This window comes from Corvus hawaiiensis, chromosome 3, assembly GCF_020740725.1.
Source record: "Corvus hawaiiensis isolate bCorHaw1 chromosome 3, bCorHaw1.pri.cur, whole genome shotgun sequence".
Lineage (NCBI taxonomy): Eukaryota > Metazoa > Chordata > Aves > Passeriformes > Corvidae > Corvus > Corvus hawaiiensis.
The window spans coordinates 107,363,646-107,433,546 of NC_063215.1; the positions used below are offsets into that span (position 1 = coordinate 107,363,646).

Genomic DNA, 69,901 nt, shown 5'->3' on the forward strand with positions numbered 1-69,901 from the left:
CCCTGGAGCAACTTGGGCAGGCAGAGGCCTTCCAGAGAGCAGCAGGGCAGGGAGCTCAGCAGAACTTCCTAAATGCCAGTGAGCCTGAGATGATGGATGTGTGGGAGCTGGAGAGCACCGAGCATGCCCAGAGCTCAGCAGCATTGGGGCTCAAAGGCTGCTGGGGAACTGTACGAGGGAAGGGAAGCAGCAGCAGAAATGAGGGGCTTGAGAAAAGCAGGTTTGGACATCCTGCAGGATGGCTTTGTGGGGACTTGGCTGGAGATCAGCACTGGCTGTTAGGTGCTATAGGGACAGGGAGAGACTAGGGATCCAAGGCCATTCCCATACAATCCAAAAGGCCAGTGGAGGCAGTGGCACCGCAGAACATCTTGGTGCCAAACATGTGGATGCCATCTGGGAATGTAGCCACATTTCCAGAGAAGTGAGCACAGGGATAGCGGTGGCAAATGTGGGACATGGCCTCTCCCTCACCACTTCCCTTTCCATTCCCTGTCCTAGACCAAGCTGCTCCATTGACATCTCTGCCAGGTCTCAGCTAAGAGCATGGCTAAAGGTCTTCAGGCATGAAGGGGGGCAAGGCTGGATGCTTGATCTGAGGAGTACTGTGTTCTACTCTTTGCAGGCTTCCTTGCTGTGTTCCAGTGGTGGGGATATGAAGAAGGGATCATTGGGACCACCTTTGATCCCCCCAATACGCAAGGCAGTGAGTCCCCCTGTGAGCAGTGCGGCAGCGTCTGTCCCAAGCTCTCCGCAGCTGGATTTCCAGGAGTCCCAGGAGATGAGGTAAGCCAAGGTGTCTGCTGCTCCAGTGTGCTGTTCCCCTCGCTCTTCCCGTCTCATGAGGTTATTTTCCACAGTCATCTCTCCCTTGTATTTAGGCAAACCTCAGTGTATTCCCCATCTTGCCCATCTGTGGTGATCCAGCACAATGGCAAAGCCAACACCATATGCCCTAAGAGCAGAGGTGGTTGTGGGGAAGAGGAGGCAGGGCTTAAGAGCACCTCAGAACAGGTCCTCTGCTGGACTTGGCTACTGATTCCCTCTGTGGTGTTTGTGCTGTCATTTGGGAACTGTATTGCATGGATGTGGATACTGCGGTTCTTTGAATACTGTGATCCTTGCCTGTCAACTTCTGCAGCCATGAGGATATGTCAGGGCAAATATTGGCTACTGAGGAGGTGTCTGCAAATTCAGGTGCTGCTCCTGTAAATGTCAGGTGTGACTTCTCTGTGCCTGGGCCTCCACCGTGAAACCAGAGCCCAGATAAAACTTGGGGTACAGATGTATCATCTGATCGAAGTTTAGTATTTCGATCTGGGCTTAAGATCAAAGAGGGCAAGGTGCTAGAGAAGAGTTATAGGACTGTACCTGATGCAAAGATATTGGCTTGGATACATGTGTGAGAAAATGTAGCTGTCAAGCTTATCCTAGTGACAAGGATAAATCAGGAGTCCCAGAAGTATCATTCCAATTGAAAAGTGTCCGTAGGGCTTTTAAAGTGCAATCGGAATATCCTTACCTAGCAGCTGAGTTGGAAAAGGCCTTTTTGTCCTTGAAAGAGCAAGGAGGTGTACTGTCATTCTCAGGAGAGAGCAGTGCTATGGCCCCATGTAGCCCGAGACTGTCACCAGTGTAAGGCATGAGCAGGCAAAGTCAAGCTTGGGCAGGAGAACAAAAGTAGCTGCCCTCCATACAGACTTGTGTCTCAGCTCAGCAGCTCTTGCTGCTTCACAGAGGCTGTAGGAGCCACTTGGCTGCAAAAGGAGAGAACTGGGCAGGTCTGATGCAAGTTGAAGAATGACTGCTGTGTTTCAGCCGGAGCTTGGCAAGCTCTGTGGGACTCCAGCACCTGAAAGCTTAAGGACAATTCCTCAGCTTTGCATCGTGTTGGGTTTATGTGTTGCATTTCCTCCTTCATCAGGGGGACCATGCTAAGAAGGTTTGCCTCCTTTGATGCTATACACATTCCATGCCCTTCTCTTTCTACCTCCTCATATATTCTTTTGTCCTCCCTTTTCTCAAGGCCAAGATCCAGCGGAAGAAGCAAAGAGAAGAACTCTGAACATGCAGGTAGGTACAGGGCATGTCTGTCCTAAAATGACCATTGGAATGCTGACCCAGGGGTGGCATTGTGACAGTTTGGTTGAAAACCATCCTGGTTTAAATGTCTTCAAATTCCTTTCAATTCCTTGATGGGCTCTCCCAGAGCCTGGTCACTGGGAGTGTGCTCCGGTGGTGCAGTGAAAATTACTCCAGGAGCTGCACTGGTACCTTGGGGCTCGGGAAATGCGCCACAGGAAAAGAAAACATTCCTCTCCATCCTGCACATGCCTTTCATCTCCCTGCACCCTTTCTAAGGTCATAATTAGTAGAGAAAAAAAGACATTTAGCATGAAAGGAGAAATGTTCCCACTCCTTCCTCCTGCCTTTGAAGGAAGAAGGAGAACACCTTCCCTTGGGGCAGTTCCTGTGCTGAACCCTTTGAGATCTGAAGGAGATTCATGGACATTGCCTGGTTTTGCATGGGAAGAAATAGGGAAACCTCCTTAGACAGAAAGGCCTTGTGAATGTTCCAGTTAAGGGGAAGGAGACTTCCAAATGGATGCAGCCTATGCAGGATCAGAGTTTGTCATCCTCTGACAGCACAAGCCTAAAGCCACCTATGGCAGGTTCACGATGGCAAATCTCTTCCCCGACTCTCTCTGCCCGTGTCAGTATTGCAGGCTGAGGCTGGGGGAGGAGATGCCTTCTGCCTTGTCCCCCGTCCCTGCCTTGCCTGATCCCTGACAAGAAGAGTTGTGCCAGACCAAATGAGGTGTCTGGTGCATGTGTGTCAGCGCCTGCTTTCAAGTTCAAAGCCTCAATGCCAGGGTTGTTGTTCCCTTGCCATCTCTGGGCGTGGAATGATAGGAGAGATGAGATTTGAAGAAACAATTTTGCTGATGCAGAAAAAGGGATCAGATCCACTGGTCCCTTGCCTCAGGGTTAGTTCTGCCAAATCCTGGGCACGGCCCCTTTGGAATGATTCCTTAATTGCTGATATGCAGCTGGAATGCTGAATGCATCTGTGGAGAAATATTGCTGACTAAGTAAGGTGGCATTTCTGGATTAATTTTGGAGTAGAAATGAGCTATCTCTTTTAATATTGACCTGGCCTTTCTACAGGGGGAAAAATTCCAGATTTTAGACAGGTCTTCGTTTTATGATCTGCCCCATGCCACTTCCATTGGGAAAATTTTGAATTGTCAGGATTAGCGAAGATCAGAAATGTTTTGAGGCAGGTCATGTATGTGTTGGGTTTCAGTTTCTTTGCAGAGAAGAAAGCAGGCAATAAATCCCTGGAACCATGAATTAGAGCAAAAGTGGGATATTTGGATGACCCATTTGTTCCCTACAGATACAGGCTACTTGAGTATTGGGGACATCTCATGGGGAGTGCAAAGCTTCTGCAGCTTCTAACATGGGGTGCCATTGTTTGTGTCCCAGCACTGCCTTTGTTGTAAAGAGAAATAAAAACCACCAACAAAACCCAACCCAGAACTGAGGGGGAGTTACAGAAACACAGGCCTTGAAAACTGGCTTTGGAAAGCAATTACTTCCTAGGTGGAATTGTCAAATTCTAGAGACCCCTGTGGGTTGCCAACTGTTTGGAAGGAAAGGGATCCCCAAGTAGTGGATGAGCCATGAGCAGCACAGAAGCAAAGTAGTGGAATCTCTCTCTCCTGTCCTGCCAGCTCCATACAGTTCAGAGCGATTATAGTGATGCTAGTTTCATGAAAAATAAAAACAAAGTGATCTTCTCAATAATAAATAACCCCTCGAGTGCCTCACCCATTAGTTGTGGTGATTGTAAAGGTGGGAGTTCAACTAACTCACTTCTTCCCTTGTACCTGATCTACAGCTTCTTCAGTAGACAAAACCTCAAGGAAGAAGTGGATGGAGACCATGCCTAAGGAGGGCCCTGTGCGGCCTCCCCACCCTGGTGCCCTCCCGCCCCTGGCTGGCTGCAAGGATGCTGTGCAGACCCCCAGGCTTGGCAGTGCAGGTCTCCGCTCGCAGCCTGCTCAGGGGGCCTTGGCCCAGGAGCCCCGGCAGGGGCAGCTGAGCAGCGCTGCCCCCGGGGTCACTGCCAGGGAGCACAAGGTGAAGGCTGAGCATGGCTCAGCCTCACAAAGAGGTAAGGCGGGAGCTGGGCCGCTCTCTGGCGGGAGGAAGGCTCTTGTGCCAGCCTAGAGAGCCTGGGCACATTGCCAGGGAACAGTTCTGCCCTGCATGTGCCCCCTGCACTGAGCTGTGCTGCTCCCAGTGCCCCGTGGAGCTGTAGGGCTGCTCAGCTGTGGGGCCGGGAGAGGAGCAGGAGGGTGCGTGTGCAGCTGAGCCATTCCTGGAAAGCACAGGCCTCTGGGCTCCCTGCTGTCCCAGGGCAGCCCAGAGGCCAGGCTGTTCCTGTGCTGGCTCTGTGCAAGTGGGTCAGGGTGTCTCCCTGGTCTGCCTCAAGTGGCTGCTGGCAGGAGCATGTTTCCCTGTGCAGCTCTTTAGAAGTTTCCAGGGAATCTCTCACATGAAATATTGTAGCTTCAGAGGCTTTATGTTGTCATTGTGGCCTCTGTTATATTTTGTGTCTCCACTTTGCAGGTGTGACTAGGTTCATTTTTGCCAAGTCTTTCCGGCCATCTCCCTTTATGCCCCTTCCCTCCAAGCCATTGCCTCCCATCCAGAAGAGCTCTCCTTCTTCAAACGCAAAGAAAATATGTAGCAGAGAGCAGGAGAATGGGAAAAATGGCACTAGCTACGACGAAGACAGTAGAGCAAACCAGGAGCTGAGTACAGAGGGAAAAGGATGGAAGGTAAGGAAATGAAGCTAGAGTCCTGTGTGGAAGGTTTTCAGTTTATGTGCTGTAGGCAGAGCTCGGAGACCTTTTGCTGTGGTGTGAGGCCAGGGAAGCAGCTGAGCAAAGGGAGAGCTCAGCAGGACACTGCACTTCAGGCTGTCTTTGCAGTGGGTGTGTAGTGCAGGCTTCATGTCCTCAGCGGGTATCAATAGCAGGGGAGGTCTTTGAATGGTTTCTGGCTCTCTTGTGGCTCCTGCTCTGTCTTATGGCTGAGAAAACACCAACAGGCAGTCAGAGCAGCTGAAGTTGGCCAATCTTGTGAACCAATCCTTCTACATTTAGTAAACTACGGGTATGTGTGAACCATCTCTGTGTCTTGGTGGTGTTTTCTGTCAGCTGTGTCCGGTTTGGACGGAGAAAGGTGTTTGCTGGAACCGGCAGTCCTGCAAAGTCAGTTCCAGGTTGTGTCAGCTTTTGAGTTGTACAGCCATGCCCTTGTGCCCAGTTGTCTCTGATGCTATTTCTAGACTTCCTCAGCTTCTGGGCAGCTTTGTGCATTCTGTCATGGCTTTGTCCAGAGGGAAGGGATGGCAGGTGGCCATGGGGAGAGCAGCCCAGAGCCCACCCCCACGATTGCCTTTGCAGCAGGGCCAGGACCTGCAGTTGTTTTGGGTTTGCCGTGGGGTGCAGGAGGAGGCAGATGAACAACAGCTTTGGTAAACAGAATGTCCAACCCAAGGCTTGTGTACTTGATTCCAGCCTTGCTGAGAAAGGGCCCAGCGTATCCCTGAGAGGAACTGATCCTTCCACTGAAGTTTGAACAGGGCCTGATTTGGCTCTTTAGCTGTGCCAGGGACAATGGGATCCTAAGGAAGGGTGTGCATCTGCCCCCGCTGCCTCCACCCTGCTTGCTGGACATGGCATGGGGGCCCTGGAGCAACTTGGGCAGGCAGAGGCCTTCCAGAGAGCAGCAGGGCAGGGAGCTCAGCAGAACTTCCTAAATGCCAGTGAGCCTGAGATGATGGATGTGTGGGAGCTGGAGAGCACCGAGCATGCCCAGAGCTCAGCAGCATCGGGGCTCAAAGGCTGCTGGGGAACTGTACGAGGGAAGGGAAGCAGCAGCAGAAATGAGGGGCTTGAGAAAAGCAGGTTTGGACATCCTGCAGAATGGCTTTGTGGGGACTTGGCTGGAGATCAGCACTGGCTGTTAGGTGCTTTAGAGACAGGGAGAGAATAGGGATCCAAGGCCATTCCCATACAATCCAAAAGGCCAGTGGAGGCAGTGGCACCGCAGAACATCTTGGTGCCAAACATGTGGATGCCATCTGGGAATGTAGCCACATTTCCAGAGAAGTGAGCACAGGGATAGCGATGGCAAATGTGGGACATGGCCTCTCCCTCACCACTTCCCTTTCCATTCCCGGTCCTAGACCAAGTTGCTCCATCAGTTTGACATCTCTGCCAGGTCTCAGCTAAGAGCATGGCTAAATGTCTTCAGGCATGAATGGGGGCAAGGCTGGATGCTTGATCTGAGGAGTACTGTGTTCTACTCTTTGCAGGCTTCCTTGCTGTGTTCCAGTGGTGGGGATATGAAGAAGGGATCATTGGGACCACCTTTGATCCCCCCAATACGCAAGGCAGTGAGTCCCCCTGTGAGCAGTGCGGCAGCGTCTGTCCCAAGCTCTCCGCAGCTGGATTTCCAGGAGTCCCAGGAGATGAGGTAAGCCAAGGTTTCTGCTGCTCCAGTGTGCTGTTCCCCTCACGCTTCCCATCTCGTGAGGTTATTTTCCACAGTCATCTCTCCCATGTATTTAGGCAAACCTCAGTGTATTCCCCATTTTGCCCATCTGTGGTGATCCAGCACAATGGCAAAGCCAACACCATATGCCCTAAGAGCAGAGGTGGTTGTGGGGAAGAGGAGGCAGGGCTTAAGAGCACCTCAGAACAGGTCCTCTGCTGGACTTGGCTACTGATTCCCTCTGTGGTGTTTGTGCTGTCATTTGGGAACTGTATTGCATGGATGTGGATACTGCGGTTCTTTGAATACTGTGATCCTTGCCTGTCAACTTCTGCAGCCATGAGGATATGTCAGGGCAAATATTGGCTACTGAGGAGGTGTCTGCAAATTCAGGTGCTGCTCCTGTAAATGTCAGGTGTGACTTCTCTGTGCCTGGGCCTCCACCGTGAAACCAGAGCCCAGATAAAACTTGGGGTACAGATGTATCATCTGATCGAAGTTTAGTATTTCGATCTGGGCTTAAGATCAAAGAGGGCAAGGTGCTAGAGAAGAGTTATAGGACTGTACCTGATGCAAAGACATTGGCTTGGATAAATGTGTGAGAAAATGTAGCTGTCAAGCTTATCCTAGTGACAAGGATAAAGCAGGAGTCCCAGAAGTATCATTCCAATTGAAAAGCGTCCGTAGGGCTTTTAAAGTGCAATCGGAATATCCTTACCTAGCAGCTGAGTTGGAAAAGGCCTTTTTGTCCTTGAAAGAGCAAGGAGGTGTACTGTCATTCTCAGGAGAGAGCAGTGCTATGACGCCATGTAGCCCGAGACTGTCACCAGTGTAAGGCATGAGCAGGCAAAGTCAAGCTTGGGCAGGAGAACAAAAGTAGCTGCCCTCCATACAGACTTGTGTCTCAGCTCAGCAGCTCTTGCTGCTTCACAGAGGCTGTAGGAGCCACTTGGCTGCAAAAGGAGAGAACTGGGCAGGTCTGACGCAAGTTGAAGAATGACTGCTGTGTTTCAGCCGGAGCTTGGCAAGCTCTGTGGGACTCCAGCACCTGAAAGCTTAAGGACAATTCCTCAGCTTTGCATCGTGCTGGGTTTATGTGTTGCATTTCCTCCTTCATCAGGGGGACCATGCTAAGAAGGTTTGCCTCCTTTGATGCTACACACATTCCATGCCCTTCTCTTTCTACGTGCTCATATGTTCTTTTGTCCTCCCTTTTCTCAAGGCCAAGATCCAGCAGCCGAAGCAAAGAGAAGAACTCTGAACATGCAAGTAGGTACAGGGCATGTCTGTCCTAAAATGACCATTGGAATGCTGACCCAGGGGTGGCATTGTGGCAGTTTGGTTGAAAACCATCCTGGTTTAAATGTCTTCAAATTCCTTTCAATTCCTTGATGGGCTCTCCCAGAGCCTGGTCACTGGGAGTGTGCTCCGGTGGTGCAGTGAAAATTACTCCAGGAGCTGCACTGGTACCTTGGGGCTCGGGAAATGCACCGCAGGAACAGAAAACATTCCTCTCCATCCTGCACATGCCTTTCATCTCCCTGCACCCTTTCTAAGGTCATAATTAGTAGAGAAAAAAAGACATTTAGCATGAAAGGAGAAATGCTCCCACTCCTTCCTCCTGCCTTTGAAGGAAGAAGGAGAACACCTTCCCTTGGGGCAGTTCCTGTGCTGAACCCTTTGAGATCTGAAGGAGATTCATGGACATTGCCTGGTTTTGCATGGGAAGAAATAGGGAAACCTCCTTAGACAGAAAGTCCTTGTGAATGTTCCAGTTAAGGGGAAGGAGACTTCCAAATGGATGCAGCCTATGCAGGATCAGAGTTTGTCATCCTCTGACAGCACAAGCCTAAAGCCACCTATGGCAGGTTCACGATGGCAAATCTCTTCCCCGACTCTCTCTGCCCGTGTCAGTATTGCAGGCTGAGGCTGGGGGAGGAGATGCCTTCTGCCTTGTCCCCCGTCCCTGCCTTGCCTGATCCCTGACAAGAAGAGTTGTGCCAGACCAAATGAGGTGTCTGGTGCATGTGTGTCAGTCCCTGCTTTCAAGTTCAAAGCCTCAATGACGGGGTTGTTGTTCCTTTGCCATCTCTGGGCATGGAATGATAGGAGAGATGAGATTTGAAGAAACAATTTTGCTGATGCAGAAAAACGATTTATCATTGGTGGAGGCCTGTACAGAATGATTAGTTCTCTGAGTTTCAAAAGCTCCGTTGGAGAGCATTTCAGATTAACCTGCACCATGCCGTTTCCATTAAGAAAATTTTGAATTGTCAGGATTAGCGAAGATCAGAAATGTTTTGAGGCAGGTCATGTTTATGTTGGGTTTGGGTGTCTCTGCAGGAAGGAAAGCAGGGAATAAACTCCTGGAGCAACAAAGCAGAGAAAGCTGGGGCGTTTGCATGAACAATGTGTTCCCTACAGATATGGGCTGCTTGAATAGTGGGGACATGTAATGGGGATTGCAAATCTTCTTTTGCTTCTAACACATGGTGCCATTGTTTGTGTCCCAGCACTGCCTTTGTTGTAAAGAGAAATAAAAACCACCAAGAAAACCCAACCAAGAACTGAGGGGGAGTTACAGAAACAAAGGCCTTGAAAACTGGCTTGGGAAAGCAATTACTTCCTAGGTGGAATTGTCAAATTCTAGAGACCCCTGTGGGTTGCCAACTGTTTGGAAGGAAAGGGATCCCCAAGTAGTGGATGAGCCATGAGCAGCACAGAAGCAAAGTAGTGGAATCTCTCTCTCCCTTCCTGCCAGCTCCATACAGTTCAGAGCAATTATAGTGATGCTAGTTTCATGAAAAATAAAAACAAAGTGATCTTCTCAATAATAAATAACCCCTCGAGTGCCTCACCCATTAGTTGTGGTGATTGTAAAGGTGGGAGTTCAACTAACTCACTTCTTCCCTTGTACCTGATCTACAGCTTCTTCTGAGTCTACAACAAAAACCCAGAGGAAGAAGGGAAAGAGTTCATGGTGTATGATAGGACCTGGGATGCCTCTATTCCCAAGGGAACTGGCTGAACTTTTCGGCTTGAAGACTGACGTGCGGAAGCCCGGCCTTGGCAGTGCAGGTCTCCGCTCGCAGCCTGCTCAGGGGGCCTTGGCCCAGGAGCCCCGGCAGGGGCAGCTGAGCAGCGCTGCCCCCGGGGTCACTGCCAGGGAGCACAAGGTGAAGGCTGAGCATGGCTCAGCCTCACAAAGAGGTAAGGCGGGAGCTGGGCCGCTCTCTGGCGGGAGGAAGGCTCTTGTGCCAGCCTAGAGAGCCTGGGCACATTGCCAGGGAACAGTTCTGCCCTGCATGTGCCCCCTGCACTGAGCTGTGCTGCTCCCAGTGCCCCGTGGAGCTGTAGGGCTGCTCAGCTGTGGGGCCGGGAGAGGAGCAGGAGGGTGCGTGTGCAGCTGAGCCATTCCTGGAAAGCACAGGCCTCTGGGCTCCCTGCTGTCCCAGGGCAGCCCAGAGGCCAGGCTGTTCCTGTGCTGGCTCTGTGCAAGTGGGTCAGGGTGTCTCCCTGGCCTGCCTCAAGTGGCTGCTGGCAGGAGCATGTTTCCCTGTGCAGCTCTTTAGAAGTTTCCAGGTGGTCTGTCCCATTAAATACGTAGCTTCAGATGCTTTAGGTTTGCATTGCGGCCTCTGTTATATTTTGTGTCTCCACTTTGCAGGCGTGACTGGCTACAGTCTTATCAAGAAGTTTTCCTTGGTCATTTCCTATGTTCCCTAACCGACAAAGCCCTTGCCTCCTGTCCAGAAGAGCTCTCTTTCCTCGAGCTCAGGAAGAAGGTGCTGCCTGTCCGAAGAATGTTTGAAGATTTGGATTTATACGTTAGGCTTTGTAGTTACAGATGTACATATGTTCTGACATGTAGATGTAGTTTGAATAAATGTGTTGTCATTTTATCTTTTAAATTCTGAAACTAGATTTTCAACAGTATATATTTTATTTTGATTGGTTTTGTTTGTTTTAAATAAAATAATTTTTAAAAAAAACAAGCCGAGAATGTGAGACCTGCTAGCCTAGAGGTTGTCAGAGTGCAGCTGACTCAACGTGCCACTGTCTCACGGTATTCTTTCCTCACAGCGCCTCTCCTCTTCCTCTTTTGCCATGTTTTCTTCATGTCATTTGTGCTGCTGTTTGTTATTTAGCATTACAATGGGGCCACCTATTACCATGTTTGGGGGACAATGGACCCAGAAGATCCTGTGTAGTCTCCAGTTTTCTGCCTCGATCTATTCTGTGCTCACAAAAGGCCTGAGCAAAGCAACAAAGAGAATGTGCCCAAATCCCAAAGCTTTGCTCCTTTGCAATGTCAGACGGATCTGGCTCAGAGGTGTCTTCAATCACAATTCCATAGGTAAGAAGAGGACGTGTATTTCACTGGGAAAAGAGGCACTGCTTTGGAAAAGGCATCTGTATGTATATTTACCCAGGACAGCAGTCCAACGGCGTTGTTTGCAACTTGTTTGCAGAAGGATGAGCGGACTGTGAGGTTATTGAACAGGTGACAAGGGTTCCTCAAATCTGTACCCTAGCCTGGGTGCCATTCAGCCCACGGGTATGGGATCATTTGGTACCATGGACCAGTGCTTGCCAGCATATTGAATTCCTGCCTAGCTGGAAGAAGCAATTCTGGGTTCAGCTCCAGCTCTTGGTGGGCTGCATGATCACTGACAATGCTGCCTTTCCAGAATTTATTTCTCAGTTGCCTTTCATAGTCATTTGAAGCTTTTAAACCTCACATGTCAATTTGCTCTGCCTTAGGGAAAAACACTTCTGAGCCCTGTGCAAACTGTAACCTTTTGACACCAAAGTCTTCATGGTTTCCAGGCTCGGATGTTAGAGAAGAAAATGCATGTGAATGTGTTACTTAGGTTTTCTGGAGGAAAAACTCTGTGTCACGTGGCTGCGTGTGTTTGCTTAGCTATGGGTCAAATCCCGGACTAGTAAAGCCTGGGAAGGCTGGCATGCGTCAGGGAAAACTAGTCCGTGAGCTTATGGGGTTGCCATCACCAGCAGAGTGGATGTGTCCTTTGGGGATTCCTCTGGAGACAAAATTAGGCACCTGCTCCCTCCTGCAATATTCTCTTAGATCTTTCTAAAATATCCTAGAAAAGGCAGTGAAACTTCATGTCTACTTGCACACCCACTGTTTGAATAGGGGCATTTCTGTCTCTCCGCTAAGTCATTGCTCTTGCACACCAGAAACAGGAACACCAACAAACGGGAATGATGCATGATCCTCCTGCTGGTGCCTCAGAATACTGGTAAGTGCAGATCTGGGTAGCTACCCAGATTAACATTTAATTAGCATTTCATGCTCCTTCAAGATCCCCAGATCTCAGGGCATTTTGTTTCCAAGCTGCAGCTATACCATCACTCTCTGGGGAAGAACAGTAAATAGGAAACAGCGACTGCCAGTATTGCAAGAGTGTGGGGAAAACCTGAAGTGTCTGTGTAAAAAGATGAGTGGGAAGAGTGTCATTGCCACAGCCAAAGCTTAATTAGGGGAGCAGGATCAGTTCTTTACTGCATGGCTGCAAGATGATCGTCAGGGACCTCCTTTTTGTATCTCATGCAGGAAAGGAGCTCTTAATAATACCCTGCTACTGAAACCCACACTGGGGTGTAGCTCTGTAGTGGTTCCCAATGAAGCAGATTGCCTGCTTTGTCACTGCCAGCCCTGTGACCCTGTGAGGGACCACAGTTCATCCCACACATGTTCTGTCTCCAGGAAAAGCTTGCCTTGGCTTATATGAGGGGAAAAACCAGAAGAATAATAAAATGGACAATTAATCTGGTCACTTTGGAGGACATGCTCATGCTTTCACATGTCAGCCTTGTACCGGCTTGTTCGTCATCATGAAACATATCAATAGAAAAAACTCAGATCCTATGCTACATCTGAATGAAATTCCTTCAGATTATTAAGATTTCTGTTGTCAGGACCCGGATAAAATCCTTCCGACACTCACTTGCAGCTGTCCTGGATTTCTGCAGCCCTTTGTGGAAACCTGCTGTAGGTACAGTGTCTGGAGTTGGTTTGGGCCTTTAGGAAAGATGTGTGGAACAGTATGCAGGGCTCTCCTAGGAGAAAACTGTTTGTCCAAGACCGGGGACATCGTGCCTGCAGAAGTGGAGTGGCCCCGCTCCCAGCCCAAGAGTCTGTGAGCTGAGCCACGCCGGGGAGAAAAGACCCCGAGGGGCACCAGCCCAGCCGCCTCACCTGCCATGACCGTTCTGCGGAGCTCTGCCGTGGGGTGGAAGTCGACGCTGGGCGAGCCACCGAGCTTTCATCTGCTGCTAGAACTACTCCGTGATAGCTCCTGTTTTTCCCGAGAGAGAAGCCAGCGCCATCTTGTAACGCGTGTCCTGGGCGGGTTTTCCTCTGGCATTTTGGGTCTTTGTTCCAGTGGGAGGACGGTGAGGTCTGACACTTTGATATCTACAAGTTACTTACTTATTTTTCCTTGCCTTGTGGGCATTCTGTTTGTTAATAAAATGTTGGGTTTTTTCCACTTTCATCTATTAGTATTCATTTCCTATTGCTGGAAAGGGATTGTTGGAACAGTTTAGAGGAGACAACTAATTCCAGACTGCCCTAAGTTTTCTCAAACTGAGACAGATGGCTTCACATAGGAACATCCCCAAGGCTGCTGAGAGGAAGGCATGGAGGAAGACAAACCTAGTTGTACCAGTTTGGCCAAATTTAGAAATATATCCCCTGAGAGAAGGCACATCACCACCCCTCCCCCACCAGGTTTGGGAAAAAATAAATTTTCCTCAAAGGAAAGTGAAAGAGATAAAAACGATTTCTTTAACAAACACACGGGAAAAGGAAAATAATGCTAACTAATAAAAATCTCTCGCTGTGGAGAAAAAACCTGGCAAAGTGTTAAGAGTCCTCCCTTTGGTCTCCTTGGAGCTGGGACTTGGCCCAGGGCCAGGCCCTCTGTGCTTGATGGAAAGTCCTCCCACTATGCTCTGATAATTGAAGCAGTGCAGTAGAAAAGGGAGAAAATCTGAAATTCCAGGGAAGGAAAAAAAGTTCAACTCTCAGTCTCTCTCTGGAGAAAAAGAAACTGAACAACTGGCCAAAAGCTGACCGGGCAGCCGCAAGCCAGGTGCCTCCTCCCTCCCCTGCCGCAGCTGGAGAAAATGTCACTATCTGTGTGTGACCTTGAACAAGCTGCAAACTGCTTTGAAAAAGTTTTGCTCAGTTTTCCCTTCCCCCTCTCAGGCTCAGTTTAAAGGCATAAAAAGGCACAAAAATTAATTTCTGGGCATAGGGCAGCAATATGGGATACACATCATAAAGTTACCCCAAGACACTAGTATTTCTGAGGGAAGTTCTTTTACACCAAACCAACTGGAGTCGTCAAACAGCTGACCGGACGTTTCGAGACATGGGCCAAAGGGGAAACCTTTCAGTGTGTTTGGTCAAGGCCAGGCTATGCTCGAGGCAAAGGTGTGTCAGAGTACTCGGCTCCTTCTCTCCTCATGGTGTCCGGCAGGCACAGGAGCCCAGAGCTCCTGCAGAAACCATCACAGCACTCGGTGGGAGCAAACTTGTGTCCAGTCCTCACACAGAGCTCTGGTGTCCAGCACTGCACCTCCTTGGAATGAGGAATTGTTGCAGTGCTCTTGGAAGGAGCTAAGGAGGTTTGGCCTTCAGATCAGCTCCTTCCTAGCTCCTGATTTGCTGCCCTGGGTAAGCTGCTGCCTGTGGCAACACTTGGTTCACAGCTGACAGCCCTGCTCTGCTGGCGGGCAGCCATTGCAGGAGCTTTTGCTGGGGTCATTGTGATGCCTTTTCTTGGTCTTAAAATCAAGAGTCATGCACGGTTAGAAGGGGAAAAGGGATTTTACCTTGGTATTTATTTTAAGGATCCTTAGGTGTACACGTCCAGGTCATAGGCATCAAGATGCACCCTGCCGAGTCTATCTCTCTGTGTCTCCCCTCTCAACATTGGGTATAACATTATAGGTTTTACTAATTAGCATATCTATCAAAGATTCCCCAATGAGAGGCTCAAGTGAGCCCCCCTCCCCAAGGAACCTTCCCCTGGATGGTTCTATCTTGGTTTACAGAATGTGTTCTGGAGAGGACCTTGGGGTCTGGGGCACACTGATCCCTAGCTACGAAGCTTCTAAAATGTTTAGTCTCTTAGCTTGACAAACAAGTCCAAGAATGTAGGCAAAAAGCACTAGGAATACAGAAGCTGTAAAAAAGTATAACGGGGTATAGAAGAAAAGGCAAAAATCTTCATGGCATCAATTGAACCTTTCAGATCTTCCCAAGGAGAGCTAAGGAGGGAACTTGTCAAAAGAGCATTGCCTGGGCAAAGCTTTTAACATTAAATCTTTCCTCTGTGCTCATTACCATGCACAGGAAATATTTGAGGAAGCAAGTTTGTTGTTCCAGAAATTCCTGCAATCAGTCAGATTGCCAGAAAGAAAACACAGATTTGGGATGTGTAATCTCACTTTAATTCATTGTATAGAGTAATACAGGAGCACTTCTTGGGAGCTGTGTGTCTAACCTAAGTGACCTTGCCACCAAGAACTGAGAAAGGTGGGGAGAGATGGAATCAGTGGCACAAGGATCTGCAGTGGGATTCTCCCGCAGGCCTGAGGAAACTGCCCCGGGCTTCCACTGGGCCATGGCTTTTTACTCCACATCAAAACTTCATGCAGCGGCTTTTCACTCCACATCAAAACTTCATGCTTCACACTGTGGTGGTGAATCTTCCCTGGCCTTGTCAGGCCACACTGTGATCTCAGAAATGCTTGTTAGGCCCCAGCCTTGATGAACAGCCCCTGGACTCAGCTCCTCTTGAGCTTGCCCAAAACACTGAGTGCTCCCAGGAACTTGTGCTGTCTAACCAGCTCCTGGGGTTTTCTATGAACAGTCTTGGAAACTACTTTTCTTGCCTGAAGGCCATAACATCCTTCTTCTTGCACTTCCAAAGACAGGGTGCTGACCCAAAGTGCGGCCATGATGAAGCATTTTATGACTGAAGCCCACTGTCTTGTGGCCCATAAACAGCGGTCCAAAAGGAAGCCCTGGAAGCTCTCCTGGACCACAGCGGCTGCCACTGGCAACCTCCAGTGGGGCCTCTCAGAGCCAGCGAGCTCAAGGATCGTCGATCAACAATGGATCCTGGGCCAATACCCCCACTCCTCACGGCTCCAGTTTAACTACTGTTAAGCTTGAGTGCTGTTAAGCTTTTAGGCCACATTCCTTTTCATCCTTGTCCTTTCTCTCCCTTTGTCAAACCCGTCTAAACACACACACAGAGAGAGAGAGTTCTCAGTTCATGTCTAGTTTGATTGACTGCATTTTGTTTGTTGCTTTTTTTCCTTGTTGTGCCTTAAAGGACTAGTAAGTATTAGTGTGAATGTTGCCAACAAATTTTGTTGAGCTGTTACTTAACATTCTGTACTAGTTTGAAAACAAACCAGTGAGAGATCACAAGACAGAACTGTAATTTAATAGGAAAATTAAAATAATTGCAATAGTACAAGAACACTGACAGAGTCAGGATACAACCTGACACCCTGTTAGTCAGGGTGGTGGTAGGAGCCCAGATGAAGTGGTCCTATTGAAGCAGTGATCCTGTAGAAGACTCTGGTTTTCAGAAGAGGGTCCAGTAGTAGCTCTTATCCTCTGGGAATCCAGTAGAGAAGAGCTGCTTGTGCTTCAATCCTACCTGATTATATCCAGGTGGGAATGCTTGGCTCCTCCCCCTGGGTGGAGCATCTCCCAATGGGCTGATGTAATTCTGTGAGTCATGGGGTGGGTCATTGATTGCCCATTAAACAGAGATAGCCCCCAGAGGGATTTATCAAGGGTGAGTCATGGTAGGAGATAACAAACACAGCCCCATCTGTTTTAACAGCTTGTGAAGGTGACAATAGAATACATACTCTTGGTTGCATCTTACACTGTAACCTAGGACATATTCAATCTGGTTTTACTGATAACCTTGACAGTGAATTTTTAAGCAATCTCAAACACTCGTTCGTAACAAGCCTTGGGAGCATGAGGTACAGGGCTGACATTGGAAAGCAGGAGAATCACTCTAAAGTGACGAGTTTAAATGTCCATTTCACTGCTCTTCTATTTATTTCACTCGATTAAGCCAAGCCAAGCTTTTCTTGGAGGCAGAATGTGTGTGGGATGTACTACGCCATTACCCCATAACTCTGGGCTGAATGGCACCCAGGCTAGGGTACAGATTTGAGGAACCCTTGTCACCTGTTCAATAACCTCACAGTCCGCTCATCCTTCTGCAAACAAGTTGCAAACAACGCCGTTGGACTGCTGTCCTGGGTAAATATACATACAGATGCCTTTTCCAAAGCAGTGCCTCTTTTCCCAGTGAAATACACGTCCTCTTCTTACCTATGGAATTGTGATTGAAGACACCTCTGAGCCAGATCCGTCTGACATTGCAAAGGAGCAAAGCTTTGGGATTTGGGCACATTCTCTTTGTTGCTTTGCTCAGGCCTTTTGTGAGCACAGAATAGATCGAGGCAGAAAACTGGAGACTACACAGGATCTTCTGGGTCCATTGTCCCCCAAACATGGTAATAGGTGGCCCCATTGTAATGCTAAATAACAAACAGCAGCACAAATGACATGAAGAAAACATGGCAAAAGAGGAAGAGGAGAGGCGCTGTGAGGAAAGAATACCGTGAGACAGTGGCACGTTGAGTCAGCTGCACTCTGACAACCTCTAGGCTAGCAGGTCTCACATTCTCGGCTTGTTTTTTTTAAAAATTATTTTATTTAAAACAAACAAAACCAATCAAAATAAAATATATACTGTTGAAAATCTAGTTTCAGAATTTAAAAGATAAAATGACAACACATTTATTCAAACTACATCTACATGTCAGAACATATGTACATCTGTAACTACAAAGCCTAACGTATAAATCCAAATCTTCAAACATTCTTCGGACAGGCAGCACCTTCTTCCTGAGCTCGAGGAAAGAGAGCTCTTCTGGACAGGAGGCAAGGGCTTTGTCGGTTAGGGAACATAGGAAATGTCCAAGGAAAACTTCTTGATAAGACTGTAGCCAGTCACGCCTGCAAAGTGGAGACACAAAATATAACAGAGGCCGCAATGCAAACCTAAAGCATCAGAAGCTACGTATTTAATGGGACAGACCACCTGGAAACTTCTAAAGAGCTGCACAGGGAAACACTCTCCTGCCAGCAGCCACTTGAGGCAGGCCAGGGAGACACCCTGACCCACTTGCACAGAGCCAGCACAGGAACAGCCTGGCCTCTGGGCTGCCCTGGGACAGCAGGGAGCCCAGAGGCCTGTGCTTTCCAGGAATGGCTCAGCTGCACACGCACCCTCCTGCTCCTCTCCCGGCCCCACAGCTGAGCAGCCCTACAGCTCCACGGGGCACTGGGAGCAGCACAGCTCAGTGCAGGGGGCACATGCAGGGCAGAACTGTTCCCTGGCAATGTGCCCAGGCTCTCTAGGCTGGCACAAGAGCCTTCCTCCCGCCAGAGAGCGGCCCAGCTCCCGCCTTACCTCTTTGTGAGGCTGAGCCATGCTCAGCCTTCACCTTGTGCTCCCTGGCAGTGACCCCGGGGGCAGCGCTGCTCAGCTGCCCCTGCCGGGGCTCCTGGGCCAAGGCCCCCTGAGCAGGCTGCGAGCGGAGACCTGCACTGCCAAGGCCGGGCTTCCGCACGTCAGTCTTCAAGCCGAAAAGTTCAGCCAGTTCCCTTGGGAATAGAGGCATCCCAGGTCCTATCATACACCATGAACTCTTTCCCTTCTTCCTCTGGGTTTTTGTTGTAGACTCAGAAGAAGCTGTAGATCAGGTACAAGGGAAGAAGTGAGTTAGTTGAACTCCCACCTTTACAATCACCACAACTAATGGGTGAGGCACTCGAGGGGTTATTTATTATTGAGAAGATCACTTTGTTTTTATTTTTCATGAAACTAGCATCACTATAATTGCTCTGAACTGTATGGAGCTGGCAGGAAGGGAGAGAGAGATTCCACTACTTTGCTTCTGTGCTGCTCATGGCTCATCCACTACTTGGGGATCCCTTTCCTTCCAAACAGTTGGCAACCCACAGGGGTCTCTAGAATTTGACAATTCCACCTAGGAAGTAATTGCTTTCCCAAGCCAGTTTTCAAGGCCTTTGTTTCTGTAACTCCCCCTCAGTTCTTGGTTGGGTTTTCTTGGTGGTTTTTATTTCTCTTTACAACAAAGGCAGTGCTGGGACACAAACAATGGCACCATGTGTTAGAAGCAAAAGAAGATTTGCAATCCCCATTACATGTCCCCACTATTCAAGCAGCCCATATCTGTAGGGAACACATTGTTCATGCAAACGCCCCAGCTTTCTCTGCTTTGTTGCTCCAGGAGTTTATTCCCTGCTTTCCTTCCTGCAGAGACACCCAAACCCAACATAAACATGACCTGCCTCAAAACATTTCTGATCTTCGCTAATCCTGACAATTCAAAATTTTCTTAATGGAAACGGCATGGTGCAGGTTAATCTGAAATGCTCTCCAACGGAGCTTTTGAAACTCAGAGAACTAATCATTCTGTACAGGCCTCCACCAATGATAAATCGTTTTTCTGCATCAGCAAAATTGTTTCTTCAAATCTCATCTCTCCTATCATTCCACGCCCAGAGATAGCAAAGGAACAACAACCCTGGCATTGAGGCTTTGAACTTGAAAGCAGGGACTGACACACATGCACCAGACACCTCATTTGGTCTGGCACAACTCTTCTTGTCAGGGATCAGGCAAGGCAGGGACGGGGGACAAGGCAGAAGGCATCTCCTCCCCCAGCCTCAGCCTGCAATACTGACACGGGCAGAGAGAGTCGGGGAAGGGATTTGACATCGTGAACCTGCCATAGGTGGCTTTAGGCTTGTGCTGTCAGAGGATGACAAACTCTGATCCTGCATAGGCTGCATCCATTTGGAAGTCTCCTTCCCCTTAACTGGAACATTCACAAGGCCTTTCTGTCTAAGGAGGTTTCCCTATTTCTTCCCATGCAAAACCAGGCAATGTCCATGAATCTCCTTCAGATCTCAAAGGGTTCAGCACAGGAACTGCCCCAAGGGAAGGTGTTCTCCTTCTTCCTTCAAAGGCAGGAGGAAGGAGTGGGAACATTTCTCCTTTCATGCTAAATGTCTTTTTTTCTCTACTAATTATGACCTTAGAAAGGGTGCAGGGAGATGAAAGGCATGTGCAGGATGGAGAGGAATGTTTTCTTTTCCTGTGGCGCATTTCCCGAGCCCCAAGGTACCAGTGCAGCTCCTGGAGTAATTTTCACTGCACCACCGGAGCACACTCCCAGTGACCAGGCTCTGGGAGAGCCCATCAAGGAATTGAAAGGAATTTGAAGACATTTAAACCAGGATGGTTTTCAACCAAACTGCCACAATGCCACCCCTGGGTCAGCATTCCAATGGTCATTTTAGGACAGACATGCCCTGTACCTACTTGCATGTTCAGAGTTCTTCTCTTTGCTTCGGCTGCTGGATCTTGGCCTTGAGAAAAGGGAGGACAAAAGAACATATGAGCAGGTAGAAAGAGAAGGGCATGGAATGTGTGTAGCATCAAAGGAGGCAAACCTTCTTAGCATGGTCCCCCTGATGAAGGAGGAAATGCAACACATAAACCCAACACGATGCAAAGCTGAGGAATTGTCCTTAAGCTTTCAGGTGCTGGAGTCCCACAGAGCTTGCCAAGCTCCGGCTGAAACACAGCAGTCATTCTTCAACTTGCATCAGACCTGCCCAGTTCTCTCCTTTTGCAGCCAAGTGGCTCCTACAGCCTCTGTGAAGCAGCAAGAGCTGCTGAGCTGAGACACAAGTCTGTATGGAGGGCAGCTACTTTTGTTCTCCTGCCCAAGCTTGACTTTGCCTGCTCATGCCTTACACTGGTGACAGTCTCGGGCTACATGGCGTCATAGCACTGCTCTCTCCTGAGAATGACAGTACACCTCCTTGCTCTTTCAAGGACAAAAAGGCCTTTTCCAACTCAGCTGCTAGGTAAGGATATTCCGATTGCACTTTAAAAGCCCTACGGACGCTTTTCAATTGGAATGATACTTCTGGGACTCCTGCTTTATCCTTGTCACTAGGATAAGCTTGACAGCTACATTTTCTCACACATGTATCCAAGCCAATATCTTTGCATCAGGTACAGTCCTATAACTCTTCTCTAGCACCTTGCCCTCTTTGATCTTAAGCCCAGATCGAAATACTAAACTTCGATCAGATGATACATCTGTACCCCAAGTTTTATCTGGGCTCTGGTTTCACGGTGGAGGCCCAGGCACAGAGAAGTCACACCTGACATTTACAGGAGCAGCACCTGAATTTGCAGACACCTCCTCAGTAGCCAATATTTGCCCTGACATATCCTCATGGCTGCAGAAGTTGACAGGCAAGGATCACAGTATTCAAAGAACCACAGTATCCACATCCATGCAATACAGTTCCCAAATGACAGCACAAACACCACAGAGGGAATCAGTAGCCAAGTCCAGCAGAGGACCTGTTCTGAGGTGCTCTTAAGCCCTGCCTCCTCTTCCCCACAACCACCTCTGCTCTTAGGGCATATGGTGTTGGCTTTGCCATTGTGCTGGATCACCACAGATGGGCAAAATGGGGAATACACTGAGGTTTGCCTAAATACAAGGGAGAGATGACTGTGGAAAATAACCTCACGAGATGGGAAACGCGAGGGGAACAGCACACTGGAGCAGCAGAAACCTTGGCTTACCTCATCTCCTGGGACTCCTGGAAATCCAGCTGCGGAGAGCTTGGGACAGACGCTGCTGCACTGCTCACAGGGGGACTCACTGCCTTGCGTATTGGGGGGATCAAAGGTGGTCCCAATGATCCCTTCTTCATATCCCCACCACTGGAACACAGCAAGGAAGCCTGCAAAGAGTAGAACACAGTACTCCTCAGATCAAGCATCCAGCCTTGCCCCCATTCATGCCTGAAGACATTTAGCCATGCTCTTAGCTGGGACCTGGCAGAGATGTCAAACTGATGGAGCAGCTTGGTCTAGGACAGGGAATGGAAAGGGAAGTGGTGAGGGAGAGGCCATGTCCCACATTTGCCATCGCTACCCCTGTGCTCACTTCTCTGGAAATGTGGCTACATTCCCAGATGGCATCCACATGTTTGGCACCAAGATGTTCTGCGGTGCCACTGCTTCCACTGGCCTTTTGGATCGTATGGGAATGGCCTTGGATCCCTAGTCTCTCCCTGTCCCTATAGCACCTAACAGCCAGTGCTGATCTCCAGCCAAGTCCCCACAAAGCCATCCTGCAGGATGTCCAAACCTGCTTTTCTCAAGCCCCTCATTTCTGCTGCTGCTTCCCTTCCCTCGTACAGTTCCCCAGCAGCCTTTGAGCCCCGATGCTGCTGAGTTCTGGGCGTGCTCGGTGCTCTCCAGCTCCCACACATCCATCATCTCAGGCTCACTGGCATTTAGGAAGTTCTGCTGAGCTCCCTGCCCTGCTGCTCTCTGGAAGGCCTCTGCCTGCCCAAGTTGCTCCAGGGCCCCCATGCCATGTCCAGCAAGCGGGGTGGAGGCAGCGGGGGCAGATGCACACCCTTCCTTAGTATCCCATTGTCCCTGGCACAGCTAAAGAGCCAAATCAGGCCCTGTTCAAACTTCAGTGGAAGGATCAGTTCCTCTCAGGGATACGCTGGGCCCTTTCTCAGCAAGGCTGGAATCAAGTACACAAGCCTTGGGTTGGACATTCTGTTTACCAAAGCTGTTGTTCATCTGCCTCCTCCTGCACCCCACGGCAAACCCAAAACAACTGCAGGTCCTGGCCCTGCTGCAAAGGCAATCGTGGGGGTGGGCTCTGGGCTGCTCTCCCCATGGCCACCTGCCATCCCTTCCCTCTGGACAAAGCCGTGCCAGAATGCACAAAGCTGCCCAGAAGCTGATGAAGTCTAGAAATAGCATCAGAGACAACTGGGCACAAGGGCATGGCTGTACAACTCAAAAGCTGACACAACCTGGAACTGACTTTGCAGGACTGCCTGTTCCAGCAAACACCTTTCTCCATCCAAACAGGACACAGCTGACAGAAAACACCACCAAGACACAGAGATGGTTCACACATACCCGTAGTTTACTAAATGTAGAAGGATTGGTTCACAAGATTGGCCAACTTCAGCTGCTCTGACTGCCTGTTGGTGTTTTCTCAGCCATAAGACAGAGCAGGAGCCACAAGAGAGCCAGAAACCATTCAAAGACCTCCCCTGCTATTGATACCCGCTGAGGACATGAAGCCTGCACAACACACCCACTGCAAAGACAGCCTGAAGTGCAGTGTCCTGCTGAGCTCTCCCTTTGCTCAGCTGCTTCCCTGGCCTCACACCACAGCAAAAGGTCTCCGAGCTCTGCCTACAGCACATAAACTGGAAATCCACCAGACAGGACTTAGGTTGGTGTCCTTACCATATGTCCTTTTCTCTCTGAACTCAGCTCCTGCTTTTTTCTCCTGTCATCATCATTGCCGGTGACATTTTTCCCATTCTCCTGCTCTCTGCTACTTATTTTGTTTGTGTTAGAAGAAGGAGAGCTCTTCTGGATGGGAGGCAATGGCTTGGAGGGAAGGAGCATAGAGGGAGATTCCACGGTAAACTTCTTCGCAAGAGCGTAGCCAGTCAGTCCTGCAAAATGGAAACACAAAATATAACAGAGGCCACAATGCCAACATAAAGCATCTAAAGCTACAGTATTTCATGTGAGAGATTCCCTGGAAACTTCTAAAGAGCTGCACAGGGAAACACGCTCCTGCCAGCAGCCACTTGAGGCAGACCAGGGAGACACCCTGACCCACTTGCACAGAGCCAGCACAGGAACAGCCTGGCCTCTGGGCTGCCCTGGGACGGCAGGGAGCCCAGAGGCCTGTGCTTTCCAGGAATGGCTCAGCTGCACACGCACCCTCCTGCTCCTCTCCCGGCCCCACAGCTGAGCAGCCCTACAGCTCCACGGGGCACTGGGAGCAGCACAGCTCAGTGCAGGGGGCACATGCAGGGCAGAACTGTTCCCTGGCAATGTGCCCAGGCTCTCTAGGCTGGCACAAGAGCCTTCCTCCCGCCAGAGAGCGGCCCAGCTCCCGCCTTACCTCTTTGTGAGGCTGAGCCATGCTCAGCCTTCACCTTGTCCTCAATTGGAAGTTGCTTCAGGCACCCCATGCCACGACTAGGAAGGGGGGTGGAGAGAGCGGGGGCAGGTGCACACCCTTCCTTTGCATTCTGTCCTTTTTGGCACAGCTAAGAAGTCACGTCCGGAGGTGTCCAACTCAGCACTTTGTCATCTTCCTGCAGGTCATCGAGCCTTCACCAGCCCAAAATGTCGGAGAGGTTTTCCCGCACATGCGGAGGCTGGCTGGCAGCATGCTTCCTCAGCTTGGCGCCCATCACCTTGTAGAGGGCGCAGGCAAGCTTGGTGACCACAGTGCGGACATTGGCGCTTTGGACAGGCAGCGCCTTGTTCCCCAGGAAGGACCAGAGCACGGGCAGGGCGTAGCGCTGGACGACTTCGGGGCTCCTGGGATAAACCCATGCCACAAGCGCTGCCGGAAGAGAGACGCAAACTTCTTAACCACCAGCCTTAATGCAAACAAGGATCTACCTCTAGTTGTGATTTTGGGAGTCTGTCTGGCTAAGATCAGTGAAATAACAGTGAGAGCCCCATGATCCAGAAATGGGCAAAGCAGCTGAACATCCCCAAAACAGAACCACCAAGCCCTCAGGACTAATTTCTCCAGATCCGAGCCTTGTACCTGTGGCAGACTTCACAGCTTTACTAAATCATTCCACAATCTGTTTCTGGCATGATGAATGACCAAAATGTCAAATTGCTGTTTATTTCCATTTAGAAGTTGTCTAAACCCACTGCTGAAGGTTTGAAAGGCACTTTAGAGAGGAAATTGAGAGATTTCTAATAAAAAGGATGACTCCGTTTTTGTGACCTGGCTTAATTAGCAGTGGATTTAGACCCCGCTAAAGCAAGGCTATAAATAAAGCAAGGCTATACACTGTCTTCTCTAGTATATATTGAGGTTATCATTTTTCCATCCCTTGGCTATTGCTGACATAGCAAGCTCCTCTGAGCAATCAATTATCAGCTGCATTTGGAGCATTTTGGGCAGCGCTGACATAGGAAGACCCTGACTGCACACCCTGAAATGCTCAGTCCAATGGCACTTCCACAGCACAGGCAGGGAGCCTCAGCACTCTGCTTCTGCCCCTCTGCCCCCAAAGGCTGCCTTGCACAAAATCCGTGCCTCTAACATGTGTGCTGAGTTTGGACCTAAGCTGTGACCCCCAGGCACTGCAGGCTTCCGCCTCAAAACTTTCCAAGAGCAAAGCAAGAATTCTGTGAGGACAAAACAAACCGATCCCCTGAAACAGCATTTGCCACCATTTTCCCTAAAGGATCAGAGCTGTCCCTGAGCTTCCAAGAGAGGAGCCAGCTTGGGAATTTTTAGCCCCTCCCTTTCCTGGAGGCAGCTTCTGAGATGCCCCAGTGAGAGCTCAGCCCCGAGGCCGAGTGCCGCCCCCATCTCAGATGCTGCACACCTCTGCAGCAGCCAGGGAAAACCTGCCCAATACACCTTCCATGGGTATTGGGCAGGAGGGACAAGCTCAGCACCTCCTGATTTGGAGGAGCCACTCTAGTGTCTATTCACTGGCATTCCCTGTAAATTCTGCCTCGGAAGACCTCTTGCCTTAGAAGGGGAGGCCATGCCTGAGAGATGCTCCGTGACATCCAGCAGAGCTTGGCCCTTCAGTTCACTCCTGCGGTGGCTGAACTCTTTCATCAGGGATACTTTATCTACAAGGGAAACACACATTTCTGCTCTCTCTTCTGAGGTCATAAGAGAAAGGACAGTGGGGAGGGAAAGGGCAGGGGCAACTACATTTTGTAAAAGAAAGGAAATTCCTGCCGATTTTTGAATCCTTTTCTTCTTTCCTTCCAGCCTACCTGGGAGGATTTTAAATTCCAAAAGAAAAGCTCTCCTGTCACTTTTTAAATCCAAAGTTGTCTGCTGTACCAGGAGCTATGTTAAACATTTCACATCAGGGACCTCAAGACTTCAATCACACGTAAGCAGTGAAAAGGTTTTGCATCCCAGAGCTTTGCAGAGGTGATCTTCTCCCTCCCCTATGGAAAAGGGTGAGAAGGCTCCAAAATGCACACCTCCGTTCCCACCTGAAGGATAAGCTGTTTTTAAATTGTCAGGTTACCTGTGTGGATCTAGGGACAAGACTCCAAGTTACTCATACAAGAGCTATTAGTGCTCAGTGCCTCAGTAGCCTGTGGGGTTCTGTAACATCTGTGAAATCAGATCTTGGCAGAGAGACTGGAAAATGAACTGATTTCCCAATACTTGACCGGCGTATGTATTTTGGTTTTCCTTGTGCCTATCTGTCGCGGTTTTGGGGGTCATGTTTGAATTTACTGTTGCCTGCATTGGCCTGCAAGCCTCGAGTCCTGCCACTCTAATAAGCCAAGGCAAGCTTTTCCTGGAGACAGAACGTGTGTGGGATGAAGTTTGGTCCCTCACAGGGTCACCAGGGCTGGCAGTGACAAAGCAGGCAATCTGCTTCATTGGGAACCACTACAGAGCTACACCCCAGTGTGGGTTTCAGTAGCAGGGTATTATTAAGAGCTCCTTTCCTGCATGAGATACAAAAAGGAGGTCCCAAATGATCTTCATGCAAGCATGCAGTAAAGAACTGATCCTGCTGTCCTAATGAAGCTAATGCCTATGATGTGGAGCCTTCCAGGAGGCTGCTCTGCAGAGGTTCTGATGTGCCGGTGTCCCTTCATGCCAACAGCAAAGCTATTCGTTTGGGAAGTCAACTGGGGCCCAGGCAAACTCCAAAAATCCCTTTGGCCCTGAATTCCAGCAAAGCTGTAGTCCAGCACTTCCTCTTCAGACAAGCAGCACAGAGCCAAGGGCTCCTGGGACTTTTGGGAAATGCTGATGCACATTCAAGCCTGGTGGGGGACTGGTGCGTAAGGACTGCACCTGCACAGCTTCTGGTGGATGTCAGCTGGAGGTTTCCACAGACAACAACAGCTGTCAAGGCACTCAGCGTTCTCTTGACTCGCAGAGGCAGAGACACACTTGAGGAGAGTCCATGCCAGGGCTCAGCCTTACCTAAGTGAGCCATGGATTCTTCCAGCGCTTTCACAGCTGCGGCATAAACCCCGGGGTCCTTTGAGTTTAGGTTGTTTGTTATTCCTTCAACCAGACAGATGATCACCGGGTTTAAGCCATCTTTCAGGATGCCTACGATTTCAGCCAGCACGTCCAGCGCCTTCTGCTTCACTTTCTTGTGCGTATCACCAAGTCTCGGGACAAAATAATCAAAAATCTGTGAAGAGAACAAACAACATGAAAGCTGGATTAAAATGTCCTTGTTTGAGGAAGGGACGCAGAAGTGAGCACTCAGCAATGTAAAAGATGAAAGTGATCCTTCCTGTCAGGTCAGCACTTGCTTGCACAATTTCCCTGTTTTCCTGTGGGCCGCTCACTGGAATGGTTGCGCAACCTCATGCTGGTTGAAAGATTTTCATATATTTTGAAGAGCTTTGGGTGGGGACAGAATAGTTCCTATGGTGTTTCTCTCCACATTTCAGTCATTAAATTCATCCCATTTATTGATGCAAAACAGTATCTTTGCTTTCGAAGTATGCAACCAGATATTTACAATGCCCCTTTTTCTACGCAGTTGTCTCAAGTTCTGAGGGCAGTTACGATTTTGCCAAAACTATGGCTGGAGGAGATCCAGGTTTTGTTCCATCTGTCTCAGAACCTGTGTCTGGAGAAGTGCAGGGCTCTGATCAACTCTTCCAGGATCCAGACCAATTGTCTACCCAGCAGGTAGACTTCTGAAATTTAATGTGCTGGACCGCTCTCATTAGAGCAGGTTCAGTCCCTTGACAGCCACATTATCAGGCACCATTTTCTGGACAAAGGGAAAAAGCAGCTACTGGGAGGAGAAGGAAGAGATCTGTCCCTAGCCATTTCCCTCCTTTTCCAAAGAGAAAAAAGACCCCCCCAAGAAGGGTGAGCACCGTCTTTACCAAGAGGACTAGGGATGCCGATGGAAACGAGTAACCAGAGTTGTGCCTGTGCAAGACAAGTCGGAGTTTACAGAAGTATCCTTTTAAAAAAAATTGGTTTAAACCTGCCCAGCCTGATACTTCTCTTCCCCATCCAAACCCATTTTTTTGTCTGGAGAATAATTGCCACGCTTTCAGTGGCTGGATTCCCTTCACTTAACCCAAGTGGGAGTAGGAGACAGCAGAAGTTACACCAGCAGAAAACTCTGTCCTCCTCTGATGAACAGCATCAATAGGCACCTGCCAGACAAATACATCTGGACCGAAAGAACTTGTCCTGAAGCGTGGACCTGAATTAAATATTTCAGGGTAAGAGGCACCAGCCTGTCCCACACAGCCAGGATGTAGTGCCAAGACACACTGAATTAACTTGCCTGCTACAGGCTTGGGAAAGGAGCTAAAGGAAAGGAACAATGAAGACACCCTACATACTTGGACAGTGTTAGTGGAGACGAGCTGGGGGCTGCTTTTGCACAGGTCTAGGAGGAGTGCCACTCCTTCCATCCGTGTCTTAAACTCCTTGGCTTCCAGGAGATTGTACAGCTTCTGGAGCGACTCCGTTTCTTCCACAGCCGGAGGTAACGTGACCTGGGCTTTTGGGCGGCGTAGGAGGCGTCCATCAGAGGTAGACTTCACCCTGTTGAATAAAACCAAATGCGGACCTGTTGGTGATCATACCTTCAGTTAATTGTGAGCAGAACATCTTGGGGAGGTTTCCTAATGATGTGATTTCAAGCTAGAAAATCCTGATCTGAAAAACAACGGGAGACCTCATGACAATCTGTCATGGGTTAGCAAGCATAGTCCCGGAAGTGATGTTCTTGCAAAGGAGTGCTTACAGCTCCTTCTGTGACCTGACAGAACCTATCAGCTGGCCACTTTGAATATGGACAATTCTTTAAGCCACTTAAAGTTGTGACCGCCTCTGTGATCCACACTTAAGAACAGGAAACCCCGAGGCAGACTCTCTCTGTCTTGTTTCCGGTGCTGGGACAGGTGGCTGCGGGCCCCGTGTGGGGGCCAGCGGGCCCGGCCCAGGCCCTGCTCAGGCCAGGCCGGGTCGGGCCACGGCCATCCTGGAGCCGACGGGCCCTGTTCCACCCGCGGAACCCCCCCCACAGCAGGGCTGTGGGCAGCCGGAGCGGCTCGGCTCCCCCTCTCCAGAGCTGCCAAGATTCAGCTAAAGCTGCACGGCTGTCTGGCAGAGGTCATGTGACCAACAGCGATAAGCCACATTCCAGCTGCAAGGCCTAGGTGAGATTAACCCTTTTAGTGCTATGAAGAGCTGAAAACCGGAGGGAAGTGAAAGAGGAGATGCTTAAAGCTGAAATTCTGTTGTGAAGCTATGATCGATCAGAGTACCTGCTGTAATTTCATGAAGGCATGGGGGGTGGAGCATTCAACTTGTACTTGTGAGCAAAAGCACCTGCGCTGAGATAAGCAGATGCTGACGCAGCTGTAATTTCATGAGAAGTTTGAACAGGGAGAGATGGAAGTGATGAGGACTTTTGCTCCAAATGGAAAAGGAGAAAACCTCAGGTCCTAGAGATGCTCCCAGAGATAGTTCTAAAGAGGAAGATGAGGAAGACCCTTTGCTTCCAGGGAAGGAGAAGGGCCTCTATTCTTAGAAATGAAATACTCCCAGAGATGGGTGAAGAGAACTTTTGTTTCTGAACGGCTCAACCTTAAAATTTTACCCCAGCAATTCAAGAGTGGACCCTCGAAAGCAGTTGTGGGAAAAGCTGCAAGACGGGGGAAGGGACTCACATGCAAGCAGAGAACCAACCCGGGTGGCTGGCTCCTTGCGATAATGTTTTCATAGCATGGGCAAGAGACTCCTCTTCCTAAATGGACTGAACAAGGTTATTATGGAAGTGGTAAACAGACTGAACATCTCAAGGGCTGTCTTTTTACATTATCACTGCAAGAAGGGAGAAAGGCAGGGGGGAGGAGAAGTGTTCTGAAGGCGTGGTATGACTTTTTTTTTCTTCTTTTAGGTCTGTTAATAAACTTCTTTCTATTCTTTCAAGTTTGGTGACTGCTTTGCGTTTCTCCTAATTCTTATCTCACAGAAGGTAAATAGTAATGAGTATTTTGGACCAAACCACTACACTAAATTGGTGTTTCTGCCTGGTTACAAACCAAACCCGCTACACAATCATTACAGGAGACAATCTGCAAGCAACATTCTCACCAGTGCTTACTCAGGAAAACCAAGGATGAGATGCATCTCACTTATCTCCAGACGGCTTCCCAGGTACACATGTCGCACTGCTTTGTGAAGAAAGAGAGACGCTACTTCCATGTTTAAATGCCTCATCATGAGGGAGGTGTGCGTCTTATAATAAGGAAACTCATCCCTCTGGAGAAGTGTCTCTACAGCAGGCATGACAATCTGGAAAAGTAGCTCAGATGCATCTGAACAGATGGATAGGGGCATATCTGAAGGATCCAGAAAATCCGTAACAGGGATAAAAACAGAAGCCAGACATCCCAGCACTACGCTCACATGATTGCTTCCCTAGAGACTAGATCCACAGCTTAACAAACCCACTGGGAACAACTCTCTTGAGCATGGGAAGATCCTGACTACGCTACTGAGGCATGTGGTCACTCTCCTGCCAGCGCTGAGCATGACAGAGCTAAATAAATCCCCTCTGTTATCAGAGGACAACAGGTACAAGTAGCTCTCCCACTGGCAGGAAGAGACAGCAAGGACCAAATTCCTGTCTCAAATGCTGATTGCAGCACAGGGGGAAATAAACCAAACATGCTGTCCATCAAGCAAACAGTATGAAGGACAGGAATGTCAAGACAAAACGTCCACATTGAGACACCTGTTGACCAAAGTTGCTCAGGAACTGGCTTGCTACTTACTACTCATCTTGGTACTGTCTGAGGGTAAGAAAACCATGACTCAGGAAGGCCAAACCACATGCATGGGAAGTGCTATTTTGGGGAACGGCATCTTGCTTCTAGACTGGGACTTCTCATCAAAACACCCATCTGAAAAAGACTGCTCTCAGAGGAAAAAAACCCTGCTTGAATTTACTTGTCCCAAGTGAGGCAGCGGAGACATGGCCCTCTCACAGCCTCCACAGCACTGTCCTTGCCAGTGCACTGGATCTTCTGAGCTGCAACCAATGGGTGTCTTTTTGTCGCCCATTTTTTGTGGAAACCCTTCCAGAGAAGTTGTGTTCAGCGTAATGCAGAAGGAGACATTTTTTATGATAGAGCATTTGTAGGGAAAGGAAACAATCTCTGGCACAGGTCATCTCCACCAGAAAGATTTTCCTGAGGAAGAGACATGTAAAGCTTGCCACGTGCTTTGTCACATCTAACTAAAGTGCTCAGTACCGTTTACTAGAAGGCAATGTGGCCTGGGGCTTCTTCGAGCCATCGCTCCTCTTCTTCACAGGCTTCTCGACAGATGGGTGTTCATCCTTCTGCGTTTCCATCCCCTACAAAGGCATAAAGAAACCCCATGGATCTTTAGAATGTAAAATAGGAAATTACCTGTTTAAAACACAACTTATAACCAGGATCACTGCTACCAAGGCTTGGGCAAACCTTTCCGAACTTACAGAAGGAAACAGGCCAGAGGTTCAGTGATGCCAACTCTTTGTTTTCAATAGCCCAAGGCAGGTTATGGCTGCTACCATACTGAGCAGCAGTCTAAAATCCCCAATTCATTCCTCTTGAGCATAAATGGGAATAATGCAAACTGGTAGGGAACTAATGCTCTTAAAGGAAGCTGCAGAAAAATTTGGACTCTTTGGAGGTTGGCCCATTGTGTTGGAAGTTGATTTGGTTCCACACTCACTCTCCCTGTTGCTGCACAAAGGCACACTCCCTTCTATAACGTAGGTAAAAAGAATAAAAAAATAACCCAGGCAAACAAATGATTTTCCTCTGGATGCTGCTGAATTCACCAAGCTTCTTCCAGCTGCACAGGGCATGACAGCAGGGCAGTATTCCCAGAAGACAGATAGTAATTGTAGGAATTGGGATTGACTGGGACATCTTTTGAATATTTGGAAATTTTCTTGGCACTACTGCTTCCTGTGTCTTTTGCAAAGACTCTGTTATCTCCAGAAGCACTGTTCTCACTTAATTGCGTCACTGGGGGCAGAGTAGGGATAGTGGGGTGGGGGGTTATGCTTAAATGTAAACACATTTCCTCCTCTTTCCCTTCCCTGTTTGTGGCCAATATACAAAATATCCAATACCCCACTTTTCCCCTAATATTATCAATTCCTTTGTGCTCTGCAGATGAACAGGCTACGGATCAACAGTTCATTCCCAGGAGCAAAATGATTTGGCAGAAAAGGAATGAGATAAGATTAGGTATGTTTGATCTCATATCAGCAGTGGCAATACTTGCACAAAGGAGACATTTCTCCTACCAAGCACTTACTTTCTTCTTCATTCTTGTCAGAATATCTTCCAGGTCACGGGTGGAAAGAGATTGTTCCAAAAGCCTTTTAAATTTTTGGTGATTCAGCATCATTTTCACCATCTCCTGTCCATAATGCCTAAAACAAGAAAGAAAGAAAGAAAGAAAGAAGGAAAGAAAGAATAGAAGGTGAACAAACAAAGGAGGAGCATTAACAGAATAAGCTGATACCTTAAACTCAGCAGCTGCCATACCTGCATGAGAAGGCATTACCTACTCAGCAAAGAGAGAGATTTACCTCCACTTGTCACTGCACAGTGCTGTCAGCTGAACACAAGAGGCAAGAGGAGAACGTGGGGCAACAGAAAAATACAATCTCACTCTGAAACTGTGGGTGCGCTTCTGTGGCATCGAAGGATCCCAGGGAACAAGCAAAACACCTCTGCTTTGAGTCAGAGCTTATTAGCAGTGTCTTGCTGCCATTGCACAGTAATTTGCCTTTCTTTAACTGGCAGGGAAGCCAGGACCAAATGCCTCATGCTTGCTTTTGATTATTCTATACCATATGTATGCACAGGGACAGCTAGTTGCTCATGCGTTCTTGGCAGCTATTAATGGGAATTGAATCCTCAAAGTGAGGGGATTTGGGTGGTTTGGGTTGATTTTGCCACTAGGAAACCACAGTTTTCTTCAGGAAGCAATTTGGAGGTCATTCAGCCACAGATAAGAGCATTACAGAAATCTGCAGAAGAGGTTTAGAAAGACTGAATACATTGGCTAAAGACCCCTGGAATATTTCTAGGAAAGTCTTAAGTTAATGAGAAATAGATGTATGGGATCCTTCAGTGATGAACATTAGCCAACATTTTGGCTTTGTCTTGTGCACCTAAGGCCAAGCAAAACTGTTTGACTGGCTCATCTGATGGCTCTTTTGATCTCAGGAAAGAATCATTCAAGTCCCAGGAAGTTGGCAATGCTCCCTCTTGCGGGACAACCTCAGGTTCCCCAGCACAGTCATTTCCCCAGACAAGCCAGGGCAGTGGTCACAGCACCAAGCCTGACAGAGCTCAAGAAGCCTTTGGACAATGCTCTCGGGCACATGGAGTGACTCTTGGGGGGCCCTGCACACAGGCAGGAGCTGGACTCGATGACACTGATGGGTCCCTTCCAATTCAGCGTATTCCGTGACTCTGTGAACCTCATCCACACAGTGAGGGAACTTAATATTTCCTTTAGCTTCCACTCTTTTGTGGTTTTGCCCTTTACAGCCAGACACCCAACAGTTTTCCTGTTTTAGGAGGTGAAATGAAGATCATTACCTTGTGTCCTCGTGACAGTCCTGAGCAAGCGTCCCTGCCGCGTGCGCCAGCCTCTCAGCCCTGGGCGTTCCTGCGAGCTTCGTGACTCCAGTTTTCTCCATCAAGGACAGGAGGAGTTGGGCCGCGCACTTCCGCACCTGGACGTGGCGGCTCCTGGGAAGAAGAGAGCGGACACTGGGGCACAGGGAGCAGAGGGACACAGCGCAGGCCTTGGCCAGAGCATGCTCCCTGTCATTGCTGGGGGAAGGAGGCCTGGGTTCTCCCTGACACTTGGGACACCTGTAGAAGGTTCTGTCCGCAGAGAAACACAAAGTTAGCACTCTACAGAAGGACTGCCTGCAAGCAAGAGTGAGGAATTCAGTCTCCCTGCACTATCTGATACTCAACGTCTTTCCCCAAATTCACTCTGAGAAAGAGGGAAATTAAAGACAACCCAGGCTGACCCATCAGGGGCCAGCCACTACACAGACAGCTGCAGCAGGATTGAGGATATTTCCACCCATTTACCCCAAATCTGCAGACCTTGGGAAAGAAACAAATGCAGGGAAAACACGCTGTGGGACATGAAGTTGCAGAATATTCTGCAATGCAGCCAGTTTCTTCTGTGAGGCTTGGCGAGAGATACATCTGAACGTTTCCCCCTTTTCCAAAGCTGAGGAAAGGGTGGCAGTCAGTTTAGCCAGCTTGTCCTGTTCTAGACAGTGTCTCTTGGGGACTATCAGGCCCAGCACCAAAACTTAAGGCAGCACCTGCTTCAGCTGTCCCATGGCAGTCGGCCTGTGAAGGTGCCTGTACAGTGATTCATCATCTCAAGGCTAACATGAGACATCAGTTTGAATAGCAAGTGGGCCTCTAAGGCCAGGACAGTCCTACAAGACTCCTCTTGGCAGGAGCTGCACCTGCTGTGCAGGCTGTGCCACACCCAGCACGTTCTCCCCCATGTGCTCCATGCCCCAGCAAGAACCCTCCTTACTTCTCAAGTGAATGGCATAATGAGGATGCATGGTTTTTCCCAAGGCCTCTGTGGTTAGGGCTGTGAAATATCAAAGAGCGCTCACAGCTGCAGTTGCAATTGTCCCTCTTCCCACAAAACCACAGGGCTCTATCCTTAGCCTTTGCAGGCACTTTCACTTGCCCACCATTCACCACATCTAGGCAACTCGGACAGACTGGGAGAACTCCAGGAAGCAGCAGCAAGCTGAGTCAGGGGAGGTTGAGCTTGGATATCAGGAAAAAGTTTTTCACCCAGAGGGTGGCTGGGCACTGGAACAGGCTCCCCAGGGTACTGGTCACAGCACCAAGCCTGAGAGAGTTCAGGAAGCCTTTGGACAACGCTCTCAGGCACATGGTGTGACCCTTGGTGTGTTTGTTCTGTGCAAGGGCAGGAGCTGGACTCGATGAGCCTGATGGGCCCCTTCCAACTCAGCATATTCTACAGCTCTGTGATTCTGTCAACTAAAGGGCTGCACGAGGGCAGAAATAGGTGACAAGAGGAAAGAAGTGAGGTTGATTGGAGAATCAAGTCACTGAGTTCACAGAAGATGCAAGATACAGGACCCTTCCCTCCCACCGTTCCCATTCTCTCTCTCAGCCCTTCTCCCCCCCACACAATAGAAGGTGAAGAATATCACTAAGAGAAGAAGAACCTACTGGACTCCACTGTCCATGAGAGCAGTCATTGCTCGTGCAGGAGTCACATGCTCCACCATGACTCCCAGGGTGTGACTGGCTGCTTTCTGAACAAACTCTGGGGAGTTCCACACCATCTGGAGAAGGACCCGAGCAACCTCATCCACCTCCGAGTCCATGTCCTTCTGCAAGGTCACAAAGAGCTCTCCAAGAGTGACGATTGCAGAGTAAGACACCTTTGAGCGAAGGTTGGTCACCTGGGGAAGTCATGCGGGGAAACATAAGAATCACCTTGAAAAGAAAACCAGTTGCCTTAGACAAAAGTCCCAGGAAATGACAACACTTCCCGCTGTGTCCAGGGGAACACAAAAGCACAGGCAGAGCAGAAGAGCGCAAGCACAGAAAGGCACTTAACTCTGGCACCTACTTGTGCTAGGCCTCAGGCCTGCTTCCTGCAGGCCTAAAACATATTATTTCACTTAAAGTGTTCTACTTAATTCTTCTGGAATGTCCACTGCTTTGGTTTTAGGCCCTTTTATTCAAAAAACAAAGAAACAAATTAAAGCAAGGGCTGCTCTCAAGCCATAAAGGCACAAGTCATAAAGACAAAAGAGTCATTTGCTCCTGTTTGAAAAAGCAACAGCAGCAGTTGAAGCCCTCAGCCAGGAAACAGAAAACACAGGCTCAAGTCTACAGACTAATTGGCAGTGTTGAATTACAGCTTGGGCAGAGATTTGGACTGCAGCAAATAACATAATTAGTGTCTCCGCTTCTGCATTTGCACGTTGCATTGTAATGGCAGCTCGCTCCAAGAGGAGAGTGTCAGATGCCCGACCTACCAGTAAATAGAGCTACATGTGCACACAGATCCTATAGAGAGCTGACAGACATGAGAAAGATAAGGTCTAGAAACAGAAATGAAGGCAGTCCCTGAGCACACAGGGAGGTGAACAAGCACATATCTACTCTACACACCGTGTAAGAAGCACGGAGGACGATTCAGAACAATGTTCTTACCTCGTTGGTAAGTGCCAAGCAAACCTCACGAAGTCTACAAAGAAGGACTTCTGAGTGGGACTCAGCCAGGTGTTTGATGCTGAAGAGTCCCTTCTCCTTCAGCTCCCTGAAAGGCAAGTACCAAAAAGATTGACTTTCTCTCCACCCAAGAACTAGGCAGCACCCTCTGAATTTACCAGGCTGGCGGCTCAGTCAAACAAAGGGAGGTGCTTTTCAAGCAGTACTTGATGAAATCGTGGAACTCGCTGCCACAGGTTGCTGTGGCTGTCAAAAGCATACACAAATCCAAGAAGCAAATAGAGGGCTTTCAGAGTCTTCATTTGTGGCCGTTTAACAAGACAGCCTTTCTGAAGTCTCTGGCACATGAAGTCCCTATGTCAGTGCTTCCTGGAGGCTGTGAGACCGTGCCATGCTGCTGTTTCTTGTCACCTCCCTGTACCTGTCCCTGAGACACAGTCCCATTGGGCTGCGTCTGGGGCATTTTCCTTCTTTGCCAGCTCCAGCAGGCAGTTCAGCAGTGAGAGTCTGCACTGGCACTCTGTAGCTGAGTTTCCACTCTGCAATCTAGGCCTGTCTGTCACCCACTCCACTCCACCTCACACATTCTCCAGGAAAGCAGCAGGATGCCCCAGAAGATTCCACACCAGGGCAAGAACAGCTGAAAGTCTAGCTTTTCCCAAAAGCCCCTACCTAAAACAGCAGCAACATGTTATTTACAAGGTGCAAACAACTCCCTCTCTCAGCACTTGCTTTGGGCAGGACCTGAGCTACAGGAAGGCGCGTGATGCATCGGGGCTGCAGCGCAGGGCTGGCGGCCGATGCCACGGGCATCCCTGAGTGTCACCCGGACCCCCCCACAGCTGCAGAAGCTCTCTGCACCTCACAGGGCACCAAACAGAAATGGGGAAGAGAAAGCAGAAGAGACAGGGCAGAGCAAAGGCGACTGCACAAGGAGATGCATTGCAGCAGATTTTTCATGCTTATCCCAGGGTGAATGGAGTCCTTATCCCAGGGTGAATGAAGCAGTGAGTAGATGATAACCCAGACATCAAAAAGACAACCAATATCACCTAACATTTGTGGGGTTATCACCTCTGGGCCTCTACAGGCCTCCTTCTGTCTGTGTCTAAGTTTGGGACACATTGTGAGTATTGACAAAACATCTCAGGCCCATATGAAGCAGTGAGAAGGAAACAGTTGACTTGCAAAAGTGCAAGATTCCTAGAGGATTTTATTTCTTTTTCCTTCTCTTCTGCCACGAGCCCCTCAGGACTAATGACAGGCTGAGTGACTCTATAGCACAACTCAGTGCATTTCTCAGAAAGAAGAACTCCCTGTAGCTGCTCCTGGGACTCACATGCGGAAGGTCACAGGCAGACCCTGACTCCTGCATCTGCTGCCAGCAGTGGGGCCAGAGACAAATCTTACTCAGTCCCACTGGGCCCCGAGGCACCCAAATCTCTACACTCCAAACTGCTGCCATCCTGCTTCTGGCTTCAGCCAGCAAATCATCTTGTCCCACAGCTTTCTCTCTTCCCTCAAGATTTCCTTTGCAGCTCCACAGAGCAGCAGGCAAAGCGAGGAAACAGCACGGACCTGCTGCAGCTGGAGCACTGCTGCAGACCAAGGCCAAGAAAAGGCTGCTCTCAAATCTTTATCCTCTCTCTGCTCTGGAGTGGTTTCACTGGTGCCCCTCGGCTCTCTGTGCTGTTGGGGCTCAGAGGCACTAGCAAGATGCTCTCCTAACCTACCTTAACGCTAAGAGGGAGACAGAGTGAACGGGGCCTTTCTTACCAGTCATCGCTGCTGAGCAAGGAGAGTGCCTCAAGCAAGGACTGCTGTGGCTCCAAAGAGGCTCCGTCCTTCTGCCCCTTCCCACGGAGCGGCTCCTCTCGGCGCTCGGCACCAGTGGCCGTCTGCGGGGTCACTGTAAGGAGAGGGTCAGCCATGAGCGCTGCAGCCCCGGGCAAGGCACCCCGCCATGGAGCGGCCTGCAGCCCCATCTCCCAGCCAGGCTTCCATGAGGTACAAACTGGCACTGGCTCAGAGAATTCCCTGCTCTCTGGCTCCTTGCTTTCTCCCAGCCCCCCCAGCTGGGCACAGCTCCTTGGCTCAACCTGACAATTGCCCACACAGCGCCAGCTCCCAAGTGCCACAGGTACCACAGCCAGTGGCACGTTCCTGAGGCCGCAGAGCTCCCACTCCCTGTGAGACAGTGCCCACCAGCAGGACTTGCTCCCCACGAGGGACCTCTCAGCTGCCTCTCCTGTCTCAGCGCCCTGATTTCCCCGAGCCCTGAGGACAGAGGCACTCTGCAACTCCCTGAGGAAAGACCTGCAGCTGCCTCGTGACAGCACCAAGCCGAGCCTGAACAAGCGAGTCCTGCTGGGCCCGGCTGAATCCCCTCAGAGCAGCTACCAGGGAACAGCGATACCTGACCCTTCACACCTCACAGCGCCTCTGTTCCCATTGGCTTCAAATATTCTAGACAGAGGGCAGCTGAGTGCACTTACATTTCAGCCTGCTCTTGGGAAGGGAGTAGTTCATGGATTTTGTTCTTTCTAAGCATCATGAATCTTTACTATTTCAATAAAGTACACACTGGCTGTATTTGAAAGATGCTGAGGTGAAATTTGTTTGTCCTCAAATGGACTTGTGTGCACACTGTGCAAGCCTAAGCTTTCTCTTGTGGAAAAATGGAATCTCTAGCCCAGATGGTTGATAAAAAAGCCTTCCAAATGCAAATTGATGATAAGAATACGTAAATACAGATGCAAATTGTTGGCAGACACAATCTCTTGATAGTCAGTTTACAAGGTATGAGAAAATTCAGATGATAAATGCATTTCTTAAGAAACCCACTTGTCATCCAAAGGACTGTTGATCATCAATTTCATGTCATGCACTCAACAGGTCGTTTTCTAATGTGTACAAGGAAACATCTGAGCTGTCTCAAATGATGGAGTTTAAATATTGCACAGAATCTAGAATATTCAGATGGGAGCTATCTGGCTGTCACTGATGTACCCCTGTCACTGCCATCAGTGGTGTCACTGCAGAAGGATGTGGATGTACACATCTATATTCAATAGGAATGGGGAGCCACGTCAGGCTAGTTCTGGTCAATTGTGAGCATGGAAGTAGCATGACTAGAAAAGAGCACTCAAAGTATCATTCCTAGCTCCCTTCTTCTTCTCTCACCCTACTCAGGATCATAGCACAGGCAGGCTGCCCTCACAGGAGAGGCAAGAGCCACAAGGGACTATGTGCTGTGTATTCACTGCAGGCAGCAAACAGCCTGGGAGCACCAGGCAGCCCCTCCTGGCTGTCACCTGCTACACAGGCCGCTGTATTTGGGTGGGGTGACACAGGAGGCGCTGCTTGTTCCCTCTTGGCATTGCAGGCCGTGGGATGGCAGCGGCGAGAAGCCATTGGGCACTTCTGGGAGCAGCAGCACGGCTGCACCAAGTGGCTGACTGCCATGCAGAGACAACCCTTGCTGGGAGAGCAGGAAAGCTGGCTGCAGAGGCAGACAGCAGCACAGGCAGAGGGCCAAGATGGAGAGTGGACAATTGATCGTGGTGGTACTCGTAGGTGCACAGTGAGCACACCCTGCCAGACTGCCCCGAGCTCATCCCTGCAGTTACAGCTGCCTCCTGGCACCAGTGCTGTAGTTTGCTCTATCAGGATGGGCAAAAGCCAGAGCTTAGGTCTTTACCACTACTTTATGCAGCTCAGCTTTCCAATGGATCAATAAGAACCAACTGCTCCAGTTCTGCCGAGCTGGAGTAACTCAAGAGTAGATTTGCTGTTCATTCTCAGCACAGGCTATGAACCCAAGATCCCAGCTGTGGTGGCTGAATCAGGAGGCAGTTTGTGCTCCTTGTGCAAGGAAAACCGGTGCAGGAAAAAGCTGCTGTGGAGCAGGCTTACCTGAGGAGCTGCGTGGGAAGCTGCCGTCTCCATGGATGATGGGCTTCTTGGACAGTAAGGGCACGTTGTCCTGCTTCCTCAAGACCTTCTTCTTCAAGGCACTACCAGGGTGTTTCCTCTGCACACTGGAAGCTGTGCCATTGACAGGCAGTAGGCTAAAGCCTGCAGGGACCAAAGAGGAGCTTGGAAGTGGAGGGTGACAATGGAAAGGCCCAGAAAACTTGCTGGAGCTGGGTAACATCTCTTTGTTATCCCAAAGAACTTCAAGTATAACAGTGGCACAGAACCATGGGAAAGTGATCACAGAATCCTAGAAGAGTTTATGTGGGAAGGCACCTTTAACCACCATCTAGTCCAGCCCCCATGAGCAGGGACATCTTCAGCACGAGCAGCTTCCTCAGGGCCCCATCTAACATGGCCTTGAACACCTTCAAGGATCGATCAACAACAGCTTCTCAGGGCAAACTCTTCCAGTGTTTCATCCCCTTCATTATAAAGAAATTCTTCCTAATATCTAATCAAAATCTACCCTCTTCTGGTTTAAAACCAAATTGCAGTGATGCTTCCCCGAAGAAACAAGGAAACCCCAGTATTGCTTTGCTTTTGTTTTCCTGTTTCAGAGGCTGGCTGGGGAAGTTACCAAAAGAAAGCGCAGATAACCTTGCGTGATGCCCTCGGGCTGAGTGCTGCCTCCTGAGGTCCCTGCTGCTGCCCTGGGGCAGCGCACACAGCACTGCAGTCAGAGCCCCTCAGCCCGGATTCAGTCGGCAACGCTGCTTGCTCCTGGGGCTACAACAGAAGCACTGGCTCGGGGCTTCAGCACAGCTCTACAGCACCAGCTCCTCAGCAGGGAGTGGTGGGAGAAGGGTCTCTGGGGTTTTCATTAGAAGGAGTTGAATTTTGTTTCTTCCAGGTTGCACCTTGGTTGAAAAGCATTCTTTTGGACCCACTTTTCCTGGAGGCTGCTATCCAGGAGAGAGTCTGAAGCCTCAGTGTACTTTGCAAGACAGAATTTTACACTCTGAAGGACTTCAGAGGGGAAGGTGGGAAGCTGATATTCTGTTACGGACTCAGTGAGGCCATGGGCAAGACACTTCATGCCTCTCCATTTTTCTTTGGGGACCGGAAATACATCCTATGCAAACTCCCACTCAGATGCAAATGTAACAGCCCCCCAGTCTGAGGGCAACACTGTGCAGAGGGCAAGCAAGTGATCAGAAAGGACCACAGGTGTAGCAACCACTTACTTGCCGCAGCTGCATCCTCGGGGTCAACTGTCTGTGGAGGCAGCTGCAAGGACGTTTCCTTTTCTCTCTCTGTCTTGATCTCTTTCTCCAAAAGCTCCATTGGCATCCGCTCTAAGTTCCTTTGAGCCAACTTGCCCAATGCAGCACGGACCTACATGCAATGGGAATGCATCACAGACTGTAAGCAGAGACACACAAACCAGACACAACATCTCATCAGGAGCACAGAGTCCATAGATTTCCACAGTCCTTGATGCAGCTCCATGTACATTCCAATGGTTTCTGAAGAATGTCTCCTGTCCTCACCTTGGCAATTACACATAGTGAGGTGGAACACTTTATTGCCATAACCTCCCACTGCTCCAAGGTACTGTTTCTCAGCCTGTGTCAGGAGGCCCTGCTTGAAGCAAGAAAATCACAGGAGTGCTCCAAGACAGATGAAGAGCCTACGTGATCAGTGAGCAGGCAGTTCCCTTCCTACAGGCCATGGCAGGAGAATAAAAACCATGTGCAATACGCAGCAAGGAGGGGTAAGTAGCTGTTGCTTAACACTCATGGCCAGGAATTGCAGCTGTTTCTCACTTCTGGCTACTGAAGGACTCAGCTGCTCTCGGAGACCGTGAGGCCAAAAAGAGGAGTCACATGAAAACAAGTTGCAGAAACATTGATGGTAATGCATGGAAAAATTGAGAATGAGAGGGCTGTGAGATACAGCAAGAAAGGTAACCAGGAAAAATCAAACTCTCCCATTTTATTTTGCACCCTTGCTTACACACAGCATTAGAATCCTTGCTTCTGTGCTTCCCAGGATGCACTTTGCCCACATTCACTGATGTGTAGCTTGCTCTGCCATTCAGAACTTCTCTAAAAGGGCCTTTGCACATAAAGAATGCTTCCGGCATGACCTTAGCACCATCTCCAAACCAGTGACCTTGCCACCACTGGAAATAGCCAAGCAATTGCTCTGTAGCTGTCAAATATACTCCCAAGAGAATCCCCACCCCCCAAGAGTGGAAGATTATGATTTTCAGGGACAGTTTGGGCCTAGCACTAAACAGTCACTGGAAAGGAAGTCTGCTCATCCCTGTCCTTATCCCTCACCTTTCCAAAGCCATCCTTCAGGGCTTCGGCACTCGTAAGGCCAGCACTGGTGGGGTGATCCGTCTCCTTGGCCTGGCTCACTGGGAGGCCTGTTAATGGAAGCAAAGGTTCCTGTAAATCTCTGGCACACTTCAAGCCCCCAACAGCGCCTTGCTGGGCAACAGGCAAGACAGCTTCCAGATTGCAGAGCTCTGATAAGACCCAGAGATTGTGTCTGAGAGCAGCAAGCTACATATGCCTAGAACCTCTCCCAATGGATGGGCTACTGCCACAGTGCACTGGCAGCAGACATGACATTGCTCTGTGGCCAGCAGAATGAAACCTCCTGCATGATGGAGGCCTCAGCCCTGGATGCTGGAGAGCTGCTGCATTTGATAGAGAAGGGCAGAGACGGAGCTTGCTCTTGACAGAGATTCTTATCTGCCCTAATTCGTGCTGATTTTAGTAAACATCTTCTCCCTGGTTCCTAAAAGAACTCCCGGGTTCTAATACCCGTAAGCATTTAGATCAATATTTTCTTCTCTTTGTGGCAATATTTTAGAGGACATGAAAAGAAAAGCTTAGGATTGCAGGAGTGTTAGCAAAACGTGAATTGTGTTCTTGAAATTGGATAATTTGCTTTCCCCGAGGATTTTCATTCTAAACTGTGTGAGATTGGGCCACTTTCAGGCCAGTCTGACTAAAGGCTGATTTTCCTAATGGAAGTGGAACAATGTAGCTCATTCTGAAACACTCTCCAACAGAGCCGTTAAAACTCAGAGGATGAATCACTCTTTACATGGCTTCACAGAGGATTAAAACACGTGGCAACAAAGTAGCAGAAAACCAATGTCTTAAATCCGGATTTTTTGCCCTGCAAAATGGTCAGCTTAATAATAAAAAAGAGTTAGATGTGGGCTTTGAGGAAGGAGGGCTCTTCTGGATTGGGGGCAAGGCCTTGGAAGGTAAGAGCATCTGAGAAGTTGACAGGGAAACTACTGACTCCAGGGTAACCTCCTTGGGACCAGTGCAGTCAGTCCCAAGTGCAAAGTGGAGACACAAAATATAACAGAGGCCACAATGCCAACATAAAGCAACGGAAGCTACAGTATTTCATGTGAGAGATTCCCTGGAAACTTCTAAAGAGCTGCACAGGGAAACACTCTCCTGCCAGCAGCCACTTGAGGCAGGCCAGGGAGACACCCTGACCCACTTGCACAGAGCCAGCACAGGAACAGCCTGGCCTCTGGGCTGCCCTGGGACAGCAGGGAGCCCAGAGGCCTGTGCTTTCCAGGAATGGCTCAGCTGCACACGCACCCTCCTGCTCCTCTCCCGGCCCCACAGCTGAGCAGCCCTACAGCTCCACGGGGCACTGGGAGCAGCACAGCTCAGTGCAGGGGGCACATGCAGGGCAGAACTGTTCCCTGGCAATGTGCCCAGGCTCTCTAGGCTGGCACCAGAGCCTTCCTCCCGCCAGAGAGCGGCCCAGCTCCCGCCTTACCTCTTTGTGAGGCTGAGCCATGCTCAGCCTTCACCTTGTGCTCCCTGGCAGTGACCCCGGGGGCAGCGCTGCTCAGCTGCCCCTGCCGGGGCTCCTGGGCCAAGGCCCCCTGAGCAGGCTGCGAGCGGAGACCTGCACTGCCAAGGCCGGGCTTCCGCGCATCCGTCTCCAAGCCAAAAAGTTCAGCCAGTTCCCTTGGGAACAGAGGCATCCCAGGTCCTATCACACACCATGAACTCTTTCCCTTCTTCCTCTGGGTTTTTGTTGTAGACTCAGAAGAAGCTGTAGATCAGGTACAAGGGAAGAAGTGAGTTAGTTGAACTCCCACCTTTACAATCACCACAACTAATGGGTGAGGCACTCGAGGGGTTATTTATTATTGAGAAGATCACTTTGTTTTTATTTTTCATGAAACTAGCATCACTATAATTGCTCTGAACTGTATGGAGCTGGCAGGAAGGGAGAGAGAGATTCCACTACTTTGCTTCTGTGCTGCTCATGGCTCATCCACTACTTGGGGATCCCTTTCCTTCCAAACAGTTGGCAACCCACAGGGGTCTCTAGAATTTGACAATTCCACCTAGGAATTAATTGCTTTCCCAAGCCAGTTTTCAAGGCCTTTGTTTCTGTAACTCCCCCTCAGTTCTTGGTTGGGTTTTCTTGGTGGTTTTTATTTCTCTTTACAACAAAGGCAGTGCTGGGACACAAACAATGGCACCACGTGTTAGAAGCAAAAGAAGATTTGCAATCCCCATTACATGTCCCCACTATTCAAGCAGCCCATATCTGTAGGGAACACATTGTTCATGCAAACGCCCCAGCTTTCTCTGCTTTGTTGCTCCAGGAGTTTATTCCCTGCTTTCCTTCCTGCAGAGACACCCAAACCCAACATAAACATGACCTGCCTCAAAACATTTCTGATCTTCGCTAATCCTGACAATTCAAAATTTTCTTAATGGAAACGGCATGGTGCAGGTTAATCTGAAATGCTCTCCAATGGAGCTTTTGAAACTCAGAGAACTAATCATTCTGTACAGGCCTCCATCAATGATAAATCGTTTTTCTGCATCAGCAAAATTGTTTCTTCAAATCTCATCTCTCCTATCATTCCATGCCCAGAGATGGCAAAGGAACAACAACCCTGGCATTGAGGCTTTGAACTTGAAAGCAGGGACTGACACACATGCACCAGACACCTCATTTGGTCTGGCACAACTCTTCTTGTCAGGGATCAGGCAAGGCAGGGAGGGGGGACAAGGCAGAAGGCATCTCCTCCCCCAGCCTCAGCCTGCAATACTGACACGGGCAGAGAGAGTCGGGGAAGAGATTTGCCATCGTGAACCTGCCATAGGTGGCTTTAGGCTTGTGCTGTCAGAGGATGACAAACTCTGATCCTGCATAGGCTGCATCCATTTGGAAGTCTCCTTCCCCTTAACTGGAACATTCACAAGGACTTTCTGTCTAAGGAGGTTTCCCTATTTCTCCCCATGCAAAACCAGGCAATGTCCATGAATCTCCTTCAGATCTCAAAGGGTTCAGCGCAGAAACTGCCCCAAGGGAAGGTGTTCTCCTTCTTCCTTCAAAGGCAGGAGGAAGGAGTGGGAGCATTTCTCCTTTCATGCTAAATGTCTTTTTTTCTCTACTAATTATGACCTTAGAAAGGGTGCAGGGAGATGAAAGGCATGTGCAGGATGGAGAGGAATGTTTTCTTTTCCTGTGGCGCATTTCCCGAGCCCCAAGGTACCAGTGCAGCTCCCGGAGTAATTTTCACTGCACCACCGGAGCACACTCCCAGTGACCAGGCTCTGGGAGAATCCACTGAGCCCATCAGGGAATTGAAAGGAATTTGAAGACATTTAAACCAGGATGGTTTTCAACCAAACTGCCACAATGCCACCCCTGGGTCAGCATTCCAATGGTCATTTTAGGACAGACATGCCCTGTACCTACCTGCATGTTCAGAGTTCATCTCTTTGCTTCTTCCGCTGGATCTTGGCCTTGAGAAAATGGAGGACAAAAGAACATATGAGGAGGTAGAAAGAGAAGGGCATGGAATGTGTGTAGCATCAAAGGAGGCAAACCTTCTTAGCATGGTCCCCCTGATGAAGGAGGAAATGCAACACATAAACCCAACACGATGCAAAGCTGAGGAATTGTCCTTAAGCTTTCAGGTGCTGGAGTCCCACAGAGCTTGCCAAGCGCCGGCTGAAACACAGCAGTCATTCTTCAACTTGCATCAGACCTGCCCAGTTCTCTCCTTTTGGAGCCAAGTGGCTCCTACAGCCTCTGTGAAGCAGCAAGAGCTGCTGAGCTGAGACACAAGTCTGTATGGAGGGCAGCTACTTTTGTTCTCCTGCCCAAGCTTGACTTTGCCTGCTCATGCCTTACACTGGTGACAGTCTCGGGCTACATGGGGCCATAGCACTGCTCTCTCCTGAGAATGACAGTACACCTCCTTGCTCTTTCAAGGACAAAAAGGCCTTTTCCAACTCAGCTGCTAGGTAAGGATATTCCGATTGCACTTTAAAAGCCCTACGGACGCTTTTCAATTGGAATGATACTTCTGGGACTCCTGCTTTATCCTTGTCACTAGGATAAGCTTGACAGCTACATTTTCTCACACATTTATCCAAGCCAATGTCTTTGCATCAGGTACAGTCCTATAACTCTTCTCTAGCACCTTGCCCTCTTTGATCTTAAGCCCAGATCGAAATACTAAACATCGATCAGATGATACATCTGTACCCCAAGTTTTATCTGGGCTCTGGTTTCACGGTGGAGGCCCAGGCACAGAGAAGTCATACCTGACATTTACAGGAGCAGCACCTGAATTTGCAGACACCTCCTCAGTAGCCAATATTTGCCCTGACATATCCTCATGGCTGCAGAAGTTGACAGGCAAGGATCACAGTATTCAAAGAACCACAGTATCCAGATCCATGCAATACAGTTCCCAAATGACAGCACAAACACCACAGAGGGAATCAGTAGCCAAGTCCAGCAGAGGACCTGTTCTGAGGTGCTCTTAAGCCCTGCCTCCTCTTCCCCACAACCACCTCTGCTCTTAGGGCATATGGTGTTGGCTTTGCCATTGTGCTGGATCACCATAGATGGGCAAAATGGGGAATACACTGAGGTTTGCCTAAATACAAGGGAGAGATGACTGTGGAAAATAACCTCATGAGATGGGAAGCGTGAGGGGAACAGCACACTGGAGCAGCAGACACCTTGGCTTACCTCATCTCCTGGGACTCCTGGAAATCCAGCTGCGGAGAGCTTGGGACAGACGCTGCTGCACTGCTCACAGGGGGACTCACTGCCTTGCGTATTGGGGGGATCAAAGGTGGTCCCAATGATCCCTTCTTCATATCCCCACCACTGGAACACAGCAAGGAAGCCTGCAAAGAGTAGAACACAGTACTCCTCAGATCAAGCATCCAGCCTTGCCCCCATTCATGCCTGAAGACATTTAGCCATGCTCTTAGCTGAGACCTGGCAGAGATGTCAAACTGATGGAGCAACTTGGTCTAGGACAGGGAATGGAAAGGGAAGTGGTGAGGGAGAGGCCATGTCCCACATTTGCCATCGCTACCCCTGTGCTCACTTCTCTGGAAATGTGGCTACATTCCCAGATGGCATCCACATGTTTGGCACCAAGATGTTCTGCGGTGCCACTGCCTCCACTGGCCTTTTGGATCGTATGGGAATGGCCTTGGATCCCTATTCTCTCCCTGTCCCTAAAGCACCTAACAGCCAGTGTGGATCTCCAGCCAAGTCCCCACAAAGCCATCCTGCAGGATGTCCAAACCTGCTTTTCTCAAGCCCCTCATTTCTGCTGCTGCTTCCCTTCCCTCGTACAGTTCCCCAGCAGCCTTTGAGCCCCGATGCTGCTGAGCTCTGGGCATGCTCGGTGCTCTCCAGCTCCCACACATCCATCATCTCAGGCTCACTGGCATTTAGGAAGTTCTGCTGAGCTCCCTGCCCTGCTGCTCTCTGGAAGGCCTCTGCCTGCCCAAGTTGCTCCAGGGCCCCCATGCCATGTCCAGCAAGCAGGGTGGAGGCAGCGGGGGCAGATGCACACCCTTCCTTAGTATCCCATTGTCCCTGGCACAGCTAAAGAGCCAAATCAGGCCCTGTTCAAACTTCAGTGGAAGGATCGGTTCCTCTCAGGGATACGCTGGGCCCTTTCTCAGCAAGGCTGGAATCAAGTACACAAGCCTTGGGTTGGACATTCTGTTTACCAAAGCTGTTGTTCATCTGCCTCCTCCTGCACCCCACGGCAAACCCAAAACAACTGCAGGTCCTGGCCCTGCTGCAAAGGCAATCGTGGGGGTGGGCTCTGGGCTGCTCTCCCCATGGCCACCTGCCATCCCTTCCCTCTGGACAAAGCCATGCCAGCATGCATAAAGCTGCCCAGAAGCTGATGAAGTCTAGAAATAGCATCAGAGACAACTGGGCACAAGGGCATGGCTGTACAACTCAAAAGCTGACACAACCTGGAACTGACTTTGCAGGACTGCCTGTTCCAGCAAACACCTTTCTCCGTCCAAACCGGACACAGCTGACAGAAAACACCACCAAGACACAGAGATGGTTCACACATACCCGTAGTTTACTAAATGTAGAAGGATTGGTTCACAAGATTGGCCAACTTCAGCTGCTCTGACTGCCTGTTGGTGTTTTCTCAGCCATAAGACAGAGCAGGAGCCACAAGAGAGCCAGAAACCATTCAAAGACCTCCCCTGCTATTGATACCCGCTGAGGACATGAAGCCTGCACTACACACCCACTGCAAAGACAGCCTGAAGTGCAGTGTCCTGCTGAGCTCTCCCTTTGCTCAGCTGCTTCCCTGGCCTCACACCACAGCAAAAGGTCTCCAAGCTCTGCCTACAGCACATAAACTGAAAACCTTCCACACAGGACTCTAGCTTCATTTCCTTACCTTCCATCCTTTTCCCTCTGTACTCAACTCCTGGTTTGCTCTACTGTCTTCATCGTAGATAGTGCCATTTTCCCCATTCTCCTGCTCTCTGCTACATATTTTCTTTGCATTTGAAGAAGGAGAGCTCTTCTGGATGGGAGGCAATGGCTTGGAGGGAAGGAGCATAGAGGGAGATTCCATGGTAAATTTCTTGGCAAGAGTAGCCAAGTCAGTCAGTCCTGTAAAATGGAAACACAAAATATAACAGAGGTCACAATGCCAACATAAAGCATCAGAAGCTACAGTATTTCATGTGAGAGATTCCCTGGAAACTTCTAAAGAGCTGCACAGGGAAACATGCTCCTGCCAGCAGCCACTTGAGGCAGACCAGGGAGACACCCTGACCCACTTGCACAGAGCCAGCACAGGAACAGCCTGGCCTCTGGGCTGCCCTGGGACAGCAGGGAGCCCAGAGGCCTGTGCTTTCCAGGAATGGCTCAGCTGCACACGCACCCTCCTGCTCCTCTCCCGGCCCCACAGCTGAGCAGCCCTACAGCTCCACGGGGCACTGGGAGCAGCACAGCTCAGTGCAGGGGGCACATGCAGGGCAGAACTGTTCCCTGGCAATGTGCCCAGGCTCTCTAGGCTGGCACAAGAGCCTTCCTCCCGCCAGAGAGCGGCCCAGCTCCCGCCTTACCTCTTTGTGAGGCTGAGCCATGCTCAGCCTTCACCTTGTGCTCCCTGGCAGTGACCCCGGGGGCAGCGCTGCTCAGCTGCCCCTGCCGGGGCTCCTGGGCCAAGGCCCCCTGAGCAGGCTGCGAGCGGAGACCTGCACTGCCAAGCCTGGGGGTCTGCACAGCATCCTTGCAGCCAGCCAGGGGCGGGAGGGCACCAGGGTGGGGAGGCCGCACAGGGCCCTCCTTAGGCATGGTCTCCATCCACTTCTTCCTTGAGGTTTTGTCTACAGAAGAAGCTGTAGATCAGGTACAAGGGAAGAAGTGAGTTAGTTGAACTCCCACCTTTACAATCACCACAACTAATGGGTGAGGCACTCGAGGGGTTATTTATTATTGAGAAGATCACTTTGTTTTTATTTTTCATGAAACTAGCATCACTATAATCGCTCTGAACTGTATGGAGCTGGCAGGAAGGGAGAGAGAGATTCCACTACTTTGCTTCTGTGCTGCTCATGGCTCATCCACTACTTGGGGATCCCTTTCCTTCCAAACAGTTGGCAACCCACAGGGGTCTCTAGAATTTGACAATTCCACCTAGGAATTAATTGCTTTCCCAAGCCAGTTTTCAAGGCCTTTGTTTCTGTAACTCCCCCTCAGTTCTGGGTTGGGTTTTCTTGGTGGTTTTTATTTCTCTTTACAACAAAGGCAGTGCTGGGACACAAACAGTGGCACCCCATGTTAGAAGCTGCAGAAGCTTTGCACTCCCCATGAGATGTCCCCAATACTCAAGTAGCCTGTATCTGTAGGGAACAAATGGGTCATCCAAATATCCCACTTTTGCTCTAATTCATGGTTCCAGGGATTTATTGCCTGCTTTCTTCTCTGCAAAGAAACTGAAACCCAACACAAACATGACCTGCCTCAAAACATTTCTGATCATGGCAGTTCCTGACAATTCAAAATTTTCTCAATGGAAGTTGCATAGGGTAATCATAAAAAGAAGACCTGTCTTAAATCTGGAATTTTTTCCCCCTGTAGAAAGGCCAGGTCAATATTAAAAGAGATAGCTCATTTCTACTCCAAAATTAATCCAGAAATGCCACCTTACATACTCAGCAATACTTCTCCCCAGATGCATTCAGCATTCCAGCTGCATATCAGCAATTAAGGAATCATTCCAAAGGGGCCGTGCCCAGGATTTGGCAGAACTAACCCTGAGGCAAGGGACCAGTGGATCTGATCCCTTTTTCTGCATCAGCAAAATTGTTTCTTCAAATCTCATCTCTCTTATCATTCCATGCCCAGAGATGGCAAAGGAACAACAACCCTGGCATTGAGGCTTTGAACTTGAAAGCAGGGACTGACACACATGCACCAGACACCTCATTTGGTCTGGCACAACTCTTCTTGTCAGAGATCAGGCAAGGCAGGGAGGGGGGACAAGGCAGAAGGCATCTCCTCCCCCAGCCTCAGCCTGCAATACTGACACGGGCAGAGAGAGTCGGGGAAGAGATTTGACATCGTGAACCTGCCATAGGTGGCTTTAGGCTTGTGCTGTCAGAGGATGACAAACTCTGATCCTGCATAGGCTGCATCCATTTGGAAGTCTCCTTCCCCTTAACTGGAACATTCACAAGGCCTTTCTGTCTAAGGAGGTTTCCCTATTTCTTCCAGTGCAAAACCCGGCAATGTCCATGAATCTCCTTCAGATCTCAAAGGGTTCAGCGCAGAAACTGCCCCAAGGGAAGGTGTTCTCCTTCTTCCTTCAAAGGCAGGAGGAAGGAGTGGGAACATTTCTCCTTTCATGCTAAATGTCTTTTTTTCTCTACTAATTATGACCTTAGAAAGGGTGCAGGGAGATGAAAGGCATGTGCAGGATGGAGAGGAATGTTTTCTGTTCCTGCGGTGCATTTCCCAAGCCCCAAGGTACCAGTGCAGCTCCTGGAGTAATTTTCACTGCACCACCGGAGCACACTCCCAGTGACCAGGCTCTGGGAGAGCCCATCAAGGAATTGAAAGGAATTTGAAGACACTTAAACCAGGATGGTTTTCAACCAAACTGTCACAATGCCACCCCTGGGTCAGCATTCCAATGGTCATTTTAGGACAGACATGCCCTGTACCTACTTGCATGTTCAGAGTTCTTCTCTTTGCTTCGGCTGCTGGATCTTGGCCTTGAGAAAAGGGAGGACAAAAGAACATATGAGCAGGTAGAAAGGGAAGGGCATGGAATGTGTGTAGCATCAAAGGAGGCAAACCTTCTTAGCATGGTCCCCCTGATGAAGGAGGAAATGCAACACATAAACCCAACACGATGCAAAGCTGAGGAATTGTCCTTAAGCTTTCAGGTGCTGGAGTCCCACAGAGCTTGCCAAGCTCCAGCTGAAACACAGCAGTCATTCTTCAACTTGCATCAGACCTGCCCAGTTCTCTCCTTTTGCAGCCAAGTGGCTCCTACAGCCTCTGTGAAGCAGCAAGAGCTGCTGAGCTGAGACACAAGTCTGTATGGAGGGCAGCTACTTTTGTTCTCCTGCCCAAGCTTGACTTTGCCTGCTCATGCCTTACACTGGTGACAGTCTCGGGCTACATGGGGCCATAGCACTGCTCTCTCCTGAGAATGACAGTACACCTCCTTGCTCTTTCAAGGACAAAAAGGCCTTTTCCAACTCAGCTGCTAGGTAAGGATATTCCGATTGCACTTTAAAAGCCCTACGGACGCTTTTCAATTGGAATGATACTTCTGGGACTCCTGCTTTATCCTTGTCACTAGGATAAGCTTGACAGCTACATTTTCTCACACATATATCCAAGCCAATGTCTTTGCATCAGGTACAGTCCTATAACTCTTCTCTAGCACCTTGCCCTCTTTGATCTTAAGCCCAGATCGAAATACTAAACTTCGATCAGATGATACATCTGTACCCCAAGTTTTATCTGGGCTCTGGTTTCACGGTGGAGGCCCAGGCACAGAGAAGTCACACCTGACATTTACAGGAGCAGCACCTGAATTTGCAGACACCTCCTCAGTAGCCAATATTTGCCCTGACATATCCTCATGGCTGCAGAAGTTGACAGGCAAGGATCACAGTATTCAAAGAACCGCAGTATCCACATCCATGCAATACAGTTCCCAAATGACAGCACAAACACCACAGAGGGAATCAGTAGCCAAGTCCAGCAGAGGACCTGTTCTGAGGTGCTCTTAAGCCCTGCCTCCTCTTCCCCACAACCACCTTTGCTCTTAGGGCATATGGTGTTGGCTTTGCCATTGTGCTGGATCACCACAGATGGGCAAAATGGGGAATACACTGAGGTTTGCCTAAATACAAGGGAGAGATGACTGTGGAAAATAACCTCACGAGATGGGAAGCGTGAGGGGAACAGCACACTGGAGCAGCAGACACCTTGGCTTACCTCATCTCCTGGGACTCCTGGAAATCCAGCTGCGGAGAGCTTGGGACAGACGCTGCCGCACTGCTCACAGGGGGACTCACTGCCTTGCGTATTGGGGGGATCAAAGGTGGTCCCAATGATCCCTTCTTCATATCCCCACCACTGGAACACAGCAAGGAAGCCTGCAAAGAGTAGAACACAGTACTCCTCAGATCAAGCATCCAGCCTTGCCCTCATTCATGCCTGAAGACATTTAGCCATGCTCTTAGCTGAGACCTGGCAGAGATGTCAAACTGATGGAGCAACTTGGTCTAGGACAGGGAATGGAAAGGGAAGTGGTCAGGGAGAGATCATGTCCCACATTTGCCACCGCTATCCCTGTGCTCACTTCTCTGGAAATGTGGCTACATTCCCAGATGGCATCCACATGTTTGGCACCAAGATGTTCTGCGGTGCCACTGCCTCCACTGGCCTTTTGGATCGTATGGGAATGGCCTTGGATCCCTAGTCTCTCCCTGTCCCTAAAGTACCTAACAGCCAGTGTGGATCTCCAGCCAAGTCCCCACAAAGCCATCCTGCAGGATGTCCAAACCTGCTTTTCTCAAGCCCCTCATTTCTGCTGCTGCTTCCCTTCCCTCGTACAGTTCCCCAGCAGCCTTTGAGCCCCAATGCTGCTGAGCTCTGGGCATGCTCGGTGCTCTCCAGCTCCCACACATCCATCATCTCAGGCTCACTGGCATTTAGGAAGTTCTGCTGAGCTCCCTGCCCTGCTGCTCTCTGGAAGGCCTCTGCCTGCCCAAGTTGCTCCAGGGCCCCCATGCCATGTCCAGCAAGCAGGGTGGAGGCAGCGGGGGCAGATGCACACCCTTCCTTAGTATCCCATTGTCCCTGGCACAGCTAAAGAGCCAAATCAGGCCCTGTTCAAACTTCAGTGGAAGGATCGGTTCCTCTCAGGGATACGCTGGGCCATTTCTCAGCAAGGCTGGAATCAAGTACACAAGCCTTGGGTTGGACATTCTGTTTACCAAAGCTGTTGTTCATCTGCCTCCTCCTGCACCCCACGGCAAACCCAAAACAACTGCAGGTCCTGGCCCTGCTGCAAAGGCAATCGTGGGGGTGGGCTCTGGGCTGCTCTCCCCATGGCCACCTGCCATCTCTTCCCTCTGGACAAAGCCGTGCCAGAATGCACAAAGCTGCCCAGAAGCTGATGAAGTCTAGAAATAGCATCAGAGACAACTGGGCACAAGGGCATGGCTGTACAACTCAAAAGCTGACACAACCTGGAACTGACTTTGCAGGACTGCCTGTTCCAGCAAACACCTTTCTCCATCCAAACAGGACACAGCTGACAGAAAACACCACCAAGACACAGAGATGGTTCACACATACCCGTAGTTTACTAAATGTAGAAGGATTGGTTCACAAGATTGGCCAACTTCAGCTGCTCTGACTGCCTGTTGGTGTTTTCTCAGCCATAAGACAGAGCAGGAGCCACAAGAGAGTCAGAAACCATTCAAAGACCTCCCCTGCTATTGATACCCGCTGAGGACATGAAGCCTGCACTACACACCCACTGCAAAGACAGCCTGAAGTGCAGTGTCCTGCTGAGCTCTCCCTTTGCTCAGCTGCTTCCCTGGCCTCACACCACAGCAAAAGGTCTCCGAGCTCTGCCTACAGCACATAAACTGAAAACCTTCCACACAGGACTCTAGCTTCATTTCCTTACCTTCCATCCTTTTCCCTCTGTACTCAACTCCTGGTTTGCTCTACTGTCTTCGTCGTAGCTAGTGCCATTTTTCCCATTCTCCTGCTCTCTGCTACTTATTTTCTTTGCGTTTGAAGAAGGAGAGCTCTTCTGGATGGGAGGCAATGGCTTAGAGGGAAGGAGCATAGAGGGAGTTGCCACGGTAAACTTCTTGGCAAGAGTGTAGCCAGTCAGTCCTGTAAAATGGAAACACAAAATATAACAGAGGCCACAATGCCAACATAAAGCCTCTGAAGCTACAGTATTTCATGTGAGAGATTCCCTGGAAACTTCTAAAGAGCTGCACAGGGAAACATGCTCCTGCCAGCAGCCACTTGAGGCAGACCAGGGAGACACCCTGACCCACTTGCACAGAGCCAGCACAGGAACAGCCTGGCCTCTGGGCTGCCCTGGGACAGCAGGGAGCCCAGAGGCCTGTGCTTTCCAAGAATGGCTCAGCTGCACACGCACCCTCCTGCTCCTCTCCCGGCCCCACAGCTGAGCAGCCCTACAGCTCCACGGGGCACTGGGAGCAGCACAGCTCAGTGCAGGGGGCACATGCAGGGCAGAACTGTTCCCTGGCAATGTGCCCAGGCTCTCTAGGCTGGCACAAGAGCCTTCCTCCCGCCAGAGAGCGGCCCAGCTCCCGCCTTACCTCTTTGTGAGGCTGAGCCATGCTCAGCCTTCACCTTGTGCTCCCTGGCAGTGACCCCGGGGGCAGCGCTGCTCAGCTGCCCCTGCCGGGGCTCCTGGGCCAAGGCCCCCTGAGCAGGCTGCGAGCGGAGACCTGCACTGCCAAGCCTGGGGGTCTGCACAGCATCCTTGCAGCCAGCCAGGGGCGGGAGGGCACCAGGGTGGGGAGGCCGCACAGGGCCCTCCTTAGGCATGGTCTCCATCCACTTCTTCCTTGAGGTTTTGTCTACTGAAGAAGCTGTGGATCAGGTACAAGGGAAGAAGTGAGTTAGTCGAACTCCAGCCTTTGATATCTACTCATCGAATGGGTGAGGCACTCAAGGGGTTTTTTAAATATTGAGAAGTTTGCTTTGTTTTGATCTTTCATGAAACTTGCATCGCTGTAATTCTTCTTAACAGTATGGACCTGCCAAGCCTGAAGGGCAAGGTGGAAGGCTGCAATGATAAGTGGGGAAAAAACCCATTCCTTCTTGAGACTGGGCTTCTGTGCCTACCAAGTACAGACCCACACAGTCCTGACTACTTTTCCTGCAAAGCAGCAAGACCTCTCAGCAAGCAGGCAGGCCTTGCTGGTGTTTTAATAGCACCGTTATAACATCCTCAGGGTTCGAGCTGATCAGCAAGCAGAGGAAGAACGGGAAATTTATTTTTAGTGAGACCTGACATTGATGGCAAAGGTAGAAACAGGCCTTGCATCTTATGACCATGTCCACTTGTGGTCTGCTGTGGCCACAGTCCCTGTCCTGGCTGGCAGTATGAGTGACTTGGCTACCCAGAAAAAGGAGAAAGCAGAGTAAACTAAGGACAGAATGTTGTGATGCCTTGGGCATCCCAACAGGATCATCTGTACCTGTCAGCCACCTACTCTGACACAGAGCCAGCACTGACCACCATCGACCAGTTTTCCCTGAAATCTGCTGGGATTTTTTTCCATTTGGCTGAGGCCTTTCATCTCCATTCTATCCTCACCTTTTTCTTCAGCGGTCTTTCCTTTTCCACTGAAGTCCATGTTGGAACCCGTGCTTCTGCCTCGCAGAAGTATCTGGGTTTGAATTTGGGAACGCTCTCGGCGTAGACAGCGACGGGAGCTTGGTACCCAGCCTTAGAACAAGGTCGGGGGACTCCAATCGCCAGCAGTCGGCACAGAGAGGCAGAGCCAGACGCGTCTCCTGCCGCCGTGTCTGTGACACCCGCCACCTTCACAACCTCAGCGCGGGGCTGCCCCTTTGTGACGCGCTCGCCCGTGGTTCTCTCGTTTCCATGGCCGCAAAACCCCCATCCCAACACCATCCCCTTCCCTTCCCAAGGGCAGCCAGCCCTAAGCCCCAGCAGGCCAGGCCTGTGGGTTTGACACTGTCTAGGAGGAAAGGCACTTTCCAAAGCTACTTTTCAAGGCATTTATTTTTGTAACTCCCACTCACATCTGGGCTGGGTTTTGCACTTTTTGGATTTGATTTTTTCTGTTCACAACAAACGAAGGGCTGGCACATGAACAATGGCACCTCATGTTAGAAGTTGAAGAAGCTTTGCACTTTCCATTAGATATCCCCAGTATTCAAGCAGCCCATATCTGTAGGGAACAAACTGGCCTATCCAAACAATCCACTTTTGCTCTACTTCATTTTTCCAGGGGTTTATTCCCTGCTTTCCTTCCTGCAGAGACACCCAAACCCAACATAAACATGACCTGCCTCAAAATATTTCTGATCTTGGCTAATCCTAACAATTGAAAATCTTCCTAATGGAAATACCACTGGGCAGGTCATTCTGAAATGCTCTCCAAGAGAGCTCCTAAAACTCAGAGAACTAATCATTCTGTACAGGCCTCCACCAATGATAAAATCATGTGGCAGCCAAGCGGTAAAAAAAAAGGAATAACTTTCTGAAATCAGGATTTTTTGCCCCCTGTAGAACATTACAGTCAATAATAAAAGAGAGAAAGATAAGCTTTAATGAGATAGCTCACTCCTAGTCCAGAATTAATCCAGCAAAAATGCCACCTTACATACTCAGCAATTCTTCTCCCCAGATGCATTCAGCATTCCAGCTGCATATCAGCAATTAAGGAATCATTCCAAAGGGGCCGTGCCAGGATTTGGCAGAACTAACCCTGAGGCAAGGGACCAGTGGATCTGATCCCTTTGTCTGCATCAGCAAAATTATTTGTTCAAATCTCATCTTTCCCATCTATTAAAGGAAGCTTTGCCCCCTGCATTAGATGCTCCCAGTATTCAGTGGGCTGATATGATCAGTGTATCTGTAGGGTGTAAATTGGCCATGCAAATGTTCTCCTTCCTTGTGGCAGGGGTTTATTCCTGCTTTCTTTCCTGCAGACACACCCAAACCCAACATTAACATCACCTGCCTCAAAACAATTCTCATCTTGGCTGTCCCTGAAAATTCAAAACTATACACAGAGCGTTTCCCTGTCCCCAGGGACAGGCTCTAAGGCTGGGCTCTCACTTGCACGGAATGAAGAAGAGCTGCTGCACTTGCCAGCGGCTCCGGGGTCTCGCGATCAGCGCTTTGAGCGCAGCCTTTGTACACACTCCGCCTCCCTGAGCCGAGCAGCATTCCTGGGCATGGGCACCGACGCTGTAGGCCAACATCCTCCGGGCACAGCTGCAGGAAGGAGATTGCAACGAGTCCTGGCTGAAGGAGTCTCCAGTCTGCTGCAGCCCTTCACCTGGGGCGGAATTGTCTTGTGCCGCCATGGGGGGAGCAAAGGGGTGATGGGCTCTGTGCAGATGAGGGTCTCCTCGATGTGCTGCTGGTCACTGGGCCCGATACAGCTGCTGGTGCGTTGCCCCGCAGCATCAGGAGCCTGCATGGAAAAATAACACTGCCAGTGCGAGTGACAGCCACCCATCCCTGCCATGGCCCTGCCCACAGGGCGTCCTGCCTACCAAACTGCTCGAGTCAGGTCATGTTAGAGCAACATAAAAAATGTTCAAATGATGCATTTTCCACATGCTGTCAAAATCATGGCCATACAGTCCACATGTTGGAGGCAGACCGCTGTCAGCAGAATGGAGGAAGCCCCAGCAGCTGCTCTCCCCATGGCAGGATGCCCATGGCAGCAGAGGCAAGTCTCTGACCTTGCCCACTGCAGTGGGACCCAGGACAGTGCTTTGGAGTTGTTCCCACTGAACTCAGGCTGCTGCTACAGCAGCAACATCACTTCGCACATTTGATAACAAAGAGTTGGAATGGCACGCAGGACTTGCCCCAAGAGCTACAAATAAAAGGCGGGGTGGTTAGAAGAGTTTGCTCCTTTTTAATACAAGCAGGCCTGGATTTAAGCAGGGACACTGGGCTAATCATACTGGGGACTGCTTTATAAGCCTTGTCTCTAGCAATTCCCACCAGTCTGCAAGATTTTGTCAGTAGAAAGGGGTAGATAAGATTTTACAGCACATCCATGAGCAAGTCTGGGCCAGAACTCAAAGCACAAGACAAATACTCCCAAATCTGCCCCCCATGGGGAAAGGAAGCAGAAAAGCAGATGAAACAAGTGCCATTGCAGCTAAATTGCCTGCATTTATCTTCTGGTCCAACCTTTCTGTACAAAATCTCCTCAATTCAAACACACAGCTTAAGATCAAGGAATAAAAGTGTTTCGAGAGCATTTCAAGCCTGATTCCTCTTACTTGCACGGAAAAGTAGATGCTAAATTCCTTAAAAACACAAATGCAGGTCTGTTTGGGACTGCATCCTTCAAAACAAGGAATGGAGGTTTAGAAGCACAGAACTGTTTCCATTGGGAAAGACCTTTAAGCTCACAGAGTTCCCCCAATAACCTGAGCCCGCTAACACTGCCAAGGCCACCACTAAAGCATATCCCAGGACGGGATGCCATTGGCCTTCTTGGCCACCTGGGCACACGCTGGCTCACGTTCAGCCACTGCCAAGCAGCACCCTCAGGTCCTTCTCTGCTGGGCAGCTTTCCAGCCACTCTGCCCCCGGCCTGTAGCCTTCCGTGGGGTTGTTGTGGCCCAAGTGCAGGACGGGACACTTCACCTTGTTGAACCTCATACCACTGACCTCAGCCCATGATCCAGCCTGGCCAGATGTCTCTGTAGAGACTGCCTACCCTCCAGCAGATCAACACTCCCACCCAGCTTGGCATCGTCTGCAAACTGGCTGAGATGCCCTTGATCCTCTCCTCCAGATCATTGATAAAGATATGAAACACGACTGGCCCCAGTGCTGAGCCCTGGGGAACACCACTTGTGACCAGCCACCAACTGCATTTAATTCCATTTCATTCCACCACTCCCTGACAGTCTTCACCCAGGGAAGGAAGAGTGCATGAAGTACTTCAGGCTTTTCCTCAGGCTTTGTTCTCTGTTTCCCCCCACATAAAAGGCAGAGATTCTCCTCAGCCCTCCTTTTGTTGCTGTTGTATTTACAGCAATAGTTCTACTCTCTTTTGCAAGTTTCTAGGAAGAACTTCTTTACTGTGAGGCTGCTGAGGCACTGGGAACAAGTTACCCAGAGAAGCTGTGGATGCCCCAAGCCTGGAAGCGTTCAAGGCCAGGTCAGATGGGGCCCTGAGCAACCCGGTATAGTGGAAGGTATCCCTGCCCACAGCCAGAGCTTTGGAAGTAGAGAATCTTTCAGGTCCTTTCCAATCTAAGTCATTCTGTGATTCTACGATTTCCCTGCAGGAGTCAGATTAAACTTGGGCTTTGTCCCTTGCAATTTTGTCCCTGCATAACCTCACGACATCCGTAGAGTCCTCCTGAGTTGCCTGCCCCTTTCTCCAAAGATGATAAACTCTCCTGTTCCCCTGAGTTCCAGCCAAAGCTCTCTGTGGGACCCATTGAGAGTGGGGCTAGTACATAAGGCAGGGAGTCAGGTATATCTTCCAAGGTTTCATTTCATAGGAGTAATAGCAAGGAAATAGGTCCATGATGTTCTCCCATTGTTGTGCAGCAAACATACAGTAATGTTATATGAAACATGCTCATGGCAAGCACGCTACAGAGCCCATCAGGACTGGAGCTGCTGTGGAGGTCAAACACAGTTTATCATCAGTCAGAGACTTGATGGGAGGATAAAATTAAATTTGAGTGATGTCAGTTCTTTGAGGCTTTTCTGAGCCCTGAAATTTCAGCTTAGAGATCATGTACCTGAAGCATGAGTTTTATCTAGTGCAACAAGCCCATTGGAACGGGGCAGTTTCCTCAGGCCTGCGGGAAAATCCCACTGCAGATCCTTGTGCCACTGATTCCATCTCTCCCCACCTTTCTCAGTTCTTGGTGGCAAGGTCACTTAGGTTAGACACACAGCTCCCAAGAAGTGCTCCTGTATTTTTCTGCACAATGAATTAAAGTGAGATTACACATCCCAAATCTGTGCTTTCTTTCTGGAAAACTGATAGATTTGGGGAATTTCTGGAGCAGGAAGCTTGCTTCCTCAAATATTTCCTGTGCATGGTAATGAGCACAGAGGAAAGATTTAATATTAAAAGCTTTGCCCAGGCAATGCTCTTTTGACAAGTTCCCTCCTTAGCTCTCCTTGGGAAGATCTGAAAGGTTCAATGTCCCCAGCAAAAGCTCCTGCAATGGCTGCCCGCCAGCAGAGCAGGGCTGTCAGCTGTGAACCAAGTGTTGCCACAGGCAGCAGCTTACCCAGGGCAGCAAATCAGGAGCTAGGAAGGAGCTGATCTGAAGGCCAAACCTCCTTAGCTCCTTCCAAGAGCACTGCAACAATTCCTCATTCCAAGGAGGTGCAGTGCTGGACACCAGAGCTCTGTGTGAGGACTGGACACAAGTTTGCTCCCACCGAGTGCTGTGATGGTTTCTGCAGGAGCTCTGGGCTCCTGTGCCTGCCGGACACCATGAGGAGAGAAGGAGCCGAGTACACTGACACACCTTTGCCTTGAGCATAGCCCGGCCTTGACCAAACACACTGAAAGGTTTCCCCTTTGGCCCATGTCTCGAAACATCAGGCCAGCTGCGTGAGGGATAAAATGATGTTTTCGTTCAGGCATTGCAGGTAGCCATGAGAAGGAGTGCTCATGTCACACAGGCAAAGATGTAACGAGCAGGAGGCCAGGCCTGCTAAGTGTGGGCGGGAGGAAAAGGGGAGGGAACCCACGCTTGTCACCGGCAGAGAAAGGGGAGGGGAAAGGAGCTGTTGCTTGGAGCCTGGTGGGCAGTCGGAAAGAATGTAAGTTCCTGAGCAGCCGGCACGTGGGAAAGGGGACAGGCAGCCCCATGGGCCAGGAAAAGGCATAAAGGTTTGTGCATTTGAGGCAGAGCTGTGCCTCATCAGGGATGTTATAAATAAAATATGTAATTCGTGCTATTCTATCTAAAACTGAAATGTAATGAGACCCTACAGAGACCGAGTTTCTAAATCCCTGCACCAGCGTGGCTGAGAGAAAAATTTCACAACACTAAAAGTATTTCTTTCACAATAAGTGAGGATTCCACCTAGGTGGGGTTGGATCTTATCACCAGGACATTTGCACCATGACGACTTGATCACCACACTCTGATATCTACAGCGCATCTGAGAAGGAATCGGACATTCCGGGAACTAAAAATAACTGTTCCGGGAACCAGAGATGGCCCATCCATCAGCAGAAATGGCCCACTCATCACCCAGGATGGACAATTCATCAGACCCAGGAAAGGCTTTGTGCGGCCCAACTACTCTGGGACAAGAAAACTTCATGAATACGAGAAGAATAGAATTAATTCGGGCTCTGCCCAAAAACTGTATAAGAAGGGACCAGCCAAAGCAGCACTCGTGAACTTGGAAGGTCTGATGCGATAGAGATCAGATCTATGCGTGTTCACCCAGCTCCGACCCCGGGCTCGGTGCTGTTTTTCTCGATCGTGGTGTTTGAAAACGATATTTCGGTCGCATAATAAATGTCATTTCTTTATTAATTTTGATTGGGCAACTCTGTTTATGTTAAAGGAGATGCACTCAACTCAGCTGACTTGTTTATACTCATAAAGAGTTTTGCTTAGATGACTTTCTCCTCTTTCAGCCTTATGGCTGAGTGAATATTTCTCACAGCTGTTTGACAACTCAGGTTGGTTTGTTGTCAGAGAATTTCCCTCAGAAATAGGAGGGTTATCTTCCTCTGTGCCTTCCTCTCAGCAGCCTTGGGGCTCTTGCTGTGTGAAGCCATCCCCCACAGGGGACTACTAAAATATGATCGCTGGCCAGCATTTTTCTCCTAGGAGAGCCCTGCTGCTGTTCCACAAATCTTTCCTAAAGGCCCAAACCAACTCCAGACACTCTGCCTACAGCAGGTTTCCACAAAGAGCTGCAGAAATCCAGGACAGCTACAAGCGAGTGTGGGAAGGGTTTTGTCCTGGTCCTGACAGGAGAATTCTTAATGATCTGAGGCAATTTCATTCAGATGTAGCATAGGATCTGAGTTTTTTCTATTGATATGTTTCAGGATGTCTTACAAGCCTTGGGAGAATGAGGTACAAGGCTGACATCGACAGCGTGATCGTATCCAAGTATAATTGTCCATTTTATTATTCTTCTATTTTTTTCCACTCTAATAAGCCAAGGCAAGCTTTTCCTGGAGACAGAACGTGTGTGGGATGAAGTTTGGTCCCTCACAGGGTCACAGGGCTGGCAATGACAAAGCAGGCAATCTGCTTCATTGGGAACCACTACAGAGCTACACCCCAGTGTGGGTTTCAGTAGCAGGGTATTATTAAGAGCTCCTTTCCTGCATGAGATACAAAAAGGAGGTCCCAAATGATCTTCATGCAAGCATGCAGTAAAGAACTGATCCTGCTGTCCTAATGAAGCTAATGCCTATGATGTGGAGCCTTCCAGGAGGCTGCTCTGCAGAGGTTCTGATGTGCCAGTGTCTCTTCATTCACACAGCCTGCCTCAAGTGGCTGCTGGCAGGAGCATGTTTCCCTGTGCAGCTCTTTAGAAGTTTCCAGGGAATCTCTCACATGAAATACTGTAGCTTCAGATGCTTTATGTTGGCATTGTGGCCTCTGTTATATTTTGTGTCTCCACTTTGCACTTGGGACTGACTGCACTGGTCCCAAGGAGGTTACCCTGGAGTCAGTAGTTTCCCTGTCAACTTCTCAGATGCTCTTACCTTCCAAGGCCTTGCCTCCCAATCCAGAATAGCCCTCCTTCCTCAAAGCCCATATCTAACTCTTTTTTATTATTAAGCTGACCATTTTGCAGGGCAAAAAATCCAGATTTAAGACATTGGTTTTTTGCTACTTTGCTGCCACGTGTTTTAATCCTCTGTGAAGCCATGTAAAGAGTGATTCATCCTCTGAGTTTTAAGGGCTCTGTTGGAGAGTGTTTCAGAATGAGCTACATTGTTCCACTTCCATTAGGAAAATCAGCCTTTAGTCAGACTGGCCTGAAAGTGGCCCAATCTCACACAGTTTAGAATGAAAATCCTTGGGGAAAGCAAATTATCCAATTTCAAGAACACAATTCACGTTTTGCTAACACTCCTGCAATCCTAAGCTTTTCTTTTCATGTCCTCTAAAATATTGCCACAAAGACAAGAAAATATTGATCCAAATGCTTACGGGCATTGAAACCCAGGAGTTCTTTTAGGAACCAGGAAGAAGATGTTTACTAAAATCAGCATGAATTAGGACAGATAAGAATCTCTGTCAAGAGCAAGCTCCGTCTCTGCCCTTCTCTATCAAACGCAGCGGCTCTCCAGCATCCAGGGCTGAGGCCTCCATCCTGCAGGAGGTTTCATTCTGCTGGCCACAGAGCAATGCCATGTCTGCTGCCAGTGCACTGTGGCAGTAGCCCATCCATTGGGAGAGGTTCTAGGCATATGTAGCTTGCTGCTCTCAGACACAATCTCTGGGTCTTATCAGAGCTCTGCAATCTGGAAGCTGTCTTGCCTGTTGCCCAGCAAGGCGCTGTTGGGGGCTTGAAGTGTGCCAGAGATTTACAGGAACCTTTGCTTCCATTAACAGGCCTCCCAGTGAGCCAGGCCAAGGAGACGGATCACCCCACCAGTGCTGGCCTTACGAGTGCCGAAGCCCTGAAGGATGGCTTTGGAAAGGTGAGGGATAAGGACAGGGATGAGCAGACTTCCTTTCCAGTGACTGTTTAGTGCTAGGCCCAAACTGTCCCTGAAAATCATAATCTTCCACTCTTGGGGGGTGGGGATTCTCTTGGGAATATATTTGACAGCTACAGAGCAATTGCTTGGCTATTTCCAGTGGTGGCAAGGTCACTGGTTTGGAGATGGTGCTAAGGTCATGCCAGAAGCATTCTTTATGTGCAAAGGCCCTTTTAGAGAAGTTCTGAATGGCAGAGCAAGCTACACATCAGTGAATGTGGGCAAAGTGCATCCTGGGAAGCACAGAAGCAAGGATTCTAATGCTGAGTGTAAGCAAGGGTGCAAAATAAAATGGGAGAGTTTGATTTTTCCTGGTTACCTTTCTTGCTGTATCTCACAGCCCTCTCATTCTCAATTTTTCCATGCATTAACATCAATGTTTCTGCAACTTGTTTTCATGTGACTCCTCTTTTTGGCCTCACGGTCTCCGAGAGCAGCTGAGTCCTTCAGAAGCCAGAAGTGAGAAACAGCTGCAATTCCTGGCCATGAGTGTTAAGCAACAGCTACTGACCCCTCCTTGCTGCGTATTGCACATGGTTTTTATTCTCCTGCCATGGCCTGTAGGAAGGGAACTGCCTGCTCACTGATCACGTAGGCTCTTCATCTGTCTTGGAGCACTCCTGTGATTTTCTTGCTTCAAGCAGGGCCTCCTGACACAGGCTGAGAAACAGTACCTTGGAGCAGTGGGAGGTTATGGCAATAAAGCGTTCCACCTCACTGTGTGTAATTGCCAAGGTGAGGACAGGAGACATTCTTCAGAAACCATTGGTTTCTGTGCCACTGTTATACTTAAAATTCTTTGGGATAACAAAGAGATGTTACCCAGCTCCAGCAAGTTTTCTGGGCCTTTCCATTGTCACCCTCCACTTCCAAGCTCCTCTTTGGTCCCTGCAGGCTTTAGCCTACCGCCTGTCAATGGCACAGCTTCCAGTGTGCAGAGGAAACACCCTGGTAGTGCCTTGAAGAAGAAGGTCTTGAGGAAGCAGGACAACGTGCCCTTACTGCCCAAGAAGCCCATCATCCATGGAGACGGCAGCTTCCCACGCAACTCCTCAGGTAAGCCTGCTCCACAGCAGCTTTTTCCTGCACCGGTTTTCCTTGCACAAGGAGCACAAACTGCCTCCTGATTCAGCCACCACAGCTGGGATCTTGGGTTCATAGCCTGTGCTGAGAATGAACAGCAAATCTACTCTTGAGTTACTCCAGCTCGGCAGTACTGGAGCAGTTGGTTCTTATTGATCCATTGGAAAGCTGAGCTGCATAAAGTAGTGGTAAAGACCTAAGCTCTGGCTTTTGCCCATCCTGATAGAGCAAACTACAGCACTGGTGCCAGGAGGCAGCTATAACTGCAGGGATGAGCTCGGGGCAGTCTGGCAGGGTGTGCTCACTGTGCACCTACGAGTACCACCACGATCAGTTGTCCACTCTCCATCTTGGCCCTCTGCCTGTGCTGCTGTCCGCCTCTGCAGCCAGCTTTCCTGCTCTCCCAGCAAGGGTTGTCTCTGCATGGCAGTCAGCCACTTGGTGCAGCCGTGCTGCTGCTCCCAGAAGTGCCCAATGGCTTCTCGCCGCTGCCATCCCACGGCCTGCAATGCCAAGAGGGAACAAGCAGCGCCTCCTGTGTCACCCCACCCAAATACAGCGGCCTGTGTAGCAGGTGACAGCCAGGAGGGGCTGCCTGGTGCTCCCAGGCTGTTTGCTGCCCGCAGTGAATACACAGCACATAGTCCCTTGTGGCTCTTGCCTCTCCTGTGAGGGCAGCCTGCCTGTGCTATGATCCTGAGTAGGGTAAGAGAAGAAGAAGGGAGCTAGGAATGATACTTTGAGTGCTCTTTTCTAGTGATGCTACTTCCATGGTCACAATTGACCAGAACTAGCCTGACGTGGCTCCCCATTCCTATTGAATATAGATGTGTACATCCACATCCTTCTGCAGTGACACCACTGATGGCAGTGACAGGGGTACACCAGTGACAGCCAGATTAGCTCCCATCTGAATATTTTTGATGTTACACTTCCTCCATACTGTGTGAGAACATGCAGGGTAGCACAAAACTTCTACAGATTCTAGAGCAGTTCATCTAGATTCTGTGCAATATTTAAACTCCATCATTTGAGACAGCTCAGATGTTTCCTTGTACACATTAGAAAACGACCTGTTGAGTGCATGACATGAAATTGATGATCAAGAGTCCTTTGGATGACAAGTGGGTTTCTTAAGAAATGCATTTATCATCTGAATTTTCTCATACCTTGTAAACTGACTATCAAGAGATTGTGTCTGCCAACAATTTGCATCTGTATTTACGTATTCTTATCATCAATTTGCATTTGGAAGGCTTTTTTATCAACCATCTGGGCTAGAGATTCCATTTTTCCACAAGAGAAAGCTTAGGCTTGCACAGTGTGCACACAAGTCCATTTGAGGACAAACACATTTCACCTCAGCATCTTTCAAATACAGCCAGTGTGTACTTTATTGAAATAGTAAAGATTCATGATGCTTAGAAAGAACAAAATCCATGAACTACTCCCTTCCCAAGAGCAGGCTGAAATGTAAGTGCACTCAGCTGCCCTCTGTCTAGAATATTTGAAGCCAATGGGAACAGAGGCGCTGTGAGGTGTGAAGGGTCAGGTATCGCTGTTCCCTGGTAGCTGCTCTGAGGGGATTCAGCCGGGCCCAGCAGGACTCGCTTGTTCAGGCTCGGCTTGGTGCTGTCACGAGGCAGCTGCAGGTCTTTCCTCAGGGAGTTGCAGAGTGCCTCTGTCCTCAGGGCTCGGGGAAATCAGGGCGCTGAGACAGGAGAGGCAGCTGAGGGGTCCCTCGTGGGGAGCAAGTCCTGCTGGTGGGCACTGTCTCACAGGGAGTGGGAGCTCTGCGGCCTCAGGAACGTGCCACTGGCTGTGGTACCTGTGGCACTTGGGAGCTGGCGCTGTGTGGGCAATTGTCAGGTTGAGCCAAGGAGCTGTGCCCAGCTGGGGGGGCTGGGAGAAAGCAAGGAGCCAGAGAGCAGGGAATTCTCTGAGCCAGTGCCAGTTTGTACCTCATGGAAGCCTGGCTGGGAGATGGGGCTGCAGGCCGCTCCATGGCGGGGTGCCTTGCCCGGGGCTGCAGCGCTCATGGCTGACCCTCTCCTTACAGTGACCCCGCAGACGGCCACTGGTGCCGAGCGCCGAGAGGAGCCGCTCCGTGGGAAGGGGCAGAAGGACGGAGCCTCTTTGGAGCCACAGCAGTCCTTGCTTGAGGCACTCTCCTTGCTCAGCAGCGATGACTGGTAAGAAAGGCCCCGTTCACTCTGTCTCCCTCTTAGCGTTAAGGTAGGTTAGGAGAGCATCTTGCTAGTGCCTCTGAGCCCCAGCAGCCCAGAGGGCCGAGGGGCACCAGTGAAACCACTCCAGAGCAGAGAGAGGATAAAGATTTGAGAGCAGCCTTTTCTTGGCCTTGGTCTGCAGCAGTGCTCCAGCTGCAGCAGGTCCGTGCTGTTTCCTCGCTTTGCCTGCTGCTCTGTGGAGCTGCAAAGGAAATCTTGAGGGAAGAGAGAAAGCTGTGGGACAAGATGATTTGCTGGCTGAAGCCAGAAGCAGGATGGCAGCAGTTTGGAGTGTAGAGATTTGGGTGCCTCGGGGCCCAGTGGGACTGAGTAAGATTTGTCTCTGGCCCCACTGCTGGCAGCAGTGGCAGGAGTCAGGGTCTGCCTGTGACCTTCCGCATGTGAGTCCCAGGAGCAGCTACAGGGAGTTCTTCTTTCTGAGAAATGCACTGAGTTGTGCTATAGAGTCACTCAGCCTGTCATTAGTCCTGAGGGGCTCGTGGCAGAAGAGAAGGAAAAAGAAATAAAATCCTCTAGGAATCTTGCACTTTTGCAAGTCAACTCTTTCCTTCTCACTGCTTCATATGGGCCTGAGATGTTTTGTCAATACTCACAATGTGTCCCAAACTTAGACACAGACAGAAGGAGGCCTGTAGAGGCCCAGAGGTGATAACCCCACAAATGTTAGGTGATATTGGTTGTCTTTTTGATGTCTGGGTTATCATCTACTCACTGCTGGATGCTTCATTCACCCTGGGATAAGGACTCCATTCACCCTGGGATAAGCATGAAAAATCTGCTGCAATGCATCTCCTTGTGCAGTCGCCTTTGCTCTGCCCTGTCTCTTCTGCTTTCTCTTCCCCATTTCTGTTTGGTGCCCTGTGAGGTGCAGAGAGCTTCTGCAGCTGTGGGGGGGTCCGGGTGACACTCAGGGATGCCCGTGGCATCGGCCGCCAGCCCTGCGCTGCAGCCCCGATGCATCACGCGCCTTCCTGTAGCTCAGGTCCTGCCCAAAGCAAGTGCTGAGAGAGGGAGTTGTTTGCACCTTGTAAATAACATGTTGCTGCTGTTTTAGGTAGGGGCTTTTGGGAAAAGCTAGACTTTCAGCTGTTCTTGCCCTGGTGTGGAATCTTCTGGGGCATCCTGCTGCTTTCCTGGAGAATGTGTGAGGTGGAGTGGAGTGGGTGACAGACAGGCCTAGATTGCAGAGTGGAAACTCAGCTACAGAGTGCCAGTGCAGACTCTCACTGCTGAACTGCCTGCTGGAGCTGGCAAAGAAGGAAAATGCCCCAGACGCAGCCCAATGGGACTGTGTCTCAGGGACAGGTACAGGGAGGTGACAAGAAACAGCAGCATGGCACGGTCTCACAGCCTCCAGGAAGCACTGACATAGGGACTTCATGTGCCAGAGACTTCAGAAAGGCTGTCTTGTTAAACGGCCACAAATGAAGACTCTGAAAGCCCTCTATTTGCCTCTTGGATTTGTGTATGCTTTTGACAGCCACAGCAACCTGTGGCAGCGAGTTCCACGATTTCATCAAGTACTGCTTGAAAAGCACCTCCCTTTGTTTGACTGAGCCGCCAGCCTGGTAAATTCAGAGGGTGCTGCCTAGTTCTTGGGTGGAGAGAAAGTCAATCTTTTTGGTACTTGCCTTTCAGGGAGCTGAAGGAGAAGGGACTCTTCAGCATCAAACACCTGGCTGAGTCCCACTCAGAAGTCCTTCTTTGTAGACTTCGTGAGGTTTGCTTGGCACTTACCAACGAGGTAAGAACATTGTTCTGAATCGTCCTCCGTGCTTCTTACACGGTGTGTAGAGTAGATATGTGCTTGTTCACCTCCCTGTGTGCTCAGGGACTGCCTTCATTTCTGTTTCTAGACCTTATCTTTCTCATGTCTGTCAGCTCTCTATAGGATCTGTGTGCACATGTAGCTCTATTTACTGGTAGGTCGGGCATCTGACACTCTCCTCTTGGAGCGAGCTGCCATTACAATGCAACGTGCAAATGCAGAAGCGGAGACACTAATTATGTTATTTGCTGCAGTCCAAATCTCTGCCCAAGCTGTAATTCAACACTGCCAATTAGTCTGTAGACTTGAGCCTGTGTTTTCTGTTTCCTGGCTGAGGGCTTCAACTGCTGCTGTTGCTTTTTCAAACAGGAGCAAATGACTCTTTTGTCTTTATGACTT

At 49.8% G+C, this 69,901-nt stretch overlaps 1 protein-coding gene and 4 long non-coding RNA genes across 5 annotated transcripts in view; 1 reads left to right on the forward strand and 4 right to left on the reverse strand.

The window, feature by feature from the left end:
• Window positions 1–23,947: 23,947 nt before the first annotated feature.
• LOC125322371 (TOG array regulator of axonemal microtubules protein 2-like) lies at window positions 23,948–32,198 on the reverse strand. The gene is made up of 5 exons (XM_048296025.1): window positions 32,167–32,198; window positions 31,107–31,210; window positions 28,182–28,386; window positions 26,782–26,998; window positions 23,948–24,183 (listed from the first exon to the last, which is right to left on the reverse strand). The coding sequence occupies exons 1-5, from the start codon at window positions 32,176–32,178 to the stop codon at window positions 23,948–23,950; spliced, it is 774 nt and encodes a 257-aa protein (XP_048151982.1). The 5' UTR covers window positions 32,179–32,198.
• Window positions 32,199–32,243: 45 nt separating this feature from the next.
• On the reverse strand, window positions 32,244–35,156 carry LOC125323904. Its single transcript, XR_007202690.1, has 3 exons — window positions 35,115–35,156; window positions 33,465–33,617; window positions 32,244–32,284 (listed from the first exon to the last, which is right to left on the reverse strand). It is a non-coding gene; the product is annotated as an uncharacterized LOC125323904 (long non-coding RNA).
• Window positions 35,157–35,309: 153 nt separating this feature from the next.
• Window positions 35,310–37,935, reverse strand: LOC125323908. The gene is made up of 3 exons (XR_007202694.1): window positions 37,905–37,935; window positions 36,111–36,216; window positions 35,310–35,350 (listed from the first exon to the last, which is right to left on the reverse strand). It is a non-coding gene; the product is annotated as an uncharacterized LOC125323908 (long non-coding RNA).
• A 3,383-nt stretch (window positions 37,936–41,318) lies between these two features.
• Window positions 41,319–43,902, reverse strand: LOC125323894. The gene is made up of 3 exons (XR_007202680.1): window positions 43,872–43,902; window positions 42,392–42,480; window positions 41,319–41,441 (listed from the first exon to the last, which is right to left on the reverse strand). It is a non-coding gene; the product is annotated as an uncharacterized LOC125323894 (long non-coding RNA).
• A 23,744-nt stretch (window positions 43,903–67,646) lies between these two features.
• The window catches only part of LOC125323909, a 2,633-nt gene continuing 378 nt past the window's right edge, over window positions 67,647–69,901 (forward strand). Inside the window, exons 1-2 of the long non-coding RNA XR_007202695.1 lie at window positions 67,647–67,677; window positions 69,373–69,478. This is a non-coding gene — a long non-coding RNA (uncharacterized LOC125323909). The remainder of the gene's footprint in view (window positions 67,678–69,372; window positions 69,479–69,901) is intronic.

Coding starts and splice junctions, on each gene's coding strand:
- LOC125322371 (XM_048296025.1), bottom strand. Junction 28,387..31,106: donor ACATTGCCTTCTAGTAAACG/GTACTGAGCACT, acceptor TTTATTCAACAG/GGTGAAGTCTACCTCTGATG. Junction 26,999..28,181: donor TCTCCACTAACACTGTCCAA/GTATGTAGGGTG, acceptor TTCTCTTCACAG/ATTTTTGATTATTTTGTCCC.